The sequence below is a fragment of the Passer montanus genome, unplaced genomic scaffold (assembly GCF_014805655.1).
Source record: "Passer montanus isolate IOZ18808 unplaced genomic scaffold, ASM1480565v1 scaffold24, whole genome shotgun sequence".
NCBI classification, from domain to species: domain Eukaryota; kingdom Metazoa; phylum Chordata; class Aves; order Passeriformes; family Passeridae; genus Passer; species Passer montanus.
In genome coordinates this window covers 3,650,020-3,722,108 of record NW_024367037.1, presented here as the reverse complement: position 1 = coordinate 3,722,108, position 72,089 = coordinate 3,650,020, and the positions used below count along the sequence as shown (strand labels likewise).

General features: G+C 36.2%; 1 long non-coding RNA gene across 2 annotated transcripts; it reads left to right on the top strand.

The window, feature by feature from the left end:
• The first annotated feature begins 44,668 nt into the window (after positions 1–44,668).
• On the top strand, positions 44,669–62,194 carry LOC120503024. 2 transcript variants are annotated; one of them, XR_005627641.1, is made up of 3 exons: positions 44,669–44,888; positions 56,565–56,644; positions 61,314–62,194. It is a non-coding gene; the product is annotated as an uncharacterized LOC120503024 (long non-coding RNA). The 2 variants fall into 2 exon arrangements; XR_005627642.1 differs by having other exon boundaries at positions 56,565–56,695.
• The last annotated feature ends 9,895 nt before the right edge of the window (positions 62,195–72,089 follow it).

Here is a 72,089-nt window from a genome sequence, read left to right as displayed (position 1 = left end):
TTTGGGTAAGATCAAATTATTTTCTTGAATAATGAACTGAGGGCTCAAACCAGTGTGAATGTGGTTACAAAAATGAGACAATGACAACTTAAGCAAATGATGTCTTTTGCTTCCTATTATGGGACATCACTTGATGTCAGCACTGATTTATTGGTCTAACAGCTGAAACTTAGTCTAAGCAAGGATGTTTTGGATTATCAGACAGGGAGGCAAGTGACACAGGAGGAATGTCTTTTTCAGGATCTTTCACTTTCCTTTAACTTTTTACATAAATTCAAACCACAGGTACAGCAAAGTGAGGGACAGAATAATTCTCGTGGCCAAGCTTCAATGAAGAAGGGCAGCATGGAGGGCACAAATTTGTTTCAGACTTTTATGAATAGAGAGAAATGGCCTGTTGCATTTCTTTACAGACCTACAGAGTTCCTGGGCTTCTCCTTCCTGAGGGGATGCTGAGTTATGCAAAAAGTGTTGTTTAAAAGCACTGAGAAGTCCCAGATTTTTCATTATGAAAAATTAATAACAGTAAAACAAGAAGTTTCAGTTATGTACTTAATTCTTCATTTGACCACCTAAATCAGTGCAATTGGTTTCCTTTATGTGACACAAGTAGAATTTTAGAGCAGATTTGGCTTCAATGCACTTGTTAAAACAGGTAATTATATTTCATCTTAGTGTACTTGGCACTTGGTGACTATGCATTACTGATTTGTGTAGCCAATCTTCAAAACTGATGTTAATAATGTCAAGTCTTTGTATGGAAGTATTTGTTTAAGACACCATAGCTTTGCTTTTTTTAGTGAACTAGAAGTAGATTCTGAATTTGCTTTCTTATCATGTCCATACTCTGGCTCTGTAATAGGTTATTATATGTTTCAAGTTCTTAGGGTTTTGGATATGGCAAGAAAAAATGTAAGTGTCACTTCTGGAGTATACAGTAGGTAGTTTACTTTGTAAAAAGCCAACAACTTGGCTTTTTTCTTCTCCTTCCAAAATAGAGGTGACAGGTTATTTTTAAAAACACATCTTAGGCAAGTAATTCAAACCTCAAATTTCTATAGTCCTTTAAGTGTCATTTTTTTTTCCTAAAGGCTGTTATCAAAATAATCTAAATCACTTTCTTTCTATTAATCAAAGAATTACAGCACTTAAATTTGTAGTTGTCACTCACATAGTTTGTGCCTAAAGCATTTTGAAATTGTTTTGTGTGGTCTTTTCAATCACTCTGTTTTTTTTTTCTCAAGACATTGTCAACATGCACAAAGAATGGGATCACAATGGTAATGAATTTCATTCCTTTGGGACTTACAAGGTGAGATGTAATCTGATCTCCAAAGGCTTTAACAAAAATAGTCATTGTTTCAGAAATTCTAACATTAAACACAATCAACAACTACTCAGTCAATGGAATATCTTTCCCAGTAAATTGGAAAACATAAGCAAGACTTTCCTACTCAGCTCAACAAAACCTAATGAAATCCATAAATTGGCATCTTCAATAAATAATTTCTGGTTTTCATATTGAAAATTCAAAGATAGGTGACACCTCACCATTGCTTTGGGCATTTTATGTTTTAGCAGAATTCCTAAAACAGCACCTGCATTATGAGATTGGAAGAGATTGCATTAGATTGTTATTATTATTAGGAATTATTTGTTCATGTTGTAGAAACTTGGAAAAGCAGACATTACTGTACTAAAGACCACATGATCTTGAAGTATTTTTGTCTAAAAGTAACAGGGACAGATAAAAAGTAATGAAGAGTTCAAGGACTGATAGATGAGATCCATTTACATGTTGGAGAGTCATGCATAAAATAAATGTGAACATAATATTTCTAATACGGGCTACTGCAAGCAGTGTAGTAATTTTGATTCATTAATCAGCTGTACATTGTTGAGGTATAATGTATTCTTTGACTGTGTATGTTCTTAATTAGCTTGAACAAACAGAATTTGTCTAAAGATTTATGGGATAAATAAACACAAAATTTAGCACATCATCATAGACTTTCTGGGATGTTATAGACTTTTTTTTATTTGTGTTGATTAAACTGTAATGTACAAAAGAGAGGAATATTAATTATTTATTGATTATAATAAAATATTATTTTTAAAAGTCTATTTTACAGTTTCACACTTTGCTTAGCTCACTGTAAGTTAAGACATTTAACAGAAACCTAATTCATAATAAAACTATTATTATTAATATTTAACACCTAGCATATCATGTTGATGTAGAGAACAATAAATATATGTAGATTATCCACTGAAGTTCACCACCACTTGTGTAGTCAGTGTACTTATTAATGACATGTATTCTCCTTAAATTGTATTGAATTCATTTAAAAACTGGTCAATAAAATCTACACTGGTAGAATAAAAAAAACTAAGAATGAATTATGTTTATAATTGGACAGGCATTTTGAAAGAAATAAAAATATAAATGAAGGAAATGCGTTCCTTTTTATTTCTTGATTTTATTCAGAGAACAGACAGAACTCTTGGGTAATTTTCTCCACCCTTCTGACAGCCCTGACAGAATTGAATGTTGTGGTTTGATGCCTTTTTTTTTTAATCAGTAGGACAGCAACTAAGAATTTTACCCATGACAGCCAGAGTCAGAACAAGACAGGAAAGGTAAATTTCCTCTGGTTACTTTTGTAAAGTTACAGGCAACTCTGCAAAGCCTTGAAAGGTGTTTTTTAATTTTATTTTATGATTTTCTGATTGTTTTATAGATAATTTAATGAAATTGTAGATTAAAGCAATAAGAAATAAATATTCTGGATATTTTGCACATTTATTTTAATTTGGAAAATAAGGTATGGAAGTTAATCAATATTTTATTTGTTATTTTTTTTCTTTTAGTAGCCAATTTGAATTTTTTAAACTAGGTAATCTTGCTTTTTCCCCTTGATTTCTCTTTTTTCCTTCTTTGATGATGCTGTTATCTCTTGAGATGAGGAGAGGGAAAGTGGAAAGAGGAAAAACAAGAAAGTGTTAATTGAGCAAGAAAAGAGAATTTGGTAAACATTTGAGTAAACTGTGTTTAGTAGGTGACTTGCATCATGTTATCCTCTTCCCACAGAAAACCCTGAACTGTTCTAGTATATTTTTAAGGAAGCTATCTGAAATCACACAAAGAATTGAGAGATCAATAGACTAGCTTAGTTTCTCAAGCAGTAAAAATCAATTTTGTGGTCTCTTGCTTTCTAAGCAAAGTTTGTAGAATTACACTGTAATTATGGATAAAGTATGCAAAAAATTAACTTGCATGAAGGACAGAAAAAAATGCAACTGTATCTTTTTTCTTTATCAAAGAATGCTAAATCATATTTAATGCTAAATATCATTCATTAATGACATTTTCAAACAAAAACCATGATCACTTCAGTTATCTATTCAGTAAATAAAATAGTTAATTTTCTTCTAATATATATTTTTGTTTCCATTATTATGTAATCCTATATAATAGTATCTATTCATCCTTTAGGTGCAAAATGGGGAAGAAAAAAGAGTGTATTTGATTACAGTATTTACTCTGATTTGAAAGACAGACCTTTTCCTGCCATGAGTGGAACAGATCTGCTAAGGGGGGGGTAGTGGCCAATGTATTCTGAATTTTTTTTCAGTAAATCAAGACTGCTTCCATACCAGCAGCAACAAAAGAGAATGCACTGTCACATGAAATGCCTGGATCTCAGACTGATGTGTTCAGTGAGAGGCTATCCATTGACTAGGATACAGGGAACAACTGACTACAGTGAGCTCCATTTTTATATTTCAATTTGATCCCCTGTTGAAGAACATATGGAAGGGTTGAACATGCCTCATTCAGTTTGAGCATGCATCTTGCCTGTTTGTGCATGTGAGATAACAGATGCTAAGTGGCCAGTGTGGGTTTGAAGGATATATTCTGTATATTTTCATGGTAAATAGTTGTCAAGACTCATATCACTTTTAGGTTCATCTTACAGTAAACTACCTAGGAGATACAGGACCTAGTCCTTAGGTTGCATATACAAAAGGTCTGCTCAGAATTTTAGAAAGGAGATGATATTCCTCTTATTAGGATTGTTTTACAGAATTATGACCAGGCCTGCCCAAGAAGAGGAAAGACTGACTATTCTTACCTCTGTGAGAGATGAATGCTACATCTGCTAGGTAAATTAGATAGGTATTGTATATACAGCACTATCACCATCTTGTCATTATGTTTTTTATGGCTTCTGAGAATACAAAAATAATCAAAGTGGACCCTAGAGTGACATAGGCTGAGATGCACATAGTTTCAAATTCTGGCTGGTGTGTATAGAGTGGCTGTAAAAGTCCTGTGTGCCTTCAGAAGATGCATACCTATGTTCATGGCTAGTAGGAAAGCAACTAGAGAACAGTATTTGGATTATTGAAACCCCAAGGGACTTAGAGAATGGTTTGACTTGGACAGGACCCTAAATATCATCCAAACCCCTGCCATAGTAAGGGATGTCACTCACTAGATCAGGATCTGAAACCGTCTTCCAACCAGGCTTTAGACCCTTTCAGTGGTGCTCCTGATGCTTCTGTGTCTTCAGCTTTGACACCAAAACTAGTGAGTAACAGGTAAATTTAATATTAAAGTTTTTGAGTGGACAGGGCACTGAGGACATTGAAAACTAACACAAGTCAGATGTCACACTTGCATTGTTGCTGCAAGAGAAACGAAAAAGCTGTGGCCCTGTATGGGGGATGCAACAAGAAAATGAGGTGTCCAAACCCTTGTTTCACCCATCTAGTGTTGTTTTTTTCTCCTGAGAAACTTCTATCCATGTAACTCTATATAAGAAAAAATACAGCAGTGGATAAGATCCTTAGTTCAAGGCAAACATTTCACATATTTAAAGATGTGAACACATTGTAGGCATCATCATGTTTAAAAAGTCTTAGTAGTCTTGTTGCTTGTGTTTTTAGAACTTACTCTACTTAAATTACACTCCTAAGGGATTTTAACAGAATGAAAGATTGACAAGTACTATTTATCAGCATTTAGTATTAAAGTGACCTGCTTAAGCCAATGCACTGATGAAAAAGAAAAGCCAAGCTTGCCTTTTAGAGTTCTTTAAACAAAAAGACTTATTTTGATTGCAACAAAAACACCCATAAATCTATGCACATATATATTGATCTTTCTTTCCTCTTAAAAATGACTCTGTCCCAGTAAGTTGGCATATTTCATAAACAAACCAACAAATTATTGATCCATCATATACTCTAAAAATCCTGTGAAGAATCTAGGTTGCTTTTAAGTTCATGCTGTACCTAAGGGAATGAGAAACTACAAAATGAAAAATAGATGTTTAAAAAGGAACACAAATATTAGAAGATGTATAGCTACTTTTGCTTCTGCATAACCTTTCATTGTAATTCTTTCAATGTAGTTAATTAAAAATATTCTTTATGAGCTAATAGGTTGTTATTTGGTAATATGATTCTTTGTGGTGACTATTAGTTGCTACATTAATTATATGTCCCTGCAGATATTGCTGTTCCTTTTTGGCAAATGCTGTGACAGCGTATACTTTCTTTCAAAGGAATCACACAAAATTAGGACTGCCTGACATCTTACTATTGGAAGCAAAGTTATATTCGGCTTGGATTAGAGATGGATTCTGGTCACATGTCCTTTTGAAAAGGAAATAATGAAGTAGATTACAAATGTTTATTAGTACTAATTTAATGAACAATGCTGTGAAAAGATACAGCCAGATAGGTTCAATAACTAAGAATCTATCTTCCTTACAGTGTTTTGAGCAGCTGATTGTGATGCTGTCACCAGGAGCTTAACTGTGAATGACTTCCTAGAGAGGTCTTTTGGAAAGGAGAGAGAATTAAGGATATTAGTTTGTGGTAAAGTAAATCACTGTTAGTGGCTATTTATTCAGTCACTTATCCATAAGTGACTAAGATGCAATTCTCCATGGAAGTATAATAGAGGGGTTGCATAAGCTGTAACTGTTTTTGCAAAACACTTGTCTTGAAGTAGCTGAATTTCCTGTACTTACGCAGACACAGAAGAAAAGGCTTGGGTACCTCAGTGCGAAACTGGTCTGAAAAATGCTTCCCTCTGAGCAGCTAATATTGGTGCTGTTTTTCAGGTAAACATGAAAAGTCCCAAAAGCAACACTTGATAAAAACACCAGAAAGATGTTTCCAGCAGTTAAAAAACACCAAAATAATTAAGTTTCTTTGTAATCGTTTGACAGCACACCTGAAACACAAATCACAGATCTACAAGCTGGAGACTGTTAGCTCTTTCTCCTCCTCTCTTGCACTACAGCCGAGTAGAGCTGTGCAAGGAAGAAGCCTTTATGACTAATGGCCACATAAAATGTGGATGTTTACTGTTTGTATTTTATGGCAAAGATTGCAAGAGTACTATGAGAAGGGAAAAAGCCTCTTACTTTAAGGGTCAAGGGACTTAACAGAGTTTTCTGAACTCTTATTTGACTTTGCCAGCCTGTATGTTGAAGAACATCTCCACCTTTACTCTATTGTACCACTGCTGAGAGGGTTGCAGAAAGGAGATTCTGAACTGTGATGTTGAACTGGGAAATCAAGTCAGCTTTTTCTGACCTTATGGTAAGGCCCAGCTGAAATTTTCAGAGAACTCTGGTGGAAAACTTCCTTTAATCCAGATACAGACTCATTTATATGAGGAGAGAAGCATAAAGCTTTCCCTCCCTTGTCTGAGTGAGGGGGGAAAAAATTTCAGCACAACAAACAGAGAGATGTATTATTAGTATTCACCTCATCAGAGGGATATCAGAATGACTCATACTGAGCTGCTGCTCTGAAGGCTGTTTTATATTCTCAGCCCAGCTGGTCTAAGATCAAGGCTTCTCAAATAGGAGTACTTTACACTCATAGGCTTAACATACTTTATACTTGCACTGACTTTTTAAAAAAACAAGATCCCAAGGTAAAAAAAAATTGTGAAGCTATAAACACTCTTAGCTTTGACATTCAGGAAGTTACATTTAAAATGTATTTGTAGAGCAGTTGCTGTGTAGTCAGTGTGCTGGGTATTTAAAGATGATTGTAGTATATTTATTTATATTTGTCATATTGGTTTTATGGGAAACAATACTTTGAATGATTAGTTCAGTACACCACATATGATAATGTATGATAATTGACATGAAGCTGCACCTGTGTGTTATTTAGATGCTTTGATTGGTAAATAAGATGAGAATGTATCATAACTTTGACAGTAAATTTAAAGAAGTAGTACATCAGTCTTACTTTAAAAAAAAAGGCTTCTTTGAACCAAAGATAACTCAAGGGCTACAGGTAACCCAAAATACAGGAAGAGCAAATGTTTCTGATAACTGTTCTGCATAAAATAGTCAGAAGTTATAAATGACTTTTGTTCGATTATTTTTGAGAAGAAATGCTTCATTATCCAGAAAGGTGAACAAAGTATTTTTCATGTCAAAGTTTACAATGACTGAATAATAGTTTAGTTTAGTTCTTCATGAAAGACTACCAGATGCAGAAAAAGAATACAAACATAAGTAATAAAAGTAATTTTTATATAATTAAAGGATGCAGTTGTTGAAACAATTTTGCTACTAAGAAAACCACGAAACATATGCTACCAGAGTCACTCCTACACAGGATTTAAGTATGACTACAGTTTAGTGAGTGCTCTAAAATTATGTTTAAGACAGAGAAAAATCTGTCTATTGTCAGCAAAATGGCAGTTCCTTTTTTAGATGAGGAAGCAATAATTAACTTGGTTGAAATGTGAATGTTTCTGTATTGCTGCTAATGCTTCAAAACAATTGACACATGTAATGTTTCTGAAAACACATAAGAATATTCCACTTCTTTCTTTTTTTTTTTGACAGTAATCAAATTTCATTAGGAATATTTGATATTGTAATAAGTTTAAGTGAATTAGAGGGGTTTCTTGGCAGCTTTTCATTATTTAGTGCCTACTGTGCTACTGCTAATTTGGGGAGGAAAAAACAGTTCATGATAAATAATGAAAAAGATTTGCTTCTAGCTAATTACTTAGCTCATATGCTGCATAATGCAACAAAGTATATGATAGGTTAGTCATCATTTGATCATGTAGAAAACAGAAGTTTTCAATTACACTGTATGGCAACAAGTTTTCTAGTTGCTAGAAGTACTTAGTACTAAGTTAAAATATATGGAAGTATTGAGCTATATCACCCTAAGATTAGCTTTATTAGGTTGACACATTCTTGATTATTTTCCAGCTATTAAAAGTTAGCTATCAAATGTCAGAAGAAACTAGATTTTTCAGTTCTCTGAAGATAGAAAATTTGGAATGGTGGATTCAGATCTCATGCCTGAATGCTAATTATTTTTCAGTGTATGTTAAAATATAAATTAGAAAAAAATGTAAAGTGTCTCCACTTAATAATATACAATTGTCTCAAATATCTGACTCCACTTTTTGGTTTTGCAAACAAAGCTCTCCTTACCTGATCCTTTCTGAAAAAAGTCAAGCTTCTCAAAGGCTCAGTAATGAAAAGGACTGGGTATAGAGTGCTTGTCAGGAATATTGTAATGAGATGCTTAGTAGAGCATGCATATAGCTGCAGAAGTCTTGTATTAGGAAACAACATTTCAATCTTTAAATCTTGAGTATGTTAATTACTTAAAGTCTGTGGAATTTTTGTTCACTCTAATACAACAGTAAGAATAATATTTCCTTGAGTAAACAGGATTGCTACGAATACAGAAATTTGATAAACATGGATTCTGTAGAGACTGTTTAAATTTGAATTTTATTTCACTTATACATGACAAAAGTTTTATGAATTGATTTACAGTGCCTATTTGCATGGAACTGCATTAAGCACGTATCGCTTAAACTTTCTGCTACAATACTGAATTGTATGTCTTGAAGTTATAAATTAATATACTCTCATAGATATTGGTTGAAAAATGACATTTATATTTATATGTAGTTAATTTCCAATGAAATTATAATAATAATTACCATCTTCATATTCCACAGATAAAGGATAATTATTAATACACTGGCTAATAAGTGTATTAATATTGATCAGAAGCCTGTGTTTTAATTATAATAATAATTACCATCTTCATATTCCACAGATAAAGGATAATTATTAATACACTGGCTAATAATATTGATCAGTAGCCTGTGTTTCCTTTTGTCACCAGTCTTTGAGTGGGAAACTAATTTGCCATCTTGCAGTTCTTTCATATATGTCATTGTGAGTGACCAAAACATCAGCCTGGTTCTTTACTGCCCAGTAAAGAAATAGGACTGAATGTAAAGTGTGAGGTTAGTACTTCAGTACCAACCAATTAGTCTAAGGGGAAAACTATTACATGTAGGTGAGATCCATTTATTTAATAGATCAAAATAATTCAGCCCTGAAAGAATGGTGGGAAGGCAGCAGAGGGAAGCTGTTCACAAGATTATCCTATTGGAAGGATTTTCAGTACATGGGATTATCTGTAATGAGATTAACCACTGGGAGATCAAATTCTGAATGGATGCTTCAGGGAGACAAAATGTCCACTAAAACAAAAGAGAAGTGGGAGGTAAAGGCTACAGGATTTAAATAAAGTCCGGTCCTGAAAGTCCTGTTCTGGCAGCAATAATGGCAAGACTGGTTGGCAGACAACCAGGAGACATGTCAAGAGCTCATCAGTAAAAGACAGTGTTAGGAAAAGGGTTTCTAATGAATGGAGCAATGCTGAGATATAATAAAAGGTGGCCACTGATTCTTCTGCATCAATGGGCAGCTGAGAATCCTGCGAGCATCAAGATGATGCTGCAAACAATTACAATGCATGTTACATTTCGTGTATAGTTACAGAGATCGGCTTAGACTGGATTTTAAATAAGAGCCTAGAATGGAGTACAAAGCTACAAGATGTGGAAAAAATAGGTATCATTTATGCTTCAAGCCATGGAGGCAATTTGAGAGACACATTTAACAAGTGATTAGTATTTACAGTAAATAGTCAGTAACCAAATTTTGGAACCTTTTTTTTCACTGGTGCAACATTTAGATAAAACAGAAACTGTTTTCGGGGAGGTTGGTATCACTATGAACATATGTGGAAAGGAAAGTCAATAAATAAACTTTAGTCAAAATCAATATAGTTTCCAGAAGGCTCAGTCCAAATTAGTATTTTGGCATTTCCAATTAACATCAGATGCTGCTAGTGGGAAAGGTTATATTTTTGAGGGCCAAATCAGCCATAGAGATTGCACTTCTATCAAAAATGCAGCTGTAGGTTTGCCTCTCAAACTTCAGGCATTCTGCATACTTTGTCCTCCTCTTGGGGCAGAAAGTCACTCAAGGCATATTTGCTCAGCAGTGAAATTAACATACCTAGTAGAGACATCTGCAGGCTACTTTAACAAAAAAAAAACCACAAAACAGCATGGAGGACATGGCTCAGAAAAAGTATTCTGTCTGTAAAGGAACAACATTTTATTCACAGACATATTTACAGTTCCACAAGTTGTAAGATATGTGACTTTTGTTTTATATATAACAGTTGGCTAAGCAGCCGTGTCTTACCTGAACGCATCACCATGCCTGGTGTCCCTTATCCCTGTCTTACTAGGGTGAGACATGTCAACACACAGCTCCTCTGTTGAAATGTCTTGAGCTATTCTGCATGCCACATGTAGGAAGGGATGGGATGTATCCATTTGTTGTGTCTGGCTTTTGGTAGTGGAAATGGGCTACAGGAGTGGCCTCTGTGAGAAGCATATATTTTATGTGTCTAAATAGTAATGAAAAAACAAATTTAAAGTTTTGAGCCATCTGAATCTGCTTTCCTGTGCGGGTTATCCAGTTATAACTTTCTCTGGGAACTGCAGAATTAGTCAAATGCCATACAGCGTGTACCAAAGAATGAGGCCAATTTTTGTAAACAGATTTTTAATTATTTTTAATTGGGTGATGTCTTAGATTTTATTGGAATTTAATGAAGCTTGTCAAATACTTGAAAAGGGTTTTTCTCAAATAAATTATTCAGCAAATATTGCTATTATACATTAATTAATTTATTCAATGAATAATATTTAGCCAGCTGCCCAATTGGTCAAATGCTGCTAAAGGCTGTTTGCCAAAGAACAGTTCTGATGAGTAACAGCAGTACTCTTTGAATAACACATATGGCAAAGACTACCTGCCCAGATCTATTTTTATTAGATTAAAGACTTTGAAGACTTTCAGCTGACTGGCCATGGAAGCTCTAGTTACACAAGACCAGTTTAAAACCCAGTTATTTAATATGTCTTGATAATACATTGAATTCAGGAATGCTGAATATTTTGCAGTGGTTCACATAATATTAATATTTTCTGAAAGTTGAGTTTACAGGACAGGCAAATCCATAGATAATTGGTTGTTTTGGCTATTTAGTTTAATGCTTAGTAGACATTTTGTTCTCTAATCTTTTTTCTGTGATAACCTGACTACATCCTTCAGGAGATTGAGGACTTCTGTCATCTATCCAGCAGCCCCAAGAAGACAATGGAAGTTGCATTCTTAATGACTTTTGAAAACCAAGGGCAGCTCTAGTTGTTCAGATCCACACTAATCATGGGACTAACTTCAAGCTCTTAAAAAACAGTGTTATGGTTGTGGAAGAGTTAGATCATGCTGCAAAAAAAAAGTGAGAAAGGAAGTATCATGAGATTTAGAGGGACTGAAATTGTGTGAATGAGCAGGTTTAGCACTGGCCTTGTTGAGTGGCCTTGTTTGAGCTTCATTCATTCTAAAACATCAGGGCATTAGGTAAATTAGTACTTGCAGAGCAGCACCAGTTTTGGTTAATCCAAGCCAGCTCAGATTGTGATTGCTTGACTTTTCAGTCCTGTGCTTTTATTCAATTCAGAAGTCCAGGGCTTATGTTTTACTTCCTACTCTGGACATTCATCCTGCCCAATACTTGACTGACTGCATGTGATGTGTCCAAGCAACCCTGCACAGTCCATTTGAACTACAGTCAGAGATTATGAACGTGACTGAGGAAACTAAATCTAAACTATAACATAAAATAAACATAATAAAACACATTTGGAAAGTAGGGTACTTGGGCATGCATCTGTGCATTGCTGGGCTCCATTAGCCCCGGCTGTCCAGTTGTTATGTACAACATTCTATTGCTTTAACCTTATGAAACTATACAGTGAAGCTGAAGCATGTCAGTATGATCTGTTCTCAGAAGTTGGGCCTACAGGCACAGCATCACAGGCTATGTCAATATTAAGAAGTAAATCAGTCCAGCATAACAACAACATCCTTCTAGGGCTAGAGGATCTGACATCCCTACTGCATCTGTTTCCATGGGGTTTAATTTTGGCTGGTTCTAGTATGATTCTGTGGTCTGAATGCCCAATTTCGTCTGGTATGCATTAGGTGTGCTGCTGGGGAGTGAGCACTTTCTAGTTTAATTTCACCCAAATAGTCTCTGAGACTGCTGCACAACACAAATGGAAACACAGTTACTTGGGTGCATACCTCAGTGGAACAAAACACTAACAGACATGCTTCTTATTGCTCATGGTTGTAGGTTTGCAGTGTGTTAGATTTTAGATAGTTATGGAACCAAATTGGAGTTTTATTATGCTTTCTCATTAAAAAGGGCAGGGAGAAAAGCAGTCACATTTTACTGAATTATACCCTTCAGATTTCTTTAAATGAGCTTGCACTGGTGAGTGGGTTGAGCAGAGAAATGAAGTGAGGTGTTGAGGATTTGAGAAATATATTTATTTCACAAATTAATTAAGTTTGGAATTACAAATGTGTTAGTGTTTGTCAAAGCCCCACAGCATTGCATAAAGTGTTAACCATGAAAATGTTACAAATCAGTGTCTCTTCTGAGCTGCAAAACAATATTGTTAGGCTCAGTTACAATGCCAAAATGAATATATAATTTAAATCCTCATTCCTACAAGTTTTGATCTCTGTTTTTTTATTAACTGAGAAAATACCAAATGGTATGACAAGCAAAGACCTTTAAATCTGCATGCCCTCTGGACTATAATAGTTTTACCAGCTGCATCCATGGGTTTAGAAATATTATGGGTCAAAGGCAGGCCTAGGAGGCCTTAAAGACTGACCTAATTATCTACAATACCCTTCCACTTTTCTGTATCTGGAGGCCAATTAGTTTTCACACTATGTACAGTGGAGCATATTTTTGTGTCTCTTGTAGTCACTTGAGCCTTAAGAATACTGTAATAATTCAATATAATAATGGAACATAATTGAGATCTGTGGTTTAGTATTAGAATAAAGAGCTCAGCATCAGAGATAACTACTATATGAACCACACCAGAAACATACAACTACATGCATAACATTTTAGACAGAATTTGGGGTGAGGAATAATAAGGGCCAAGCCTTTTCATCTCAAATCTACTTTTCTCCACTTTGGATGTGTTCTATGGTCATACTGCAGTGGTATGGTCATGACAATGGTCATACTGCAGTGTACTATCATTATACCCAATGACTCAATCTAATCTAAATGCCTTAGAAAACCATTAACTGCTCTTTTTTGTTGTTGTTTGGTGGAGGGTTTTTTTGGTTTTTTTTCTTTTGGTTTTTTTTTGTTTTGTTTTTTTTGTTATTATGCTGTGTAAATTGGAGTAATTGAAACCTTATTTCCTGGTGATGACGTTCAGTTCTGATTTTGCACTTCTTTGACATAACATTGTGGATTATTTCAATGTAGAAGAGCTAAAACTTACTAGTAAATTATCCTAGGTTTTGCTCTCTGTATTAAAAAATATGAATCCTTCTAAGTAAATGCATCCTCCTCTAATATGAAGCTGTTTCCTCTCCTTTGTGGAGAGAGTTAAGAGGGCATGAACAGTACTACTGCTCACCAGGAATGGGCAGCACCTCTTCTGTGTTTGGGGCATGTGAGAGCTGAGAGCCAGAAAAAATGTGGTACCCAGAAAGTGGTGGAGATATTAAAAAAAATCCCCCAAACCAAAACAAAATCCCCACCTCACCAAAAACAAACAAACAAAAAAAAACAAACCCAAAGCCACAACCAAACAACAAAAACACAAGAAAGAAGAGGACAACAATAAATTAAGTTGTGAACCAGGGCAACCACATTAAAAGAAACAGCTGAAAAAATATGATGACACACAAATAAAGGATAGAAGGTGGAATTTCTAAAGCACTGCATATTGGACTGATGCTATTCCATCAATGGCTACGTCCCAAAGTCCCATGTAAAATTCATTCAAGTGTACTTTATATTAGCTGTTGTCTGCTTTGTCCACTGGGGTGACCTAATGCTCTCCAAAGTATAACACAAGAGTGTCTTAATGTTCATCCCACGAAGGTTGTCTGTCTGTACACACACTTTGACCTGGAATCACACTTGCTCAGTATTATTTTAGAATTCAGCAAAGAACAGTGTGATGAACGGTTGAAATATTTCTTTTGCTCACTGAATACACACCATGTGCTCTGTTCTGTTAACACACCTGTGGCTGAGCAGCCCATTCTGTTCAGGATCAGGCAAACTCTCCAGACAGAGGAGAGGTTGTGTATTTCCTTGAGAACAATCTCGTTGTGCAGCTGGGAGAGGCATCTGGGCTATGGGGTGACACACATCGGGATGGCTGGAGGTGAGGTGCATTTTAGTAATATGGGTTTTATGTGAAAAGAAATGCAGCTGAGCTTCAGGTAATGGAGATGATAAGACATTGCTGTAGAGTTTCAGAGGGTACTGTGAGGTTGGTGCATGTTAGGAGTTCAGGATTAAAGGGAAGGGCATCCCTGCAAGGAATGGTAGATAATGGTCTCCACACTTCTAGTTTCAATCTGCTTTATTCAGCAGTCCTGAGTGTTATCTTACAGCTTTTGCTGTATTAGCCCTACATTCAGAATGTGGGTTCCTTAGTTCTGCATCCTTGCTGTGGGAAGGAGGATTGTCTTCTGAGTGCTGCATTGGGTCCTGGTATAGGTGGGTCTAATTCTGTGTCTGGTTCTTGTGGTGACATTGTGAGATCTTTTTTAGTAGAGGACAACTTCCTTATTTTAATGCTGGCTAGGCTAGGCTTTTTACTTCTCTTAAATAAAACTGCTGTTGATTCCTTTACCATAGCTATTTCTGTTTACTGTATACTTGCTGAAAGAAACAAAATAGTGAGTGAATGTTATTGGGTAAGTGCTCTGATTAATTTCTTCATCCTAGCTCTGTAGATACCAATATTATAGAGAGGGATTTTAATGTTTCTTTTTCCTTTCAACTTCTGAGTGCCTATCAGAATAGTCATTGGTAAAGAATTAAAACTAAACAAGTGAGCATATAGAAAATTACACTTTTTTTTCTATAGGAGAAAAAAGAATGGAGTATTAGTGGCAAAAGCCCCAAAGGAGATGGCTGCTGAGCTGAGGCAAGCACTGCCTAGAAAGTAGGAGACTAGAAACATGTAGGTGACAGACCTTCACCTAGCAAGCTTTATTTCAGTTGTTCAAATCTAGTGAAAAAGAACAATAAAATTGGTGACAGATGAGAAAATAGTGACCAATGTTGTGCTGTCAGAGATTTGGTGAAATATAGGTAATACTAAGGACCTGGGGACTGAATAAGAACTTCATGATGCCTAAAGCAGTGAGTGTATCAGCACTGCTGGTGAGTTTGAGGTGCTGCATTCCAGGGATGATGACTTCACCACTTTCCTGGGCAGCCTATTCCAGTGCTTCCAAATCACCCTTTCTGTAATGAATTTTTGCCTAATATACAACCAAAACCTCCATGGGTGCAACTTTAGGCTGTTTTCTCTTGTTCTGATAAATGCAAGCTTCTAGTCAGGCCAGAGCATATCTGAGTAAAATGTAATACTTTATGTTAGACTGACCCTTTTTCTGGTTCTTTCTGATTTTAATATATGTAGATTCTGATATTTTTAACTGTACCAGGTGCAGGTCCCCAGATGCTGCAGGAGCCTCTCTGAGGAGTGGCTGGACACGGCCCATTCCAGGTAGTCCCAGTGGTTCCACCATAGGGTATGACTGGGCCCTTCAGCCAAGGTGGTGGCACCTTGGGCAAAACCCAGATAAGAAAAAATGCCATACAGGCAGGTTCCTGAAGGACTGCAGTCCATGATGGGAGCAGGGGAACAGTGTGAGGGGGAAGCGGGGGCAAAGAGGAACTGCTGTGTACTGAATGCACACTTCTCCCATTCCCTCTGCTGCTGCTCCAAGGGACGCAGTAGAGGAGTCTGGAGTGCTGGACTTTATGCAATGCAGGGGAAAAGGGGGAGGATGTGTGAAGTCTTTTTTTCTTGCTATCTGAATCTATTTCTAACTTTCTTTATGCAGTGTGTATTTGTATCTCTTCCAAAGAGAGGTATATTTTCAGGAAAATTTCTGATTCTATTTTCTTTCGTTTCCCGCTTACGTTTCCCAACTGAGCAGGTGTGTGTTGGCTGTTGGGCATATCAGACCCACACATTGACATTCAGAAGTGAAAGTCTGAGTATGCTACATCAATCTAGACTATACTTCTGTCTCATAATCTTTTATGGGGTTTGATGCAGAAACAATATGCATATGTTTCCTTTGGTCAGATTTGAAACACTCATATATCGCATACTGAATTAAATAGGATAGAATATGATGTTGGAATCTTAGGTTCAAGGAGAAATAATGTTGATAGAGATCCTAATAGAGGACCTGCATAATTCTGAAGCTAGCCCAAAACAGGAAAAGTTCTCTATAAGATGATGCCAGAAAAAATATTTTACTATGATAAAAGTGTCTGGAGAACACAGTACTGCAGGTCAGTGCATGTCTATTTCCATATAGGTAGACGAGTATAACTAGAATCTATAAAAAAGGTGGATGAATTTGTTTGAGAAATTGGAATGAAAACTGAGAAACTGTCCTACCTCCATGATGTGGAGACAATTACTTAAATTTGAGCATGTGTGGGTTTGGTCTCTCCACTGTCTCTTTGGAAGAGGTATAAATACACATTGCTATTGTGTTTTATCCAAGTAGTACCAAAACAGTAATGCACCATGGGCAATTCAGATAAGGAAACCTAATCAGAATGCAGTCTAATTGGTAAAGTAGTGATCTTACAGACACTCAAAGGAAAACCAGCCCAAAACACTGAGAAATATTTGAATGGGGTTTTAGTTGGTTAAATTTAAGGTTAAGATTTGTTGGTTAAGTCTATATGGCTTTCCTGATAAGTGGCTACAAAAGTGTTTGTGACATGATGTGTTCTGCACTCTGTCCACCTCCTGGGCATTGCAAGCAGCTGAGGAAAACCTTGCCTGGGTATGCCTGGCAGCATATTAACCATACAAAGCTTTCCAGAGTCCTTAGGGAAATAGGCTTCTGCATGTTTTAGAGCGTGGCCTTCTGCTTCGCCTAGGGCTTCATGTCTGGGGTTGCTACCTAGATAGATGGTGACTGTGGAATTGAGCAGAGAGCTTCTTTCAAATGACAGATTGCATGTACTTGTGGGCACTAGATTTTCATCTGGCCGGGCTAGACCTGGGAAGTTTGCAGTAGTTTTGAATAATAAGCAGTGCTGGGCATGTGCACTGAAAGTTATGGACCTAAGATAGAGCATATTTTGTTGCAGTCACAGCCATTTATTTTAGTTTTAACACATGAGGCCATGTAAGGTGTATATTGTGCTTAGTAGCTATTCTAAAGTTATTTTGAGTTTCCTCCCCTTAAAAGATAACAGTAATATATTGGCCATCTGATATGCATATGCTGTAGGAGCTGTAGCAAAAGACATTAATGGATATTGGAAAAGGCAGGGAAAATGGAAGATGGGTTCCAGGTGCTGGAAGCAATATTAAATATAAAAATATTATTATTGTGGACTTGTGGCAATTTTGCCACCAGAGATGCATCTATATGGTATGCTTCTAGAGCATATACTGAGTCTCCAACTTTCATGAGTCCTAAAATCCAGCAAATTTTTGATATTATCTCTGTCAGACCGCAGTAGTCTTTGAGGAAGAAAATTCTTTTTAGCATTGTAGCTGTTAGAAAAGGGATAAAGAAGAAATGTTCAAACACTTTTAAGTACCTGTCTCAAGAGGGTTGAGCTTAAACCATCATTTAATCTCTTCTATGCTGAGACTAGAGGTCTGAGGAAGAATTTTTGTTTAAAGCAAAATCAGTGAATTTGGACTTCTGTTTTCTGTGAGCACAAAATCCTACAACAGACTTGTGTTTCCAATGACATTGTGGAAAATAACTTGCATATTTTGAGAGAAAAAAAAAATTCAGGATGGTTGAAAATACAAAATTTAATTGAAATAAAACCAATCTGTTCTTGTAACTATAAAAGGAATAATTTAAAAGGCAGTATCTCAGGATTCAGGCACAAATGCAGTCTTCATGACCCTTGTCTTTGTTAACAAAGATTTTCTCTTCCCTTCTCCTTCAAATATTATAGCTTTGTGTCTTACCACTTTCTTTTTTTTTATATAAGTGACTTTCAGTATAGTTGGACCCTGGAGTCAGGTATCATTGAACTAACCTGAGTCACAGGAGGGTGGATTTTATCTGCCATACTAACCAGAACCCAGCTTCCTAGGGACAACTTTTCTGTTGCAACTTCTCTTTTTTTTTTTTTCCCTTGAGGAATTTTTCCAGCTTTCATAGAGTAAAGGAGTTTAGCCGTTATTAAAACTCCTTCATATAGGCACTGCATCAGTATTAGTGTGCTGAATCTCTTTGATAATGAAATACTGTCTTCTCGTTTTTTTTTTTTTTTTCCTTGAGGAATTTTTCCAGCTTTCATAAAGTAAAGGAGTTTAGCCATTATTAAAACACCTTCATATGGGCACTGCATCAGTATTAGTGTGCTGAACCTCTTTGATAATAATGGTAATAGATATGTAGATTTCCTGATCTGTACCTAAAGACCACAGACTGTGCAAATCTCTCGTACTTTGTGGCAGAGAGCTGCTTGGGTGTGTTCTTTAATTACTCCAAGAGAGGAGCAGTAGCAGATAATGTCATACAGCGAAGCAATTGTCAGGTACTGAATGGCAATAGTGGCACAATTGTGGTTGGTGCTTGGGAAGCTCTACAGCCTGGCTCACTGTAAACCTGGCTGGCAGAAGTTCACATGTGAGAAGGCAGCCAGCTCGCAGTGTGGCAGCAGCCCAAAGGTGGCTCCACTGTCAGTGTCGGTAGGACTAGGAAACATGAGTGTGTGTCACAGATGAGATGATTGTCAACAGCAGAATATGAAAGGGGCTAAAGATTAAAAGATAGAGGGGGCTGAGAGACTGGCAAGTCAGCAAGACATACACTTGCTGAAGTGCCCCAAATCGCAATTTCCTCCCTAACCATCTCTATAGCCAGGTCTCGTATTTATGGCAGATAATTTGGGGAAGTGCATTAAAGTTGTCTCATTTCTTCTGCCTATTTTGTGGGCATCAACTTCTAAAAACACGGTTGTGGCTAAACAGACTTTAAATCCATCTGGTAGCAGTGACAGCCTGTCTGCCACGGAGGAGGCTTTTTAAAGCTCTGTTCACACTGCACGCATTGCAGGCATGCTGGAGTACAGAACATCGTGCTTTGTGACCCCCTTAGTCTCTGTGAGAACACGGATGCAGAACTGTGTGGTGCAGAATTGCCACAACATAGTTGAACCAGATGGACTGTCCTTGTACTCCTCAGGCTCCTTTCTTCCTAACCTGCTTTTAATTTGAAGCTCTTGATGGCTCATTCACCCTCAGTGACCCTCAGTGACCAAGTATGGGAGTTGTCACAAAACCAGATCCTCCTCTGTAGGATTTTTAGAGCTCTGCAGAGCCTCTGCAGTGTGTTTGTGCTAGTGTGTGGACACAGCCGCCCGTGCTGGCATGCAATGTGCTAGTCAATTAACATGTGTTTTAACAAAAAGTGAGAAAATGTGATTTACTCTTAAGTGTAGCAGCCTCTGAATTGTGAAAACGATTTCTTCTAAAATTAGTATTTAAATGCTCTGCTTCTATTTGAAAGAGAATATAAGTAAGGCACATACTAGGAAATTCTAATTGTTAGTGGTTATTATTGAACTCTTTTTAACTGAAATATTGAGAACATATTTGAGAGGACTATTTCAGCAAATTTTAGTTAAGTAAAGCTTAATATTTTAGCTTTCTTTCTTTCTTTCTTTCTTTCTTTCTTTCTTTCTTTCTTTCTTTCTGAAAGCTTTTCAGGCTTTCCTAGTGTATTCTTTTCTTTGATCTTCTTTTGTAATAACATGATAGTCTCACATTTCAATAGAAAAACTGGAACTAAAGTATACATGAAAAAGTCCATAACAGCTCTCTTGCTGTTTATTTCAAAAATCTTAATTAAAGAAAAACCTAATCCTACAACAGACTTGTGATTTGCCTTTTCTTTGAAGCACAATTAGTTTTCATTCATATCCCTTGATGTCAGTGAGGAAAAACTATTGGTGGCACATCAGTGCTGATGGGGTTCAATTATTTTTTTTTTTTTGCCTGAAACGTATCTCACAATAAAACCATGCACACAACACACATGCACACACACACACATAGGAAAGTAACCTCTGTATTCATGCTGCCTGCAAAGCCATGTCTAAGTCTCTTTTGGCTGCTAGCCAAAGTCTCTAAAAACCCATTAAGGCTATTACAGAAATTATTTCTCTTCCTTTGTGAGCTGGGTAAATTTCACAGTTATCATTGCAGAAGGAAATGAATTGGGAATATATCTGTCTGGGGATGCTTGTCCCTTCAGTGGGAATTAAGCCAACTCAGTGTAGAACAGCAGCTGTGTGTCAGTGCATGTACTTGCAGGAGAGAGTCAGTGGATGGCACTGTAATATAACTATTGTGCCAGAAATATCCAGAAATTTTAAGTGCTGTCTGGTATTTGTGAATAAATTTATATCTTTGCAATTACAGTCTTTATTGGAAATCAGCTTTTGCTTTAAAATTATATGTAAACCAATATTTCCCGTGAGGTGTGCTTTCCAGATGCAGGAGAAGTAAGCAATTCATTCCCAAAATGGTGCAGCAGCATCACGTATGGCATTGAATGGTGACCTTGTCGGATCATGCTAACAATGTAAGAACATACAATACAAATTCAGGAGATTTAAAAAGATGGAAGGATTTGGCCTGTGTATTCTCTTATACTTCACAATATTTGCAGTTGGAATTACCAGTTCAGGGAAGGTTTTTGATCGGCATGGAAGTTGGAAGCAGCAAAATTTCCTTTTGATTTGTGAGCTTAGGTAAGTACAACTTATACAGTCTGCCATTTCAAAGTGTGCAGAGAATATAACTGTTTTTTCTTTTTTTATTAAAAAAAGTCCACTTTTCCAATACTGTGAAACTTCAAGTTTCCAGAACCCACAAATAAAATATATGTTGGAACAAGTACAGTAATACAAGATAAACCTTTAACTTTGCACTTAGTCACACAAAACATTTTTATTTATTTACTGAAACAAGTGAGGTATATTTCCCAATTTCTTGCTAGTATTTTTATTAGTAATTTTACAAAGGAACCATATTTCCTTCTCCACATCATATACTCTTTCAGAAAGGCTTTTTCTATTTACCTTCTTTTAACTCCTTGAAGTCATGGTTTACTTTCCTCATCACCTTTTCTCCCCAGTTGCTAGCAACTAGCAGTGGTCCATAGAGAAGTTTTTTGCTACTTCTTGTAGGTGCCACAGGTAACAAAATCATGCTGACCATCTCACATTATATCCTGCTGATCCTCTGAGTTTTTCAAACCTTAGGTGTGACAATTTCTTAGAGGGACTTGCATCTTCTTCAAGCTTCTCTCACAGACCCTCAACTACACAGGACTCAAAGGAATAGAACATTGGAACTGAGCACAAGTGAAACCCTCCCAATTTACATTTTAAAACATGAATACCCATGCGTTTTTTCAAAGAGTGGATAGTGGTATGTGGAGTGGAGGCTGGTATGAAACCTCTTTTCTTCCAAAGGATAGATATAATAGCTGGAGGAAATCAAATTATATGTTTAAGGCACTTAAAAAAAAGAGAAAGTAGCCATAGGTATGACTTTTGCAATTGCCAAGGTAATCCTTAGTATGATATTTGCCCTGACTATCTTGTCCTTTTTGCCCTGTCTCTATTTTGTCTGAGCTTTTACTCTTTGTGTTTAGAGCTCACTGTTGAAGTAATTAAAAAAAAGTCTCTTATACAATTCATGTATCCTTTAGAACAGAATATCTGATTATTTACACTTATTTTCTCTTAGTGTTTCATTGATTTGTTAAAGTGGAGGCTGTTTTTTTGAACCTATAGTTTTAAGTTGTAGTAAACCAGTAAGATTTTCCAAATAAGTAAGTGACCATGTCCAAATGGTATATGTCCAAGAGTTTTCAAGGTGTTTTAAGTATGACTCAGCTGAATTTCTAGGAAAACCAAGTTGCTTAAACTGGGCTCACTGCTCAGATGATGACAAGGTAGAAATTCTGACCATATTTTTAGAAAAGTTCCAGAGGAGCTCTGTGGGACTATTTGCTGATAAATCTCAGCTGGAGTAACTCTGGGATAGAAAGAAGAGTTGCAAGGTAATAATCTATAGCTAATCAAAGCAAACTTTGTCTGGCTACTGTCTTACAATTCTTTGTGAATGCTAGCAAATGAATAGAGGGAATGTTAAGTGCATCTTTCACAAGATGTCTGATAGGGTGTCAGAAGAGATACTGTTCAGCATTTCTAGCTCTTGAGGGTTTTTACGAAGGTCCATATTACCTGATTTTGTTTCTTTAAAATTCTTCATTACAGTAGTCAAGAAATGGGATGAGAAATTTTTGTAAAAAAGAAATTTTCTAGAAGTTTGGGAGTTAAAGTTCATGATCATGAATCAGTTTAGCTCAGAAATTGGACACTGATAGAAACAAAATTGTTATTATGTCTCAATATGTCATGATTTGTAAACTATCATGTGATTTTGAGGCTAGTCATGCATGGGTTTTTGAAGGCTGTGCATTGATATTATCTCCTCTAAAAGAAACCAAGTAGCTGTGAGGCAATGTAATATTGTGGATCAAAAAGTAGCTGAGAGGCAGGAGACAAAGCAGGAGCAAAAGGTCCATTTTCATCACAGCAAAAGGTTAATAGCCACAAGTTTCTGTACTAGGTCTGCTGTTGTGTAATGTATTTATTACTTATCTGGAAAGAGGAAGGAGAAATGAGGCAGCAACACCACGTTAGTGGTAGATAACCTCTTTGTGAGTTACTTGTTAATCAAGTCCAGGGGAGCCTTAAGGAATTTCATGGACTCAGGCTTGGTAACTGTGAGGTGCATTCCTTTTGAAGAAATAAAATTAAAGTTATCACATACAAAGTCATTGTATCAGCCAAGAGTGTGGTGTTCTATAAAATTTATTGGGTATTAGAAAGTCCATCCAGGAAAAAATATTGCAGAATTGGATAGGCCCAGATAAAAGCAGAGAATAAAGCTAGTGACATAAATGTATCTGACGTGACTGTTTACCTGAGGACTCAGATGAGAGTGGAAATGATAAAGTATGTGGTTGAAAGAGAAAAAAAGAAAAAACAGAGGCAAAGAAGAAAGATCATGAGACTACAGTTTCTCCCATCTCTTAAGAATAAAGAAACACTTCCCAAAAGGTTCCTATATAAACTGTAGAACTCATTTACTCTGGATGAAGATGAAATCAAGAATTTTGTAAGCATCAAAGAGGGAAAGGGCATTTGTATGGATAACAAGAATATCCAGAGTTATGTTAGTAATGCTAAAAAAGAGTATTTGAAGGGATAAAAAACCTCATGCATCAGGATTTAAGGGAATCTATAACTAAAGGGATTAGGATGAGACCTTCGAGGGAGACAGATTATCCTGCATCTGTGGGAATCTTGTATCTTTCACCAAAGCATCTGGTGCTGGCTGCTGCTGGAGACACTGTGTTAGGCCCAGTGGGTGTCAAGTTTGAGGCAGAATGGCAAGTCCTTTGGTCAGATCTGGATTTATCATTCATTGCTTCTGTCTGGGTCTTATTTCCACTACAGTTGGCTCTGTCTTCTGTTTATTTGCCTCCTGACTTTGTACTAGGTCAGGCTTATGTTTCTGATGGTGCAATGCATGTTTGAAATCATTGCAATGAAGAAGTTATGTGAGATAATGGGCACCACTCAGCTTGTGAGAAACCACTAATGTGGGATCCAAACAGAGAGGAGTTCCTCAGTCTTTTCCTCTATTTCTCCAGCTGTAAAATGGAAAACTTTGTTATCTAAGTAGTGTCTGTGTCCAGCCTAGGCACTTAGAAGAATTTAGCTTTGAGTATTTTCCAGTTTTTCAATTTCTTCTCAGTGTCTTAGAGGCAGACAAGTACAACTTCAAAACCCAGTATCAAGAGAGTGGTCTAAAAAATTTCCCATCTATCTTTATATTGGATTAATTTGGTTGTTCTAACTATAGAATATATCTGTCAGAATTTTTTGTCTATGGCCCTAATTCTATCATAAAATTAATTTAATTTTTATTGCTAACTCATTTGCCAGCAGTCGTTTACTTCTGTGTCTTCTCTTTTAAAGAGTATTTTGCAGTAATTCCTGATTAGTTTTTTTTTAACTGACCTTTAAGTTCAGTGTTTATTTCTAAATATTAGGACTCCTTTATTTCAAGGGCCTCAGTTGGCCCACGTGTCAGTAAGACTGGAGCATGATTTTGGCTGCAGAATCACAAGAAATTTTTGAAATTCCACTGAAGAATTAAGCAATGGTGCAACCATTGTTTTGCATCACATTTTTTGTTCAACCATACAGCAAAATAAGTTACTATTGACCAGGTAAGTTTTATGTTTCCTGGAATTCATAAGACTGGAGTGTTGACATCTGCTGCATGATGTGAATTAATTGTAAAGGTATCACACCTAGTGCAGAAGATAATTGTGCTAATTAGGCTTTTCATGAAGGGCAGATAACAACACATCACTATGACATAAGATCCTCAGATACTGTAGCATTCTGTGTATTCTGAAGCAGGTGTATATATCTAAACTGTCTGGGTCTTCAGTCTGCTTTTTTAGTCTCGTCTGCTTTAAGATTTTATAGCTCAGAAACTCAGCATTAACCATTGTTAACAATTAGTCCTATTTTATTTTTAATTTGTTTCTTCCCAAAGCCACAGTGATTCTAATTTAAGCATAAATATGATGTCTTCTTTTAATTTTAATCAAACTGATTAATGTACATAATGTATTTTTATCAATTTGCCTAAGTGCTTTTACAGATGGTATTTGTGAATGAATTTGTATATTGACAAGGCTTGTCTATTTTAGAGTGGCAGAATTAGTAAAATTTGAGTTAGTTTCACTTTTAAATCTATTTCAGCTCAGTGGTAAATTCAGGCATTGCAGCTTGTCTGGCAAAAATTTCTGTCTGTTCCCAGTTTCACTGGGGTATATGACCTTATGCACTATTATAACTGAGTAGAATACTCAGTTAGTAGGTGGTGGCAAAATTTTAGGATTATGCAGACCAACTTTCAGCCTCTTCTGCTATGTCTTAAATAGTAAGTATTGTATTGTTGATATAAATAGTGTTTGGAAATATTTCATGGCTTTTGAGAAAGCCTGTTCAAACTTGTCTTCTCTTCCTAAGTCTTTCAGCTGTTTGATGAAGCCAGATAACCTCTCAGTAGATTTTGTTGAAAACTGGCAGAATAATTTTACAAAAATAGAAGCAACTTCACAATTTTTTCCTTTAACTTGATATATGGAGGAGCAACATTTACCTGATTTTTTTTTTTTTCCATTTGTGGAAAGCACTGTATATTGATGAAATAGCCATGTCAAAATGATGTGGGCCTAACATGCTTTTTTCTCATCCATATATTTCTCTATGCATTGAAACTGATAATACCTGTGGTTCCTTTTACTAATCTGCAATTTCAGAACCTCTTGCAGTTTTCGGAAGTTGAAGAATAACAGTTAAGAAAATGAGTAAAACTACACAATTTTCTTTGGTTTTTTTTTTAAATTTATTTTGAATAGGACAAAAAATGAGTGTGGTAGAAGAATGCCAAACTTTTTTTTATCTCCTGTCTGTGACATAATTTCAATTTGAAGCTTTGTTAACAGCTAGCTTAATTTACTGTTTGAAAAGTTGAGACATTTATTGCATTTGTCAGAGTAATAATAACAAAAATATTAAACACTACTTCTGCAGAGAAGTTTTGGAGCCATCCCAACAGTGGGCTTCGTTGGATGACAGATGTTGTGCAATAGATACAGGTATTCCATATTTCCCTTGAAAACTCTCAGTGCTATGTGAATTCTCTCTTGTCTCATCTGTATGGCAGAGAGTAAATCTCTCATGTAATTCCTGTAAAAATTTCTCCCCTTGCTGTGAAGTCATAATCATCTCAAAGAGTAGTTCTTTGACTGCTAGTCAACACTGCTGTAGTTGAAGTGAAGTTGATTTTAACCGCTTCTCTGGAAGCAAAATAAAATAACCTTTTTGCAACATCTTTTCTTAATTATTTTTATACATCATTGGAGTAATACCTAAACTGATATCTCTGAGAACCAAAGGGAAAATAATATGGAACCACTTCCTGAAAACCAAAGGTTAGATAAGGATTGACAGCTCTTTTGAACTTAAAATATGTGGGAGGATGGGGATGCAGAAAGTGACATATGGTGTGTAGAAGTTAAAATGTGTGTCTGACAGTAAACAGCAGCTAGCTACTGTTTAATGCTACTCATACGCTGGTTTGTAAAGATAATGTTTGAAGGGGCCTAGAGTACCTTGCTATCATTGTCTTTGCTGGGACCATGTTGTGGCTCATGGAGCAACCTTGTGATAACAGGGACTGGCTTATTTTAATAAGATGTGCATCTCTGTCTTCCCTCAGAGAGGCCAGCTCACCTGTCGGCCACAAAAACATCAGCTTCACTACACACCAGCTTTGAGCATACTCCAACAGCTTGGAAAAAGCGCAGCTACTTGGTAAAATGCAGGTCAGAAATGCCCCCCAAGATGCCAATATAATAGCACTTCTTTTGGCAAACACTTGTTTTGAATATAACCTTCCAACAGCTCTGTGATCCTGGCCCTTGTGTAGTCCAGGAGCTCTGGGCATCCTGAAAGAACAGGGAGTCCTTTAACCTCACTTCATTGTTCACACTGCTGTTCTCATGCCTGGTTTGCCCATGCTGACAGATGATGGTTTTTGGCACATACGGTAATCCTAACTACTGTTCTACGCTTCAGTCCTGTCCTCATTGCTCCTGATGTAAGTGCCAGATTGTCTGTGCACCACTTTGCTGTTTCTACCTCAAGTTTCCCTTCCCTTATTTTTGTAGAAGTGGTAGGAAAAAATCCTGTATTTCCACTTTCTTCTTCCTTGGGATACTATATAATCTTCTCTGTGACTAATGAAAAGACTAATGACATTTTCTGTGTGTTCTTTTAATCAGCCTTGTGTGTTTAGGTGGACAATAGTCTAGTCTTTTTCCCATTTTAAAATAGCATTAATGACTCACAATAGAAAGAACAAACACACACTTCTGCTTCTGATATTACTAAAAACTAAAACATGTTATTCAGAACAAACCCAAGCTTTTTCTGTATGGGATGAGTATAACTTTCTCAGCTGAGGGGCCCTGTTCATATTTCCTTGCAGCAAGACAAACTGGCTACATCCCACTAGTGAAAGCCAACAAATATAGAGCTCTCCAAAGTCAACACAAAGATCTAACCTTTGTGAAAATGTTCAAGCTAAGGGAAACTCTATTTTAAATCTGGAGCAATGTTTGCTGTGATGAGCACGCTTAAATCATGTCATGGGGCATGGCATGGATTACCCATGGCTGGTGTCAAATGAGTTGGCTGCAGACAACCCTGTCAGTAGGACAAAACAGCTTGCACAGTGAGGCATGCTAATTCTTCTCATATGTTTATGGAGCAGTACTTCCTTTTATTGCACCAGATACAAAGAAATTTGGAGCTTGCTCAATGCTCTCTATCATGTTCCCAGTTGTGCTGTGTGGACATGCTTTTTATCACCCTAGAAATGTGAACCTTTTTGAACATGTCCTTTTTTCTATATAAATGTCTTTTCTGTTACTGCCTATTGCCCCTTCTGCTATATGCAGAATTTCTCTGGTTTTCCTGTGAAGTGGAAAAGAACCTGTGACTTTTCTTGAGGGGTGGTGCTTCAATTATAAAACCATAAAATAAATGAGAGCCTTAATTATAATGGAAAACAGATTAGAATATTGTCATCTGCCTTGCTGGGGAGCCAAGGGGAGATTAAAAAGCCAATGGCCTAAATTTATGTTATTTGTATTTCTGTGAGTCAAACCTCAATCGTGTAAAACAGCCAGTAGGCCTTTATTAATGGAAGAGGCCAAGAGAACTGAATCTCAAAGGGCTGGTGCCCTTAGGACATGGTACATTATGATAATGTGATGAAGAATAATTACCAAATGTGAAATATATATTGTCAAACATGAGAGCAAGCTATTCCTAACTGAAAATGAGGATGTGAGAAGGATAGTGAATGCCAAGCAGCCGGGGCTTGGTTTCTAAAGCCACCTCCACTAAATATGGCTGTTGAGGCATTGAATTGTCCTTCAGTTCCTGCAGGCTGAGGTAGATCAGTGGGATGGAGTAAGCTTGTCTTGTTTGTATTGAAGCCAGACCTTAACATGTACTGCAGAAATCATGCTGATGACCATTGTTATGATAAAGCCCACTGAATGACAGTGATGACAAAAGTGTAAGACTTCACTAAATTATATTAAAACATGATGTGAAATTGGAATGGAAGAATTTATATATGTATGAGCTATTTATTGGTTATTTCTGACAAAATACATCAGTGCTTCCTTTCTCTTCTTTCTAAGTGTGGCAGGATTTTTTTCTACAGCTCTCTTTGTGGCTGTTGTGCATGATGTTTTCTTCATTAATATTGTGTTTGTCACATGGAGGGTGCAACACAGAACATCAGCAGTCCTTTGGCTGTTTCTCATTTTGTATTTGTGTGGAGCCAGGCAGCAGTGTAGTATCCATGCCCTCCTTTCCCTGCCGTTTGTCTTCAGGCAAACCATGCTGTGTGTCCTGAAAGATTTGTTCTTGGCTCTTCAGTCATTAGAGTAACTTCTCCATGATGTGGTGTAAATTCATGGCAGCACAGGATAACTTTGCAAATTTGTGACTTTGTTTGACAGGCCATAGGTGCCCACATGGGTGTAACCATAAATACCTGGCCAGCTGGACTGAATTCAGTGACATTATTTTCATGTTTCAAGTTATGCATGAATTAAATGTTTTGCTGGACCAAACTTTTATTAGATATTTTTACAAATTCTGAGTGAAATCTGTCCATAAAAAACTCAGGTAAGAGTATAACTCAAAATAGAAACATCTCCAGCTAATGAGGCAAAATGAATTTTTAATGAATTTTCTGTCCCTGGAGAGAAGACTGATTTAGCAACTGGATATAATCAACTATAGACCAGAACTCTTAGCAAATTTGTAAGATGTGTTTTACTTCTTTTTTTCCAAATAGAATACTTATGAAATAAGTCTTCCTCTTGAGATACTATCTGGTTTAGGTATTATATTGTTGGTAATTTCATAAGGCTGCTAGCTGTGTGTCTCATTTTATATAATATCATACCTACACACTACTAGTGCTTTGTAGGATGGAATTGTTGGCCCATTGTACAGATGGGGAGATGGTGTTCAGGATAGCTCAGTCCAGATCAAGTAGGAATTTCTGAAGACTCCTGACTCTGCTTCAGAATACCACTCAAAACACTGCTGTTTTTACTTCATTGCATATCAGGGTAATAAACATCAATAAATCACTGGAAAGAGCTTCTTTCTGTTGTTAAACTGTATAGCTTCCAATTGCTCCTTATCCAAATTTACCATCTTAAAAGTGGTTTTATAAGTCAGTGAAGGAAGAATTTTAATAGTTTGGGAATTTTACACCTAAAGAAAAATACACCAATACATATCAGTATTTGGTGATCACTAATCTCGGGTTGCCCAAATGTATGGGTCACAGGCTAGACATGTAAAATAATGGCACAGTCAAAGTAAATGGGCACTTCTGAAAAATACTGCCTTTTTAAAAGCAAGAAACAGAAATGTTTAGGGTAAAGAAATACAAATAAGGCTTAAATTTGCACATCATATTCTGTATACTATAGGCAAACACAATAAACAAATGAGATTTTTCAAGACTGTATCAGGTATATCTCTTTTGTCTCCACCCATTTTATGTATTTCATTTATAAATCATAACTGTGTGACTTGCAGCTAAAAGGTTAAACAGTAAACATTAAAAGGTTTTTCCTCTGTTTCTCTTTAATTTTGTAATGGTTTAAAGATGAGGGAGGGGTAAATCATTGCCTGGATCTAGTCTTCACTAACTTCTGGGATATAGATCAGTTCCTAGAGTTGTGTTTTAGAGATGGTATTAGTTTTGTTTTTCCTGAGGTGGATGGAAATACAGATTTTCTGTTTCTAAGTCTTACAAACGTTACCATACAAATGAGAGAGGTAGATGTTGAATAAACACATCACGACTCGAAATTCTGTCCACAAACCTCTGTAAGGAAGTGTGCTAAAGCAACAGTTGTAGTATATGCTTTGGTCTGAAACCATCTCCCTCACTCAGTTTGCCCTTAGGCCAATGTTAATTGCTGAAAAGCCAAATGGTATGAACAGGTTTTCAGAGTACAGAACTGCTGAAAAATAAATGTAATAAGAAAACAAGATAAATACCCAGTGCTAAGAAATGATGATTCTCTAGATTTCCTCAGTCAAGCAATATTTATCAGGTGCATTGATTTAACTAGCGGCTATTGGCAGTTACAAATGGATGATGACAGGAAACAAAAAACCACCTTCATTTGCCATAAGGGGGCTTTTCATTTTAATGTAATGCCTCTTGGAATTACCAGTGTCCTGACTACATTTCAAAGATTAATGAACATCATCCTGTCAGGTTTAATATATCATACTTCTGTAGTATGCTTGGACAGGAGACTGTTCTCATAGATTCCCAGAGTTTTCAATGACACTTAGGAGATTTTTTTTTTAAACATAAGTTCTGAAAGGAACTAAATGTTTAGGGTTTAAAAAGAGATCTTTCATTCCAGTCTGGATACATAGTAAATACTGATAAATTAATTAATGTCTGTGGAAAACAAAAGTAACTTAAAACGTTGTGGGATCATGCAGAAAGTTGCATATAGCTATGTCCTATTATCATGTAAGTAGTACTATATCTTGTAAATGTAAGGAAGCAAAAAAAATTGCTCTTAGACATCAGGAATCATGCAATAACCTCATGTAGTCTCATGGGTCTCTTCCAAAAGTGGGACTGAAACAGGAAAATGTGTTCTTCATTTTTTGAAGAATTTGTAATTTGAATACAGTACAATGGATTAAAAAATTGATAGTAAAGATGACATCAATAAACAAATCAAGTTGAAACATTAGTAATCCAAAATTATAATGATTTAGGCTTAAATTTATTTTGTTTCAATGAGTTTACTTCATTAAGCTCAGAAAATACACAACCACAATTTTTGTATAAACCACACTATGCTATTATGATGAAATAACATCATAGAAAAAAAAAAGAATAATTTTCTTTTTCTTGAAAAAAGCTTTGAATTGTAGTCTAGATGCCATTAACCATTACTTATTTTTTGACACACATGAAACATATTCCAAAATTAGAAAAACAAAATAATTTTATTTATCATATATTTGGTCCATTATTCAGTATATATTATACTCCATGAGCAAACTTTCTTCTTTTACACTAGGGAAAATTTTAATTTCTGAGGTAAATGAGATTTTCCTGACTTGTTATGTATAATGGGTTTCATTCATAAATTGTTTTACCAGTGGAGCACCTCACAGTGTAATTTGATCTTAGAAAAACATTTTCTAGTGGATGGATAGCTTTCCATAATTATTGTAATAAATATAAAATTGATTGTGTTATATATGTGTTAATTTAATTCATCTGTGATTTATCTATTTCATATAGAATGTTCCATTATCTTCCTGTAACCCATAAACAAAATAACCTATGGAAAAGAGGAAATGCATATGCTACTTGACATTAAAATTAGTCTTCATCTCAATGTTAAGATTTTGTTTCAGGGTGCATTTTCATGTCAAAGATGTACAGAGCACCTTTGATGCTGTCTTCTTTTGATTTGTATCAATATATTCCTACTGGTCTTTTAAAATTCTTAGACAAAATTGTAACAAATTCCAAAAGGTAGGACAGTGCATAGGGCAAGGACAGCAATGGAAACTACATACATAATTTTAAGTAAAATGGTACACCAACAAATACAAGTAACTGTGGTGGAATATTCATTATTAGTTTCTTAGATTAAGGTCAGATATATTATTATTACTACAAGTTACCAGACTTGCCTCAGAAATTATTCTGTGACATTGTACAGCTTCTCTTATACAAGAAGTTGAAATACAGGATCATTGTGACTCCTGATTTTAAATCTCTGAGCAATTCCTTTACTCTGATCGACAGAATATAAATGTCCAGATTTACTAACAGTTTTAACTAGCCTTTCTAGTTTTCTTATGGTAGTCTTGGGACAGCTGAAAAATAGTGACATACTTGGGCTGATTTTTTAATTTTGACATCTAAAATTTTTGTGCAAAATAAATTGGAAAACCTTTTTATGAGTCTTCTGTGATCAGAACATCTAATGCAGCTGAAACAAAATAGTCTGCTGTGTTTCACTTCAAACTCTTGAAATTGCAACTTTGCTCTAGACTTCTGAAATTGCTAAGGAAATGCTACAGTTAACAAAAATGCCTGACAAAGAATTCTCAACCTGAACAAAGTGTTTTGTGAGCTGTATGAGAAATAAACTTTGTGAATTTTGGCTGCAACATCTTGCCTTAAATAAGCAGCAATGCAAAGTGAAGTAAGACTGAACAGAGCTGTGCAGTGTGGGAAGCACACAGCACTACTCAGCTTTTTGGGTGGAAAACTACTTGGTCATTATTCCTTTTTACATGCACTGATTTTTAAGAAGACTCCTTAGAATTTTCACATTAGCTGTTGGAAATGTAATGGGTTAAATGGATGAGAAAAGGAATCTAGTAGTGACTACTCATAAATCTGATTTGTTTAGATAGGAAAAATCCTAATACATTAAAATGGATTATCATTTTTGCAGTCAATTTTGAAAAATGGCCTATATCTTTGTAGAAGTACAGCTTTTAGTCAGACATATTGTGATGTCTGGAATAATTTTGGGGTGTCTCAGAATCTTCATAAATTCCTGGAAATAGCTCTTAAGTGTCATTTATTGCTTCTGCTGTGTAAGGCTTGCTTTGCTAGGTGGAAATATCAATTATTTATTCCATTCCATAGTTGTCCAGGAGATTTCCCCCAATCACCTCAGGCCTTCATCCTTAGCCATACCTCATTCACCTCTAGTCTGCACATGTAGTGTTATTAGCTGTGATATCAGCGAGGAGCCCCTTTCTGACACTGCGATGCTGTGGCGTTTCTCGGGCTTGCATTACTTATCATCCCAGCTGCAGGAATCTCTGCATGCTGTGACTGGGTAACATTGCCTCCGGGAGGTTTAAGTCCTGCTCTCAGTCCTTCCTTAGTTTTCCTTCATTTGCCACAGGCAAATCTTGATCTGATCCCTCTGAGGTGTAAAAAAGGGGTTAAACTTTAGATGTCTGTCAACTCATAAACAAAATGAAGCAGAGGTCACAATTGAGTCTTAGACTCGTTCCACCATTTCCTTCTCTCTTGCTAGAAAGTGTTTGTTCCTTTTACCCAGAAAACTGAGTTTATCTGCTCACATGTCTCAACTAAATTGTAAAAAATGTTTTATGGAGGTGACTGTTTCTAAATTTTATGCCTCGATTTAGTGTAAATTCTTCTAGTGTCTTATTGAGCCCATTACAGCTTTAGTCATTATTTGCAACCCTCTCAGTGGTGTGCTGAGATGCTGAAGAACTAATTTTGTCAAACTAATTTATCAGACTTTATTAAGTCTTATTTAAGAAAAAAAAAAAAAATTAAAAAATATTAGGCTACATCTGTGGTTTTTTTCCTGGACTGATTTTGAAGCTGTCATTCTCTTCTGCAGAGCTCTTTGAGATTTCAAATTTGGCCTACAGTAACACCTTCTGTTAGTTTTATGTTTGGCTTTTTAAAGCTGAGAGATTTTTTTGAATGCTGGTAGAACCAATAGAGTGGCCCAGAGGAGGCCCATTTTCAATTTTTTTTCTTGATATTGCCATACTTAGCTGTGGTAATAAAAATTACCTGTTTGAGTTGTGTGTTTGTTAGAACAGTTGCACTGTGTCTATGCCATTAAACAGTGTTAGAACAAGGACTTTCATTGGATGATCAATGGTGGGAAGACAAGAGGCAACAAGCCTAAGCTGAAACATGAGAGAGTCCAAGCATGTGTAAGGGCAATCTTTTTCCCCTTAGTTCAGTCAAGTATTGGAACAAGTTGCTTAGGGAGGGTGGACAAACTGTCCTTTGCATTTCCAAAATTCAGCTGTATAATGTCCTGAGTAACCTGTTCTGACCTTAGAGCTGACCCTGCTTTGAGCAGAAGATTGAGCTATAGACCTCCTTAAGTTCCTTTTGAATATTGGATAAGCAGTTTTTCAGTCCATTTATACATACATTTCTTACAGAAGCAGGAACTGTTAACAGTTCTCTAAGTTTTCACTCTAAGGTGTCATCATCTATTTGCTAATTCAAACATTTAACTTCCTCACTCAGAATTTCTACAGAGTTTTGAAAAAATACTAATCAAAATGCCTTTTCCTTTGGACCCTTTTATGCAGAAAGTTGTATTAAAAACCAAACCAGAACTACACATATCAGGAAATACTTTGTTTGGGGTCCTGGCCCCTATAAGCCAAACAAAATGTTCCCAGATTTAGCTTGGAATAGACAAGAATATTTTTATGCAATCTCAGACACTGCAGTATATAATCTGTGTTGAAGAGTTAAATATATAAATTGCTTATATCTATGCTGTGTACATTGCTGTGAGCCTGATATTAATAGTGATTGGAGTGAATACGCATGTGTATATGTAAGTACCCCAAATTAGTTTAGAATATGTGTCTGTATCACTGCAGTAAGGTGGTGCATTTGGCTGCTGTATGATTGTTCAGTGAGCAGCCTCATTTGCTCATGGAATTGACATTGTAGCATTTTGCTTTCAAATGCATTATCCATCCTGAGCAGAACACAAACAACATAAAAAGCTAAGAAAATGATTCTTCCCTGAAAGATAATGCCACATAATTGAGTGTCTGTATAGGCTGTTTGGAGACAGTAAGAAAGAAATGTAAAACAGGATCCCTGAAACTGGTACAGCTTGTAAAATCTTGTTAAGCCATGTTAAAAAAAAATACATTAATGCCCCCATTAGAAGCTGCAGTTTATTTATTGCATCCTATTCTTTAGCTCTGGTAGACATAGGCTCTTTTTTTAATCTTCCATCCGTCCTTCCCCCTCCCTTTTGAAAGTGCACTCATTGAACTCTTGGCAATTAGTGTAATTGAAATTTATTGACAATGTGGCCGTCTGCTGAAGCTTCATTGTTCCGAGTGCTTAGTGCACAGTGCTATTGAGCAATGCCATGGCAGTGTCAGACAGCTCATACCTTGCTCAATTATATCAATGGACCAGTGACTGCCAAAGGTTCCTTTGGGGGTACGAATGTTACTTAGTGATAAGAGCCTTTCGAAACAGAATCCCTGGGCCCCATCTCTAGTGGGAGATAGAAATGAAATATGTATTTCTCTGCTGTGGAAAATTAATGTAATTGGCTCCCTTAAAAAGCTTTGACAAGTTGACCTGTTTGAAATCTGAGGAGGGCTTATACTGCAGTATCATATTATCTCCAACATAAAACCCCTCCTTTGGTGGCAGTGACAGTGGGATAAAATGGAATTTGGATAGTAATATTAAACTTCAGCTCTATTGAAGATGTTCATATGTTTTTCCATTTATAGCTGCAAAACGGGGTCTTATAGAAATCCTACCTTTTTTTGTATTACCATCTAATATTTTGTTTTGATTTGATTTATAATAGTGCTGGAGAGAAAACAGTGTGTGAGTAAGATCACTATACTTAGGTTTATTTCTAAAACATCTATTGATGGAAATTTAAATATGTCAAAAGAGAATATTTGATTCAGGCTAATTCTGAAATAATATTTAAGCTAACAGAAAAAAGTTTGATATATTCTTTTCATGCATAAAATTTTATACACAAAAAATAAATTACAGGAGTCAAAGAAAAAAAATGGAATATCCAAATATGCATTTTATCTTGTGTTTGAATATAGATGTATACAACAGTTTTGTCTTATTGGAATTAAATTATCGTGATGGAACAGGAGACATTTACAATGGACTGTTTTCTGCTCAGGCTTAAGCATCATGCATTTCTACTAAATTCACTGTAAAAGTGTGTTTAAAAATTAGTCAAAGTTCAAATAATGGGGTTTTAATTTTTTTTTCCTGAATATTTTGATATCCGGATATTTTCTGGATATTATTGATATTTTATTTAAAAGAATATTATAAAATACATTTGAAACAGAAACCTCTATTTATAAGTACAAAATTTTATTAAATAATTATTTATTTTCCTTCTTTTCAAAACCAAAGCAAATTCTATTTTTACTAAGAGATGAGGGAGTAATTATTCACATTGTAAATTTTTGCGTTATAGTTGTCTTTACCCTTCAGCACACAGATGAAAATCTCTTATTCATGAGAGCTCAGGGAATACAGAATTTTGGTTCTCATATATGGGGGTTTTGGGCTGTAAAATCCTCTTTTGTCACCTATAAAGATTCTCCAGAAATGGGAAGAAGCATTTCTGGAAGACTCAGGCACCTGAAGTCTTGGGTGACAGAAATGTAAGACAGAAGGAAAGCAGGAATTTAATTGAGATAAAGAAAAACTGCAGCAGAGATAATGTGGTAAATAATTTGGTTCTGCTCTTTAAAAAAAAAGAAGAAAAAACACCCCAACAAGGAAAAATCAGATAAAAAAAAAAAAGATTGAACAAGTCACCTTTGATTCTTGAGGAGACAGAACTTGGTGCTTACCTTGTGATTTGAAATGTTTCATCTGACTATATGCCTGTGTCTTTGCTAGTCATTGCTTCCCCCATTGGAAAAGCACCTTTCCTGGTTTCAGTGTGGATGCCGTCAAAATTTCTTCAGGGTATCTTTCAAGATGTAGAATACTGTTAAATCAGGAATAAAACCACTAGCCAGGATTTGGTCTCAGACCTACGATAATTCTACTTTTCTTCCAAAATTACTACTTCTCAGATTGTAGCTCTTCAGAACCTAGTAACAGTTGAACTCCTTGAAATGTTTCTTCTAGTGTTAAAAATGTTAGAAAGAATTGTAGAGCTAAGTAACGTAAAATTTATCCCACCGGATATAAAATATTTCAATACTGCAACAGTGCCCCTAGTCAGACAACACTTTAGTCAGCCCAATAATTCAAAAATGTCCAGAGTCAATTATCCCTCATTTCTGGAAAAAAAATTATGGGGAAGGAATGCAAGTGTTTAAGAATTAATGTATCAATATTTGAATGCGTATACTTTAAGTGAATTTGTTTAAATAAGGAAACAATTACTTTAATGTTTTCAAATTATTATTGTTTAGTACTACCAGTATTATTAGGATTTAGTATTATCACAAAATACTTTTGTATTTACTTAAATGGATGTCTACTTTGATAAACTAGAGTTTTGTATGGAATGTATCTTACATGGAGTGACTTCTTTGTATAATTATCACCCCTTGATTGCTGGATTACTAGTTTGTAAAAGACTAATCCTTTACATCTCAGACAAAGATGACACAATCAAAGCTCAATCATCAAATCCATCCTATAGATCTTCTAACCATGATCAGCTTTCTTATATTTCTCTAGAACAGAATTGTGCAGAAGATAAATATATATAACACTGGATTATTTATATATCTTTAAATAATTTCCTTTAATTGCATTAAACTTCAGTGAATGTTGTACATGTGATGAATTTAAAGCTTTCATCCTAACTTCATAAAAGTTCCTTCTGAGCCTGTACTAGAGAACGATCATTCTGAATTGCTACTAACTAATGAAGGCATGCAATTATTTTAAATGTTCCTCCAAGGGATTCTCTTGGTAAAGTATTTTAAATTCATATATAAAAAATTAATGACAATGGGATTTTAACTTGCTCTGCATCTGGGCTGACTGCAGTCATTACACAGAGAAAATTATTCAGATATCTTTATTAAAAGTATAGTATTGAGCTGCACCCTTCTTTGTACATCATTAATTTCTCCTCTGGACTTCATAATATTACCATACAGTGAAATACACTTTACCTAATAGTTGTTTAAATAGTCTGTATTTAGTTTTAGGAACATAAATTACTGCTTTCTTTTCATGCATTCTGCATACTGGTAGATGTTAAGGTATGCAATTTGCTAGAACCTTTAGGGGATAACTATGGTCTGAAACAATATACAGTAGGCCTGAAAGTATTTTAAAGTATTATTTTTTTTAAGTCCCTCACTGCTGAAGACATATTAAATTATTTTAGGCATTTTGTGGATTAATTAAAATGTCTGTGACATTATTAGCTCAATAAATGGATAGGTGGTAGGGGGGGTGGGGGGGAGAGGGGGTAAAGGAGAGAGAAAGATGAAACTAAATATGAAACTCTTGTACATGAGTACATGTACATCTGGAGGAAGAAAAGGATCCCCATAGCTCTAAACCTGGTTACATCTGTTCTAAAACCTCATAAATTTCTGCTTAGCCATCCAGCTGGGCAGAATCTTAAAAGAACATCAAATAGATACTCATCTTGATAAAACAATTATGTTGTCAGCTCCCTTGATCAGCACAAGCTTGACAAAGCATGCTCCAAACTTGTAATTTTAGCCTAGAGCTCACAAAACTTGAAGAGGTGATCTATGGAAAGGAATGAATTATCTGAAGATATGGGTTTTTATGAACAGTTCCTTAAGCACCAAATCTTGGCCTGCAGTTATTTGAAAGCTGGGCAGTACCAGCCCTGGGGTGGAGAGGGAGAATAATATTTAGGCAGTGAATGTATTTTTGCTCCAGCTGACAGCTCCATACCATAACTGTCAGCCGTGACATCTATCTTAAGAGCGTAGCACTTTTCAAGTTCTTTTTGTGTCTGTCATTCAGCTGTGGACATGCTGTGTGAAATCGTGGCCTGGCAGACAAAACTCTTGCTGACTGCCCGGATTTCATGCCCTCCATGCGGAGTGGGGGAGAGGCTCTTTCTACCGTGTGTATTCCTTTCTGCCAGGAAAGGAATCACACTCCAGGCCTGAAAGGTTGGTCTCCAGAACCAAGATGAAAGGGGACATGAGTGAAGAACTTGCACAGTAAAGAGGAGAAGAAAATTTTGTTTGAATCTTTTCTTTTCTGCTTGGACTGGGCTGGGACAGGAAACTATGTAGTGCTCAATGAAAGAGAAAGGGAAACTCTAGGAAACACTGTGCCTGACGTGTGTGTAACACAGCAAGAATTTGGGGGGAGTATCCACATAAGTATGATATAGTGCTTAGGCTTGGTTATGCATCTCAAAATATGACTGTTTTAATTATGGAGATTCTGTTGTAGTCTTTTCTTGTCTTACTCCTGGAAACAGAAAATGAATTCCTAACAGATATCAAGTTAAAAAAAAAGTCAGTGTTGCTCAAATTTTATTTTCTAAACTGACATAATTGAAATATAATTATCTAATTTTTACTTAAGTCTTATTTAAATATCATGAAGATGAAATATTTATAGAGCCAATGCAGTATGTTGTGGATTTTGAGATGCATAATGTGGTGTTGCACCAATGAAAGATGGCAGCTTGACAGAGATACATGTATCAGATTGGAGCAGTGCTGAATGTTTTCCTGACGTTTTGCTAGTTCACTGCCTGGTGCTTTTTAATTCATGCTCACACATAAATTTGACACATTGAAGTATTGAGTATTCAGCATTAGGTTTCTAATAGAGAAAATGCAGTCCCTTGGCTGTCCAAGAGTATAAGTGGTTTGAAACATGATCACAAGGCCTGGGAGAAATCCTTCTAATAGGCACTAGAGAGAGTCGACATTTTTAAAGGATAAAAGCATATGGTAGTCATACAAGAAGGTGCTCCTCTGAGACAGAATTAACATGAGATATTGATAGTAGTTCTTTCAGATTAACGTGTTGCATAGTCATTACTAGTTTCGTTTGCGTTTACTTAATGCATTTCTTCCCAGGTACTTACTTACTCAATAGGGACTGTCTTCTGAAAAACACAGTGATGTGTGCTGTTAGATATGTTCCAGCATATTCTCTGAAAAACATGCTGGGAGGGCTGGAATATCATTGGCTGAAATGAAAGAGCAGAAATAACCCGCTAAAATATTTAGAAAGGGTTCTTTGCTGAGGCATATTGAAAAGCCTACAGTAAAGCAGCATAGATTTGTAAGAGATCTTATCTTTTGGCCTCCCATCACTGGAGTAGTTTTTGCATGTTTGCCTGTGCCTTTGCAAGCTCCCTTAGAGCATGCCATTAGAGTGCTCTTTGGCAGTGGAAAATGAGAGATACAAGAAACACCTTGCAATTTTTACAACATAATAAATGATTTGTTTCATAAAATGTTAGTAGCATTTGTTAAGCAATGAGTTTTGCCTTCATGCAGGAACTTGAGAAATATTTCTTTGGCCTCAAAAACAGCCTGGTGGCTTTATGACAAAAATTGAAATGGAAAAGTTGTGTACAGATGAGTTTAAAGAATGTATTGGTGTAGAGATAAAAATGCTACTGTAGTTCTGGGCAATATTTCAAACAATTATCAAAACATTAAGTTATTTTTTAGGAACTATTTACAGTTTAAAACATGTCCAAGAAGCTCAAAAAAAGTGTGCTATATTTAACAGGCTAATTTTGAAATTATTCTATAACTTTCTCCTAGTGAGAAGGGTTTATTTTTTTCTTTTTTGCCTTATGCTACAGGTCCTTTGGTGTTCTATCCTGGGTTCCTCTCGCCTACCCTATTTTGGACAATCAGTCATAAAAACCTGCTAGCACACAATCCTTAACCTTTGTTTGTTTTCACAGGGAAAAAGGAGCAGGAATGTCTTCAGACAGGGTGTATCACGTAATATGTGGGGTAGTGTGGTTTATGGACCGGCAATATTAATAACTGGAAAAGCAAATAAACAAGCAACTCCCCCTAATATTCATAAATCCTCCTAACACTAAGCAGAAGAAAACAATCCTCAAATCAGCCAAATAAAATAATAATAATTAAAAAAAAAAAGAGAAAACAGTCTTGACAAAAAGTGATTACGTGTTTCCTTTTTAGGATGTGCAGGGACATCCTATTGTGTAATAACTGAAATTTTGGTCAATCACCATCTGTGCTAAACCACTGCTGTGTGAAAAGCAAATGTAATGGTATTTATTTTTTCTTATGAGTTCTTGTCTTTTGTTTAGCTAACTCTCATAGACCCTGAAATAGTTTTCTTTCCAATTTTGTGCTGAGAACAAGAAAGCTGTTCAGGTTTTCCAGACAGCTACATCATGACTTTCTCTATAACTTTGTGCCATAATTTGAAGAATCTACAGGGTGTGTTTCTTGCCATATTGTAAGTAATAAAATTCAATGTTTATTTAGTATGTGCCTGTATTTGCTATTATGGAGGTGTTGGCAGCATAAAGAATATTGTATGTTTTCTAGTATATGAGGAAATTAATGCTGTTTGCTGGTGTTCCTTTTTTTCTTCAGGAGGATAGATTTTGTTGAGAAAGTCAGAGAAAATGTTAACTGATTAGTCTTGATTTGTAAATTACATCCACTTAGAAAGGTTTTATGTAGTCCTACTCTCACTAAAGCAAGTCACAATGATAATTGCTTTGAGGGGAGGAGAAATAGACCTTTATATTTTCAGTGTGTTTTCTCTTCAGAGTCACTAGAGAAACAGCAATAATTTTTAAAGAGGCAGGTAAATTTAGAAATCCCAAAGAGAATATTTATAGACATTTCTTAGTATACAAGATTTTTTATATGAATTAATATAAACAGTGCTGGCTTGCTGAGACATGGATTACAGTACATTTACTGATTTTATATGTAAGCAGACTCAGTTATGTAGGAAAACAAATGCATATCAATGTGACTAACCTACTCTGAAATTTTTCCATGTCTTTCTATAGGAACTATAAATACAAAGCAGAATGACATTAACCTGATTTTTTTAATACCAAAGACAGCAAGTGGAAAAATGTCATAAAATCAGATTTTGTATGACTGTCACAACTTGTCACCTACGTAATTTATGCTGTAAAAATATGAATAGAGCAGGATGCTATACATGATTTATAAAGATATAAATAGTAAACAGTGCTTGAAATGTATATATTTTTTATTGCTAGCTATTCTCTACCCCTATTGTGTAATGTTGAGAATTGAACTTGTTTCTCAATTTTTAACTTTTTTTCTTCAGCAAATCAGACACACTGGAGAGGGGCATGCTGAATTGGCAAGCAATTGTGAGACCAGCTACCTTTCTGTAACCTAACAATCAGGATAAATTAAAGAATCATGTAAATACAGCCTCAGACTATTAATAGATGGCATTATTGTCATATTTCAAACCATAAAAAATATAGAAGATGTGGGGGCTTTTTGACAGGTGATATTTTGTCTGTGTTGAAGAACTCTCTGGCTGTACTTTCAAACAGTGTGAATTTCCTAAGTCTTGAGATGAAATAGAAAAAGGTATGCTTTGAGGGTGAGAGGCTGGGGAAGAAAAATACCGTAATTTTTAGGGGGTACAAAGATTTATTTGCTACTATGAAGGTCATCAGTGAGTTGTGAGTGTGCTTTTTTGGTTATTAATTGAGAATGCATTGGTATTTATAATGTGAGATGGGGTCTCTGTAGACTGATATACAGCTACTGATAGAGTATTGACCGTGAGCTCTTTCATAGCAGGGATATGTAGGCATGTCAGTAAGTGAAGTTCATTCAGTGTGGTTCCCGTGTGAGTCTCATTACTGATTTCATTTACCCAATCCTTAAATGGCTTTGTTAGGCATTAAGAGCAGATCTTGCTCTTAGACATAGGGTCATTTCACTAGCTTTACTTAACCAGATTTTCCATGCTGCCCCACAAGCCAGCCTGACTTTTATGATGCTTATTATTATTTTATTTTTATTATTATTTGGGAGTAGGTTTCTTGAGCTAGGGTATCAAATGTTCTATTTCTTGGGGAATATTTTAATGTCACATTATTTCCATCTCTGGGTAATCATCTGTCACTTTAAATACCAGTGTCAAGTAAAGACTCCAAGTCCCTGAGGCCAAAAAGCTCATGCTTTTCTCCACTATAAATTAGGGCACATTAGGACTCACCTTTCTTACAGTTTCTATTTTATCCCATTCTTGTTGCTGATGACCACCTGGGCAGAAGGTTTTCCTTAAGATAGCTGATACTTAGATGCTGTCTAATTTGTGGAGGAGGCAAAAGAGGCTGGGATGGTGCCATGGAATTTGGAAGAGCTATTAAGAAGACCTACTCTTATCTGTCCCACTGCTGCTTCTAGAGGCTCAAACTGCTGCATTACTACATTTTCTACATTGCCTTTTCATTACTGCATTGCTTTTTCATTTCTAAGGAACTTCCTTTCTAATGTAGCTGGAATTATTTCCAGGTGTCAGGAGAGGGTTGATACTACTAAGGGGGTTGCTCACCTGAGGAGAGGACAGTTGCAGTATGAGGTGAGATCCCAAGGGCTCTCTTTTCAGACGTCTCTCTCGTTGTCAGGAGAGGGTTGATACTACTAAGGGGGTTGCTCACCTGAGGAGAGGATATTGCATATTTTGCATTGAGAAACCATTCAAGAGTCATTGTAAAGGCAAGCTGGAGCTGTTACTGAATAATCAGTGTCAGGGTTGATTGGATATTGCAGATTAGTGGAAGTACTAAAATTGTGTCAAGTGTGTAGGCAGTGAAAGTTGTAAACTTGTTCAAAGCTTCTTAAAAAGGAGACTTTTTTTTTGCCACATGAGAGCAAATCTGTGCCAGCAAAATTCAGGTGAGCTGAAAACAAGAATTTACATGGCTGTGTAGAATCTTAGGACCATTAAGATTGGAAAACACCTCTTAAGATTATGGTGTCCAGCCACCACCATCATCATCATCATGTTCACCACTAAACCATGTTCTCAGTGCTATATGCACATGTGTTCTGAGCACACCCAGGGATTGGCACTCTGCCACTTCCCTGGGCAGCTCCTTTCAATGCTTGAACAACACTTTCCCTGGAGAATTTTTTCCTAATATCCAATCTAAACCTCTCCTGGCACAACCAAGGCTATTTCCTCTCATCTGTCACTTGTTAGCTGTGAGGAGAGACTGACACCCACCTGGCTACACCCTCTTTCAGGTGGTTGTGGGGAGCAGTAAGGTCTCCCCTGAACTTCCTTTTCTCCAGGCTAAACAACCCCAGTTCCTGCAGCTGCTCCTCATAAGACTGCTTCTCCTTCAAAGGCAGACTCTGTGTTTGCTAACATAATGTCTCTCTCAGCAGGTAGGATCTCTGTCAGAGTTGACATGTTGCATAACTGATTTTGGACTCTGCTTTGGGTACCATCAGAAGAGAGAAGTGGCAGCCTCTATGCCTGGAAAGACCCTTCATCTTACATCCAGTGCCTCAGTTTTTGTGGAAGGGACAGGGAGCGCAGGTCACTGCACAAAGCAAATGTAGGTCATCTTTTCTTTCTTTCCTATTAGTGCCAAGTCAAGTGGGGGGAGGAAAAGAGGATAATGGGGAACCCCTGAAAATGAAGGAGCAGTGAATATATTGCTCAAAGATGGGTGCAAAGCCATTAGGAACTATGAAGGTTGTATTAATTATGGATCTTTGATGTGTAGATGAAGACCCAAGAAGCTTCATGCAGCTAGTAATTAGCTAATTAGTTCAGATTTGATAAGAAGTTGTAAGTTCTGTGTTCAACATGTTAGTCAGCAGGAGCTTCTAAAGTAGGGGCCAGGTTTATCTTTGTATGTCAGTCAGAGCTGGCACAGTGAGTTACACACACCTTCCTTAATGGGAGGTCGGAAGGCTTGCCAAATGTGTGATAGAAATACAGGTTTTTTGTTTTTTTCAGTGGTATTTTGGCATCAAGGTTATTATTTCTTGGTGGGTTTTTTTTGGTTTTTTTTGTTTTGTTTTTTTTTTGACTCACCTAAATGCTTAAGACTGCTAAGACTTAGTATCAAGAGGCCAATGCTAAGGTCTCAAAATTTAAGAGATCTCCTCACATCTCAAAAGGAGCTAAAGCAATACGCTGTTTATGCAAAAGATATTCTTTTGCTAAACATCTCATTTTATACAACAACAGACAGTAAGTAAATACAATTGGAAGGAAACATGAACTAAAACATCTGGTTGTTTTTTCAGGTTTCCAGCAGTTCAAGTGTAGTGTGGATTATATTTTGTGGCCAGGGTTCTTTCTTTTACGAATCTATATGGTGAGAGGTCTCTCTGGCTGTATTTTTCTGGTTGGATATTTAAAGTACTAACATTAGTTTTAGGCTTTGTGGCATACTTCTGTCCTGAAGCAAAATGAACTGCTCTAATAAATATGGCTGAGAGCTTCACAGTAGATTAAGTCAAACAACTGGTTATGGGGAATCTTAAGAGCTGAATTCATCCCTGCTTATTTCCCTGCTTTCCTTTTGGCTGCTCTATAGAAAGAAGACTGCTGTGACTGGAGCTCCTGATGAGTTGGCTGTGTATATGCACAGGATGTGATGTAAATATCAACACTGTTGCAGTAAATTATTTATGCTATTGGCCAAAATTATTTGTTGGTGTTTAAGAGGAATTTTGTATCAGAGTATTAAGAGCGAAGGCTACTTCTATGGTGACTGATACAGTGCACAGTATTTAACCCACCCTCCCACACAATTACACAGTAACATTCTGCACATGCATGAATGAGTTTGTTGTTGCATGAATATGCTAATATGTTTGTCTTGAAGTGCCACAATTTTCTCAGCATGGTGCTGAGTATATTGTGCCTTTCTTTCATGCTGTCTATACCTGATCTGTGACTTTTCCATGGAACTTCTTACAGGATCTCAGACATCTAGGGCTTTCAATAATGCTGCCAGAAGACAAGTCAAGACAAATAGGGAGATAACATACTTTTATTGTCTCCAATATATTGTTAATATTCTATTTCTGGGGTCTGGAGAGATGTACTTTCAAAAGTACTGCTGGTATCGAAGGCGAGTTGTCCAAGTTGTTAGCTGTTCTTCTGATGTTTCCAACTAAGTCATTGGAATGGATTGATAAAAATGTCTCACGTCAACCATGAATTTGTTTTCTGACTCCTCAAACCACTGAAGCACTGTTCAAATCTTAGAACCACCATCTAAAAACAGATTAACATGTCAGAGATGCATACTGGAGGCAGTACTGGAAGCACTGCAGCTACAATGAGGAGGTCCTGGATCGGTATGGTTCTAGTCCCTTAGCGAGAAGTTACTTTCTCCACTGATGGAGAATTTTGGTTTGTATAGTAAGGAACACAAAATTAGCAATTCCAAATTATCTGATAATCAAGAATTTTATGTCTGGATCCAAATTTTTAGCTATCAGTAGACGGATTAGTTCTGTGGTCCATGATTTACCTGGACAGCCCAGCTGGCTGAGGTGCAAACTTGCTTCCAGCTAGGCAAGGTGTGTCCATAAAGACAAGTTCAAGTCTGATGTGTTTAGAGCATGAGGACAGGAGGCATTATACATGCAAATGACTGTACTTTTGTGCATTGCCTCTTTTAAGGCTTGTAATACAGTCCACTAATACTACAATAAAATTCAGCTTTGTCTTCTAGAATGAACCTAAGTTTGGGAAACCACAAATTCAGCATTTAGTTTTTCTATTACTATCTGTACCTAACTAGTACAGTAGTGCTGTGGAGCTCCAATTTCCATGTATGTTTGACCCACATTTTGGCCAATTATGTAAACAGCATACTAGTTATCAAATTTTTAGTATAGATTAAGCACAGAAGATATTTTGAGCTCTTCTGGAGTTAAGATTTAAATATATATTTAAATTATTTCCCCCTCAAGATCTATGTGTGTTTTAGAGAGTTGGTTTTCTTTAGGAGATAATTATAAGTCAGTTTGAATTTTTCCCTTAGGCATTTAAAAAAAGCTAACACCTACTGAAACTGTATTAAGACCCATTGTCTTCATTGTCTGAATATTTTGTAATCTGTCTAAGCCAATCTTAAATTTAAAGGTTTTTTATTTTGTATATCTAATGTCAAAAGAGGTTTCTTTGGTAATGTTTAAAATACATGTTTTGCCTTTTTTTTTCTTTCCAACTGGCACAGTGTTTTGTATGCTAAAATGATTTCAAGGGAAGATATCGGATTTAGAAACTCACTCTACATACATATGCCTGAAGTCAAGGAAAGCATACTACTGTTTATTCCATGAGATCACACAGACAATTAATCAAGATTTGAATGAGTATCAAGATGTAGCCTTCATTCTGTCTGCTTATTAACTTTCATTATGTGTAAATCTAAGTTGTAATTGTTAACAGGATAGATTATGCTCCAAAGTTTTTTTTCCTATAACAGCATTCCTTCACAGTTCTCCTTATTAAACCGTACCCAGGGTGATATATTATGTTAAGAAGGTTTAAAACATAAGGTGACAATGACCTTCCCTTTAATTAACTATGATGGAAATAAAGGTGAGAACAATGATGATGAAGCTCTGCTGGAGACCATAAATCATGTGCTGTACTGGTTGGACAGGACACAGCTACAAAAATAACCTTGCAATTCACAGGTTAAATGTCTCTTCCATTGTGCTACATTCACTATTGTTTTTATTTAAATACATACAGATAACTTTATGTCAGTGTAAAAATTGTCCTATACTAAAAAATGAGTTATTTTCTGAATATGTTTGAAAAAATTTGAATATACGTTTTTAAAGTATTACTCAGTATCCTAGCTTTTAAACAGCAAAGTGGCATATGTGCCAATGAAAAGTTGGGATATTCTGTGTTTTCCTCTATAAACTTGTGCTGTAAAGGACTGAAGATGGTCCAATGTTTTGTTGTAAAATAGTTTGTTTCTCCTAAAAATTCGGGACTTTCACCACGTGAGATGAGCTTGCCAATTACATTCACCAAGATCTTAAACCATTTTCTAAATTAAGTAGGCTTCAGAAGATATTACATGCTCTTAGCAATAACACTGCTTCTTTTTCTAAATACATCCCCTTATCTGTGAGTTATAGTCCTCTAACATTTAGTATACAAACAGAGTTTGCAATATAATGGGAACAATTAAATTTGAATTGCAGTTCCACAGAAGTCATAAATACATTGACTAGGGTCAACTACTGCACGATAAATTAAGCAAGACTTCTGTCACCTTGACTATCAACACTGCTGTAAGGATATTAAGGGCTTCCTAGTCAAATGCTATTGGGTAATCCTCTAAGATTAGAATATATTAAGAAGCTGCCCTTAAAAAAAATTTAAAAAGGAAAAAAAAATCCTAGTGAAAGTTCAAGACTATTTTGAGCTTCCTTTATATTTTATATCTCCTTATTTCTCCATGAAGATGTGTTGTCAGTCTTTGAGACTGGTAAATCTAAATATGGAAAACAAAGTCTGGTGGAAAAAAAATGATACAAGGATTCAAAATGGATATTAACAGGCATTAAGCAAGAATTTTGTAATAATTGGCAGCTGATAACAAAGAGGTAGGTCTTCTAGAATGGAAAATATCTGAAAGAAATTAGTATAACAACACAAGTCCAAAATTAGCTGGCCATTCTTTTCTGTGTTGTAATGCCAGCAGTCGTTGCTAGGTAAGTTTTGTGTGGCAACTATTTTTTAAATAAATTTCAAGATAAGCACGTAGAGTTTTATCTTATGCTCATTCCCAAGTACTCCAATTTAGCATTTTAAGATAAATCATCAGAGAAGTTTTGGCTTTTTGAAGTGCAGAAACACAGATGAAGGGATCATGGATGGAGAGCTAGGTGTCTGGGAATTACTTTTGAGTAGATTAACTCCCTAGGGCAGTGAAATGTTTTATAGTTAAAGTGGCATTGGTTTAGTTGATTGTCCCTTTATGTGGTTAAACAGAGTACGTAAGAAGGGGAATAATAATAATAATTCTTACTGCTTCAGTGTGTGTTGTACATAACACTTCAGAAGAACATTTTTTTTTAAAGTATGCAATCTGCATAGTCCTTCCTTTATGCTGGGATGTGGGTGGCAATGTGCACAGTTTTTGAGGCACAGAAATTATTACTGAGTTTGGAATCAAGTTTCTTTGTGTGCTGGGAAATCTGCAAGTGATGCACTCAGAATTCTGCCTTTTTCCCTGGGTATCCAGGGAAAACATAACATGGTGGGCACATTACTACAATATTTGTTTCTCTGGTGCCTTCCTTCTATGTTGAGCAAGTACCAAGAGTGACTGGGTATCATCAGTTCCAAATGTATCAGCAATATTAGGGAACTGATGAGTCAAGATACCTCCAAATGATCATGGCATTATTCTGTAGTGGGTAGTCCTGTAAGTCAGATGATAATGGTGATAATTCCTTCCCTACAAACCCTTAATGCTGGTTGTGATGCTTGCTGTTGATCAAGAAATATTGCACTGTTGTGGGAAATGATGTTCAGCATTCACTGTTGTCATCTTATTGCAAAAGTTCCATACTGTTGTCTCTTTATCACAAACGTTTCGTACTTTCTTGGTGTATTCTAGTGGACAGCTCCTCAGAGCACTGACTCTTTCTTCTTCACAAAGTAGCCAACTGACTCCAGTTCCTTCTCAGCCAGCCAACCCACTCTCTTATAGCACTCTTCTTCTTATTGGTCACAGCTGTGGCCTGTTAAAGTCAGGCCTGTTCCTAATCTTTGGTAATTGGCCCAGCTGCAGCTCCTTGGGGTGAGATTACTTTCTGTACTATCTTTGTTTTCTTATATTCTATCCCCCCCACACACTACAGCTCACAAGAAGCTTCACACTTCTCCATACCCTGACTTCAGAAGTCGATGGTGCTTGATGGTTCTAACCTATCCTGACCTCAACACACACAATGAAGAGGGAAAAAACTCTCTTCCAATTCTACAGGTTATTGACCCAGAAACAGAAGACTTGCTTTCATACTTTAGTGTAGTATAGAACAATAAATATTCAGAGCATCTTCTGGACAGGGAAAATACAAGAGTATTTATTTAGGTTAGGTAGAAAGGTCAAAATGTTGCCCAGTCCCCAACGGACTAACCTCATTCCAACATTTCACACTTAATGAATCCCAACCCTTTTGGTTGCTATTGATTTCCTCAAAATTCTGATTTTCTTTTTTTTTTTTCCCCCAAACAAGCTACTTCAGTATTTCTGGATGAACTTCTATCCCAATCTGCTTTTCATTCTTTGGATCTTATTTTCTCTCTGAACAAATATTTCTAATGGAGAATATTTTTGCCATACCAGGATATATACCAAGATTTGTAAAGAATAATATTCTGGTATCAGTGCAACACACTCACATATTTTACCAAAAGGACATTTTCTGAGTCACTGGACAAGAATGCTAACGTCAGGGTATTGGAGACTTGTGGTGGGCTAAAATGCTGTAATAGTACAGCAGAAGTGTCAAGCATTGAAGGCAGAGCTGGTAATAGCCAGAGACCGACCTTTGCTTGGCTTCTTCCTGCTAGAATGGCAACAAATTCCACAGTTTCAGGCCAAAATGCAATATCAATTTCCTTAGTTTGATTTTCTGTGAAGTAGGTGTCAATAGCTGGTAAACCTTCCATAAACAATAGGAGGAAGTTTTTGAAGGAAAATGAGAAATTACTTTGCTGCTTCTCTCAGTCTGAAAAGCTTTTGGCTTTTGCAATCATTCTAGGAAATAAAGAATTTTTTACTGTTAGTATTAATTCATAAGATTGCTTAGGTGAGATTTTCTCCTCCTCCTTTATTGCCTTTTTGGTTGACCTTTCTATTAGAAGAGATAATTAGGTTAGGGCATGAAAGCAAGATTATGGAAAACAGGTAATTAAAGTATCTTGTAGAAAGTTAAGTGGAGAAATTCCAAAATATTTACTTGGTATTTCATAGGCCTCCCACAATTCCCTGCTAATTTTTTTCTTGTCTGTACATTGTCTTCACCTGGCCCCCAAGCTTTTCTCTGTATTTCATTTTTTTCTTTCTTATTAGAATAAGAAGTACCTATTATTATAATAAGCTTTTTTCACACCCATATTGGAGCCAAAAGTCATTTGTGATTAATGTGCTGAAGCTGAAAAGTGAGTTTTATTCTTAGCACTTCTTCTGACTTCCATATTTTTAGTACAAAGGCAGAAGTTTTTAACTTTTGTATTGCAAAGTAGGAAGACAAATGCATAGTACTGAACACCTTATAAATAAAGTAAAGCGACATAAACAAAGGACAAAGATCAGAAGTGACCCTACTTCTAAAAGTATCAGATCAGCTTATTCATGACAAGGAAAGGGTAAGGAAAGAGAGAAGGAATTGCTGCAGGTTTACTTGTTTAATGATTATCAGGCACTTAGGAAAAGTTCCCATGAAAATGCATATAGGCGTACATTTAAGGAATGTGGTTGGACATGCTAAATCTAAAATAAACGTTGCTTATTTATTCTCTGTCAAGACGGTTTTTTTTTAATTTGGCTTCTGAATTTTTTTTTAATGCAGTTGAATTGAATTCTCTTGTCTTACACTGGAATTCCAACTAGTTTTAGTTTTGGGCAACCAAAGAGAATATTTAAGGGCAATTTAGTGTCCAGAAGATTTTTTAAGGAAAAAAACTTGGCTGAGAATCTAATTTGCATCATGCCATAATTTCTTCCCTTGGAAACTGTGAAAGAGCATGACCTGCATATAGAGTTCAGTGACAGGAGTCTGTTTCTGTAGTAATTTTAATGAAATCACCTTTTGCATTTTCAGGAGGGTGTAGAAATAGAAAACAAACTTTTCAAAGCTAATTATTGGGCAGGCACAAAATGTTATCGAGCAAATCTCAATTTGTTGAGATCCCTTTATAAAAGGGGGTGCCAGCCAGTTACATATGTTGTGTACTTGGTCTACACATCTGCAGGGGACTGTGCACTGCACACCAATTATGAGCAGATTCTTGGTACATGGCATGCATATATGGTATCTGCATCCTCCTGATTAATTAAGATGAATTAGATACAACCACTGTTTTAATATTGGACTAGGTTCAAACACTTTTTTTTTCATATAGAATGTCACTGTCTCATAAAGGCTGTTCTCCTTACAGAATTATATATTGGAGGCACATATTTAGGATTCACAATAAAATGAAAAATTTTTTCTGATATTGTAGAAGAAGGGAGATTACTGTGAAAGTTTGATGCTGGGTTTTTCTGGCTTCTGTTGAGTCCTATTTAGGACAGAGAGCAAGAGAAGTTGATTTCACAGTTTCAAGTCCAGATATCACTGTAAGAAATTTTATGAGTAAAGAGTGATGTTTTAGCACAATTAGTTTTAGATTGCATTTAATAATAAAAAAGTTGAGGGTTAGTATATAAGTCAACTGGTACACCTTATCCCTATGAGCTTTTTCAAATATGATTGACTTTGACTGTAACTTTTATTTTGATCCACACTAGGACGGGAAGAAAAATTTATGGATTGTTAATAAAGGGGAAAGTTACAAAACCAATGACTTTTGATAAATTTCAGATTTCAAAATCAGGAATTTTGGGGAATTGTTAATAAAGCTTCTTTAGTTAAGGAAGCAGGGAAAAGGGAAAGCCCCACTGACTATTATAGTCTAGAAAAAGATTACCTTTATAGGAAATCTAGTGTCAAAGTTTCATATAGTTTCCTGACTGGGATGAAAAATGTTCTTCTAGACTCTCTAGAAGAGATTGCAAGCCTTAGAGCTATTTAAAGGAAATGTTGAGATTTAGTTAGTAAGCCTACTTGCCACCTAGCTTAATTGCTGACAATTTTGGTTTATATGCTCTTTTTTTTTTCCAGTGAAGAGTTGGTAAGAAAATCAGTCAAGTGGTTTAGAATGAGAAATAACAGCATGATTAGAAAGCCCAGTAAATCAAAACCTCCCACGCAAATACTCGGTAAAATTAGCTGCACTGTATTATTAATATCTGTCATGGTACCTGTGGGTTGATAGGAAATTGTATTCTGAATCCTAATTACAAAAAGTCTACAAAAGAAAACAAAGCTCTGAGCAACTCGAATTTGCATTTGAACAAGTGAAAGTCAAATCAATTTGACTGGATCTTTTTAAAAACAGATTTTACTTGGTTTGTTACCATTTTAATTTTTTCCCATACTTGGTGCTAATCAGGCATGACAAATAGGCTCACCTTTGAACACGCTTTGCACTAATAATGTCATAAAGTAACTCCCTTTAATTGGTACCTCAGGCTACTCTCATCAAACAAGCTCATAAAAAGAAACTAGTGACAGCTTTCACTTCTGCTAGATTTATGAAATACTTCTCATCTATTTCCAGACTATGTGTGTTTGCATTGCTACTCTAGGCCTGACCTTTGATCAAAGAAGCAATATATTTTTTTTGTTCCATAACAAACTTGCACCATCGCTTCCATTCAGACATTTATTATTCTTGCAGTGCATGGCTATTGTGAAAACTTTGCACTTAGAAATTCAAAGGGCAGTGCCTTTACAGTCAGGGTTACAGTTCACTATAATGTAGCAAATATGTTTTAAAGACAGATACATAATTTTAATTTTATAATTTATTCCACAATTGATATTTTTTTCTTCACAGATTGTATAAGCAAAGACTCTCATATGTGCTCATTATTCGAAACTATTCACCCGATAACTTGTGTGGATAATTCTTGTCTTGGTCTGTAGCTCATTCTCAAGGATCTCATTGTGAATATTTGATCATCGAAATTCCAGCTCAGTGACTCATCACCTAAATCATATGGTATGCTTCTGCCAGGATGGAGGAACACAGCCCTTAATTTTCTACTTAATGATTCAGAAAGTGGCAAGCACTTGTCCTCTGAAAGTCAAGGCGCTTTATCAAATACCAGAACTCAAAGTCTTATCTTAGTCATTGGTTTTAGCCGATGTTGGAGGCAATAGCCTGGAAATGCAGATTCAGAATTTGGGGTTTTTTTAACTATTGAATTATAGATTGGATACTTTGATGGATGCACTTATTTTATGTTCTTCTTTTCTGGCAAGTATTCAAGGCATCTAACAGATAAGAGTGAAATTATTAAAAGTTTCTGCAAAACATAGGATCTGTGGTAGCAGAAATTCCTGCTAATGTCCAGTAATACATGCTCAGGAATTGAATTATGAAAATAATTTTTTTAAAAGTGTATTTTCAGCTTTTTATTACATAACTGTACAGTCTATACCGTAACTGTTGCAGGGTTATCTATAATTGGGGTAGTTCACAGTGGAATTACTAATCTTGATTAGTATCAAATTACAGAGAATATCTAGATTTTACTTTCTGGATTTTATATGAACACTCTTGTCATCATTAAAGAAGACTGATTCTTCCAATGATAATTTGTTTTATGATGTAATTTTTTGTGAACTGCCTTTTTGCCTTTTGCCTGCATAAGTATTTTCTCTTAGTAATGAAAATTGTTAAGCTAAACATAGATTTATTACTTTTAAATGAAGATGTTTTATTTGATCTGTCCATAATGCCTTGATATTAGACGAATTTCTCTTTTCCTTGCCAATTTATGGCAGAGGTTTTTTCATTGCAGCATAGAATTTAGAACAAATGAATTCAGCAATCATGATGGTTACAGTTCACAGAAATGTGCATTAAGAATGTGTTTGGAGTATAACTATGCGTCCATTTATAATTTGCCCAGGTCCTTTTAGGTGACTTTCCTGTATTTCAGGCTCTCTGGATTGATAGGGACCTAAGTTAATACACTATGAACGGTATCAGAAGGGAGTTAATGATTCCCAGAGTCCTAGTTCTTCCTCTTTTCCCTCATTATTATAGCAGCAAGAAAGTTATTTTAGTATTTTCTAATTTACCCATCCATCTGCTCTTCTCCTGACAGTCTGTATAGATCAGTTCAACTTCGGTGATACATAAATGTGACTCTATTAACCTCTTTAGGAAAAGACAGTCCCTGTCAAATGCATAAACGTACTATCAAAATGACAGGTCAGAAACCGTTCTGAATGTTGTTTATAGCATTTTATTTACCACTCATGACTTCTATTTTATAAACTACCTGGTGCTGCTATACTCTTATTTACTAGGTGGATAAACTGTACATCCATCAAATTTAGACCTAGTTTTAAGCAGAATACATGTCTATAGTCAAATTATGCTATGAACTGAGGAATTTTGGACAGTCTGCAATTATGTAAAAAGCATTTATTAACTCTTTGTGAGGAACATGTATATTGGAATAGATACTTTTGTAATGCTCAAAAGGCCACAGTGTTCAGAAAGCACAAGATTAAAATATTTTGCTTAAATTTGAAACATATCTAGTTGAATTTTAATCGTATTTAGATAAAAGGTGACATAGTAGCTTTAATATAATATAAAAATATCTTCTAAGCTACTCGCTATTCAGCATTAATATAGATTTTATTATTCTTCCTTTCCCTTTTACGTAAAATGCTGCCACTTTCCTAGTTTGTACCTGATAAAAATTTCAAGCAATACTTATCCATTTTTGGACTATGTGCAAAAATTTGCAAACCAGTCAGGTACCTGATACCTGATATGGCAGTAGACACATTGGGGAAAAAATCCTCTCAATAATGCCACAAAATATTATTTCCTAATGTGCTCTGAGGTTTCAAAATTCAGCCATCCAAAAAGTCAGTGTGGAATAGAAATATCTAGTTTTTCATACTGAAAAATTCAAAATATGCAGTTAAATAACAGTTGCCCTTAGCTAGATGAATTCATTTGAATAAGTTCTTTCTCAGATCTAGTAATTCCCAAGTGGGGTTTTTGGTCTGTTTGATTTATGATAGATTTAATGAAAAGAGTGGAATAACTTAACAAATTATTTCTTCCTTTTTCTAATCATTTCCTTGCTCAGTGCTATATGGCATTGCCTATTTTCCATTGATCAGCACTATTTTCACACATGGGGCCTGTCCTCACCTTCTAGCGAATGGATGAGAGCCACTGAGGGGAGAATGGTGAAAAGCTTCTGCTTTGGTTCAGGGGAAAGGAAGATTAGAATGAACAAATTTCAGGTTTAAATTCTCATCACAGGAAGTAGTGCCTGTACCTATCAGTAGAGAAGGTGTATGGCAAGCAGCTTGAAAGTGACCTAAGTGGTTACTTCCATTTACAAATGTCATTTGCCTCCCAGGGCTGCTTTCTAAAGAGAGGACGGGAAGGGACTGCTAAACATGAAGAAACTTCCTGCAAAGCCACCAGACTGGAAAAGAGGTATTTTTGCCTGAATCTATCCTGCTTCACTAAGCCAAATGGTTTGAAAAGGTACATTGTACTCTGACGTTTTCCTGTTCTAATTTATTCAGTTGACATCGGAAATGTGATAAAGAAACCAGTCAAGGATGCCTCGCTTTGTAAACAATGCAATAGCCAAATGCCATTAAAGATTTAGAATTAGAAGGTAGTGCACCAATTTCTTGTCTCAATTAACAGGCACTGTTCCTACAGTGAAATATCAGTCTTACATATACAAAGAACTAAATTTATGCTAATTTAAAGTATTTCTCTAAATTGCTCCAGGTGAAAACGGATATTCTAAAATTAATATACTAAAGAGCTGTTTTTCAGATATGATTCAGTAGACAATTATTATGGAAGTAGGATATTTAGAATGTGAAATTAACTCAAGGTAAAATCTTTCCCATTTCCTCCTCTTATTGAATCTTTCCAGAATCAGTTTTTCTGCTAGGGCAGAGGTTCCTTAACTGCAGGGCTGATAGTGCTTCTGATCACAGGGGAAATGGTTTTTGGAGTAAAAAAAACACCAAACAGATGGTGAACATGAAAAAAGAGATGTTTTCAAACATTCTGATGTGTCTGCAGGACAGCGACAGAGAAAGAAGTTGGTATGGTTGGGGCTGACCTAATGCCTCTGACTGGGTAGGAAGGATTTGATAGAAACGTTCACCGATTTCCATCTTTCCCTCTTTTATGGCAGTGTGCAACTACAGGTGTGGCTTCTGCATCTTAGTAGCTGCAAAAACTACCTGAAGGAGAAATTCCTTTCTTCCAAAGCTAATGTGATCTAGTTTTCAGGTGGTGTCCAGAAACAGCATGTTTCCTCTTTGATGTTTTTTAATTATATGCACTTTGAGTAATGCTTTCAAACTTCTTAATTGTAAGAATTCTCACCTTAAGTATCTAAAAATTGTTTGGCTTTGATGAATGCAAATGTGATAAAAACCTTAAGAGTATGTTAGCTTTCAGAACTGCCATAACCTTACTTAAATGCTGTTTGCAGTGAATATGAATAATTTTAATACATCTAAATGTATAGTATTCTGTTAAAAAGGTGGTCTTCATATAGTTTCACATAATAATTTCAGCCCATGCTGCATCCCTACACTTGTCCACACAAGTGACAGAATTTGCACAATTAAATCCATTTTTTTCCAGTGCAGTAGTGTGAAAGTTCTGTATCAAAACTACTCTTTGTATCCATTATTTATAACTACTTTTTGTCTTTTCTGTATTTGTCCTGTGTCATAAGGAAACTCAAAATACAGCTCTGTGTGTATCTAATTAAACAGGGAAACAAAATCTTATTGTTAAAAATATTTTGTTTTTTCTTTTTTTGCTCCTCCTGCTAATGGCTGATACTTTTAATTGTTTTTCTTGTTTTCCATCTCTGGTTGCCTGCCAAAGTTGCGGGAAGTGCCTTTGCCCAAAATTAAACTATTTATGGATGTGTTTTTAGGTTTATGAAAAAGACATGTTAAAAATACCCCAAGACACACAAAACCTCTCAGACTAAGAAAAATAATTGCTGTTAACTTGTCAGAATGATTTTTTTTTTTTAAATGTGCAATCCCAATAATAGTGTGAAGGAATGGGTTTTAGGGGGTTTAGTATTTTTTGCTCAAAGCTTGTAGAAATTAATACCTTTGTCTCCGCAAGTGTCAAAACATTAATTTGTGTCAGCAACATATGCTTTCAGTACTTAAAACAAGCTTGGTTTTGTGCTGTTGCTCTGCCTTGTTAGCTCTTACACTTCGATTGTCTGGAAAGGTTGCCCCTCTCTACTCTACAGAAAAAGGGCCAGGCATAATTTTGCCATGGATTGAATGTGTGTAGCGAGCAGTCATTCCTGGTGGAGAAAGGCTGAGACTCCTGCCATTGTTCTCTTGACAAATAGTGAGTGTCCTCCCTTTCCACTGTCTGACCTTGACTAATTGTGGAGAATTGGTGCAGCTGTCCCTGGCTTATTCTGAGCTGCAACACAGGGGCATGTAAGAAACTTTAAGCTGCCATCATAAAACTCCAGTTTGAGGACTTCATCACAATGCATAGTGCTCACTTGTTTTGTTGTGTGCTGTTTAGTTTGTTGCTGTTTTCTTCCTCTGATAGCATGTTTTAGAGTAATGCTGTGTTTTCTTCTAACTTGCCCTTGTATGTATTTCAGAAATCTGTACTAAGAGATTAGGGTAAGAGGGTTTTTCTAAAACAGCTGGATAAAGTCACATGGAAAAAATACTTATAAAGCCATCAATTAAAAAATTATATGGAAAATGAAGCTTATCTAGAAAGTGAGTGAAACGACATGTTTGTACTTTTCTTTTTCATTATTACCATCACAATCTATTGTTGCAAATTCTTTTGGTAGAAAGCTTCAGTATATTAACTTGGAAACTGAAGAATGTAATCACAAAAAGTACCATGTGCTTGTTAATACAGGGATAAAGTTTTCTGGTGCTGCTTTTAAATATTAAGCCTGACTGAATATTTTAATTAGTGTGTATACCATAGCAAGCAAAGTATTTTTCCTGTACAGGTAATTTTCCATAATACAGAAAATGGTTAAGCATATATTGATAAGAATATAATATGCAGTTAATGTACCTTGAAAATTTTACTAGAAATCTTCTGCAATTTTTTATTGTTTTATTTACTTAATTAGGGTGAAAAATTGTTTTGTGAAGAGGCAAAATTCAGTGTACCTGCACCATTTTGAAGTCACACTCAGCTTTTAGTATTAAGGGTAGATGGACTCATGTTTGAATAGTAAATGGGTCATTTATTTGGGCAAATTTAATTCACATAGAAAGAACTACTGGCTTGATTTATTTAAAGCTGAACCTAGTTCAATAAATTTCAGTTTTCAGCTACTGTGCCTTTTCAGTGACACAGCTTCTCAGTGACAGATTCTTTTTATAGAATAAGCAGATTTCTATTAAAAAAATATCATACAGAAGTGAGGGGCCTTATTTGTCTGCCCAACATATAAGTCTCTCCAGAATAAAGAGAACGTCTGGGTCCTTGGATTGTGTTGCTGCCAACAGGATTACTGTTCAAGGTAGGCTCATGATAAAGATTAAGAAAAACAAATGAAACCTCCACTAGAAGATCTATAGAAACACAAATTTCAGATAGATGGCAAAATACTTATTGAAGGAATGTAAGTAGTAGATTAATTTTCAGCAGTGATGAGTTTTTGGTGGCTCACATCACCCTGGACATGTCTAAGTCAGAAAAAGGCTGACAGTATTAACACCTTACCCCATGGACTGGTTTCCTGGATCTGCTCCACAGAGTGTGATTTACCACAGAGGATGGGAAGACTGACAAAATTTTGGTCATGAGATCTTTCTTGCACAAATACTCTGCCATTGTTACCCGTGATGACAGGCAAAGCAAGTATTCTGCTTGGTATGTTGCTTACTGCAAGGAGAGAGTGGCAACACATGGCCTAAAGTACTGCAAGGAGACATTTCAAACATGATTGTTTCAGGTTCCTGGTAATGTGCTAGAAAACAGGATTCCCTTTACCTTCCCTCATGTCTCAGCTACTCACACCTGTGCTGGGACAGCCTTTAGTACCACCTTGTGACCTGCTTAAAACATTTTCAGTGAAAATAAAATTTAGGAAATATCCAGCCTGAATTAAGCTTGGTAGTCTCACAGCAGTGTGGCACAACTGTGATGAGCAAGTCTTTCCTTGGTTTATACTGAAGGCATGATGGCCATTTTTCTCCTCACCCTTCATAAGAGCTTTCTGATGAACTTGATTCTTCCCTAACATTCTGTGTAATGGATCTAACAACCTCGTATTACCTGACAGCCTATTTTTGACCTCTGAAAATTATTAGGCCTTGAAATCTGGAGCAAGTCATCTTGAGATATACATTGCCAGATGTTGAAGGTGATAGAGTCACATTTTAATAGCCCATGCGTAGAAAATAAAGCTTGTTTTAAATCCTATAACATCAACAAAATAAAAATAAAATATGTATAAATAAAATTGCTGTTACTGGTGACTATCCCTCAGGAGCAGTCATATACCAGGGCTCTGGTGTAGCCATGCTGCTGGAGGTGAACTGACAGCCTAGAGCCATTCTGAGGTGTGGAACCCCCAAGATCTCAAACTCCAACCCAGTAGGCAGATAAACCCTGTGGCCCTGGTTGTAGGTCCCAGCTACAAAGTCCTTCATCAACAATGCCAGTTTAAGTCCTGCTTGAAGCTGCAGGGTGTAGGTTTTGCATGGCAGCATTCTGCCTTCCTGCTTGTGTCCGCACAGATGTTGCTGGAAGTGACTGGCTCAGGCACATATTAGAAGCTCAGTGAGCTATTCTCCTCCCATTTTATATAGAGTCAAAAAAGATAAAAGGCTGCAATATGTTCAAAGACAAGGGATATTTTCAATCCTGTTCACACTGACAGTCTAGCAGTTGCAAAGGCACTGCTGGGGCGTGTGGGTGTGTTGCACATGGATGGTTATTGGAAGGTGTTCTGAAGAAGGAATCTTTAATCTGATGTAGTGGCCAAACAATTTATTCTGTGGAATGCACACACTGGATGGTTTTAACTGTTAGTGTTTTAGATTTTCTTTTGTGTTTAAATTAGAATATGATTAGTAAGATGCCATTGTTGTGCTTCTGTCTTCAGGTACTGCGTGGATCTTGATTTCAAGCACAGAGAAACAAGCTGACTCTGAAGAAAGTGTGCAAGGACAAAACAGACCAGTGTGCCCATTTTTTTTCCTTTTTCACTTCTTTCAGGCCAGCAGAGAACTAACATGAGGGAGAAACAAAGAACAGAGTGGTAGTATTTTGATGTTGTGTTTAGGTATGTCCTTGCACGCTTCTCAGCTGTGCCCAGCACTGTAGTACTGGCTGACTGGGGTCTGATTCAGGCTCTCCTGAATGTTGTTTCCCAGCAGTCTTAGACATGTAAATCATCAAATGGGGCCTGCTGGCTTGTGTCTGGAAAATGGGAGTCCTTGGGATACTTATAGCTTTTTCTTTCTTCATAGAGGATATGGAAGCTTAAGAGAAGCAGTGGTCTAAAATACGTGCCACTTCTGCTCCTTTTCCCCTGGGTATCTACTCACTAGTTCTTTTCATTCCTCCATTTTCTAATACTCCCTCTCTGCTCCAGTCAGAGGGATCAGCAGGTATTTTTTCAGCTTTTCTAAACTCTCACTTCCATAGGAAGGAAAATAGAATCACTGGAGACCTAAACCAGAGCAGCAGTTAGTGCAGGTTGTGGACAATGTTGGAACAGCTAATGGGTTTTCCAATTTGACACAATAGAAATAAAAAAACTTTTTAAAAATGAACCCAATTTAAATACAGGTTTTCTGTGGCCTGACTCATAAAAGATTGTTTAATATAGTAGTAAGTTGCCTGCTTCTGTTCTGAGTGCTTGGCTTCACTCCTGAGGAGTATGGAGCAGGACTACAATCTTTGCAGACTTCAGACAGCCTCCCCAAATACTCTAGATATATTGGGAAGTACTGGTGGATAATATTCTGTGGCTGAATTCTGTTTTTTGTGTTGATAATAAATAATAATAATAAAAAAATAATAATCCTGAAGTCTGTACCTTATGCATGTGTTCTTTATGTCTGGAAACACAGCCAGAATGGCTTTCAGAATATGGCACAGAAGTTGAAAACTGAAGAGCTTAATTTTTTATTTAGGGATGAACACTAGCATTAATTAGTTAGGCATTGAATAAAATAACAGGTTTTATGAGCTTATCATGCAGCTGGGCACATCTAAACGCTCCTATCCTAAGTGTTTTGGAGCAGCTTTATTTATCAAGCAGAAGTGAGAATCGGGAATGTCACATCTTTTCTTGGCATCCTATCCTAAGTGTTTTGGAGCAGCTTTATTTATTTATCAAGCAGAAGTGAGAATCAGGAATGTCACACCTTTCTTGGCGTTACACTGCCTGCAGTGTTTATGGCATCCCATGCACAAAGACAGATATGCATACAAAAGTAGGGATAACATGCAAAGGATTACAGAAGAGCTAGCTAAACTATTTGATTGTTGTATGTACAGGCGCATGACAGGACATGACTTTAGCACAATGAATCTATTTCTTAAAATCCTATGCACCGTATTCACTAGAAATTCAAATAAAGCATTGCCTTTGCTTTCAAATAGAAGAGGGATTGGCATATTTAGATTTTATGCTTCTAAGTTCTCTTCAGGAAAACAAAGCATCAAACAGAGTTGGAGTGCAATTTTTCTGAGTGGAGGACAGTGCTGCTCAGAGATAGAAGACAAATTATTATGTGTCTGGTTTCTGCAAATCTTGCTTTACGGGAATTGTAAAAGCCAAGTGCTGTGGAAGACATGCAAGGGTTAATATAATTTCCATTCCAGCGAGTTTTGCTTGCCATTATTTTCTTTTTCTTTTCTCCCTTTTAACTGATTCATAGCATAAAATCTTCCTGGACACCTAATTATCAAGCCAGCTCACAGTCACAGCTGTCTGCTTGGAGAACCCATTAGATGCAGCAGTTGAAGCCTCCATAATTCCCCAAACTTCCCGGTTGTGAATATTAAGAAAAGATTTTTACATGTCATATGCAATTCGGAGGTGGTGTGAATGGCGTTGGAAATGACGAGCTCTGAATGCTTGTCCATCACTCCATTCACTGGTTACAGGTGGTCTCATTTTCCACTTTCAGATATCGGCTAGCTATGACAGCAGGCACTTAATTTGCATGTTCGACAGACAACAAACGGCCCTGTGCATGTCAAAATAGGTGGTGATGCGTGACAGTTCCTACACAATACTGTCTCCTCTTTGCTTGACCTTCGACCTCCCTGCATGTCTTCTTTCACAATCAGAAAAAAATGCACTTTTCGGCTTTGGAATAAATTTGATACCAAATTGATTATTTTCCTTTCTTCTTTTTATTCTTCTTTTTCCTCCTCCTCCACTTTTCAAGTATGCATGCATCCAGGCTTTCATCTTAACGGCTACAAAACTCTGCCAGAAGAGTCTCATAAAATTTAAAAATACGCAAGTAGTCAGAACAGGAAGCGCCTTGTTAAAATTCATTGTAGTTAAATTGCTTGAAAGTTCTTTGTAAATGCAAATGTAACCTTTAAAAGAGACCTTAAGTTGGGTTAATATTTGTTAAAAATAAGATTTTTTAAAAAATCACAGAAGTGTTTTATATTCATTTTTCCCCAGGCTGTATATCCATCTTTCTATGTGTAAGTTGAGTAGTTTAGTATGCACTTCATCAAAACATTCCTCCAGTGTTTTTATGGGTGCTGTGACTTGTACTATTGCTAAGTAACAAGAACTAGTCTTCTAGCATCATTAGAAGCACACTTAGAGTTTAGAGTTTTATTTAAACTAAAATGCTAAGAAGTGATTAAAGTGCAAAACTATTGGAATGATGGCAGCACTGTGCACTTTTTTGTGTTATTCAGTGTTTGCATCCTGGAAGTTGCAGCTTTTGGGGTGTGCTCCCTCCTGGTTAAATCATATTAAAAGGAAAACTAAGAAGAGGTGGATTCAAGCACGGCTCATCATTACAGAGTTCACCCAAGCACCTGAATTTTAATTCCAAAGATACATGTCCCCCCTTGTCTAACCAAGAATGACCATAATCCTCTCACAGATCTTATCTGAGCTGCAGCTCTTGTTTTAATTAAGAATTAAAGCATGACAGCAGATAATCACACCTCTGGGGTGTTACAAGACTTGAGATGTGGTTGTGTACCCAATACCCAAGGGTGTGATTATTCTGTGATAACCCCACCCCTAATGAGTCATCCTGTCCAGGCCTCAGCACTGTTGCTGTTGGCTTTAAACATCAAGCTGGATCAGCAGTGCACAATGGGCTGATCATAGGTGATAATGGACTAGTGTGTCTTTTCTGTTGTTTTGTAATGTCTCACCTTCTGAAGAGAGTCTTCTCATGGTAAGACATGAGAAGACTTAGCAAGTTATAGGCATTCCTTCCCCCACCAGAGTAAAATCTCTTTCATGAAGCAGCACCTGGAGAAATTTGATGAATATGGAAATTTAGTGTTAATTTGAGATATGAGATGGTTGCTTTGATGTGTAGCTGAAGTGCTTACAGCATTACCTTAGTGAGCTTGTTCTGTCTTTCTTGTTGTTCCATAACAACTTTGCTGTCAGTTTGGATGGTAGCTGAAGGCACCAGACCAGCTAATGCTTCTCTGGATACTTGAACATAGTCAATGTTCAAGAGCTTAGGCCATAAATACAATTTACATGTGAAGTTAGTTATAGGATAGAGCAGAGCAATTCTTTCACTAAAATGTATTTCTACGAGCAGTGTTAATCATTACATTGACAGGTGGGTTCAGAACCATGTTTTAGGTATTGACTCCTCTAAACCCTGTGTGGGAAATAATGCTGAGACATGAGGCAGTTCCAGATTTTAGCTCCAAGTGGTGCTGTGACAGAGCTGCATCACAGCACCTGCTCTGTGTGGTTCAGTTGGTGTGTGCAAACACTGATTTCCTTTCAACGGGAAAGTTTGTCAGGAAGATAAAAATGAAAGGGAAGGAAGGATGGCGATGTTTCCTGTCAGTCAGATTGTCTGTTGATAGCTCAGGAAGGCATTTTAGTCTTTACCTTTAGTCTTTACCTCTATCCACTGGCATCAGCAAAGACACCAACTGAGGAAACAACTGTTTTGCTTAGAGGGAAACAGTTGTTCAAGCTGGGCTGCTCTTCGATGACATTAACTAGTTGACTGAACTGCCAGCTCTGCTCTAGTCCAGGAAGAGACTTATTTCTGAGGCTAGATCATAGACTTTAATTTCTAATGATCAGTGAGGCTGCAGCAGTTTATGATGCAGGAAGTTTTGTGGAGGAATGGGGTCCGAGTCACCTGGAGTAGCTTGTTCTGGCCACTGTAAAAATAGAAAAGCTTGAATTACAGTAGGGTCACTGTCAAATATTTTATTAAAAAATTATTTTTCATATATCAAAGCACTGCTAAACAGTAAGATGATTGATCTGATCATGGATTTCTCAACAGACATGTCATAGGTGCCAATATCAGCTTAACAGGCTGTCTGAGAGCAGCTGATGCACAGGACATTGTAGACTGAGGTGGAGCTGAAGCATCTGCCCAGGTGGACATAAGCCAGGAGTCTAGTTTCTCATGGGACTTACAAAGTGAGGCTCAGGGCTCTGCTAATGGATCGAGTTTCTGCATCTGACTTCTTGTGTCCAGTCAGCTCAGAGCACAGGCAAAGGAGGGAGACAAGCACATGTTGTGCAGTATCTATTTAAAGTGGATAGATTAGAGAATTATATCTTTCGAGAGGGCAAGGTATATTCAGAGAAATCCAGAAAGGAAGAGGGTTGCAGCCAGCTTTGAAATCATGAAAGAGACTTAATTTTTCTCCCCTCTCTCCTCCCATCCTATAGTAACCTAGCCAAAGTTGAACTATGTGCACCGTTAGTGATGAAATAAAACCAAGAGGAATGTGCAACAGCTCATGCTCTGTCAGTTGTGTTTTCTTATGCATTTGTTTTTGGCATGAATCCTGGCATGCTCTGGATGGATACTCAGGTTTCCCATTAGAAATTCACACCTCTATTTGTCAGAATTGGTAATTAAAAATTGGAGCCTCAGTGAAGTCTCAAAGAAGAGAGGAATTACTTTTCCAGGAATTGCTTTTCCAGAAATTGCTTCCAACATGGTTTGATGACTAACTTATTTATTTATGAAATTGTATTTCTTCCTTGATTTTTGTGAAGAAATAGACCCAACGCTCATCTGTCCAACTCTTACTTGGGTGACTGTTGCTCGGAGATCTGCCTTTACATATAATTTCCTGGCTTGTCATTTCTCATCCTTGCTTGGGAATATGTCACTCAGTAATGAAGGCACAGGTTTTTTAGGATTTTAGCATTGGAGCTGATGAGTTGTGCAAATGTTTCTGGATGTCTGAGGCTGTAAGGTAATTAATTTTTCAAAACTATGGGTAACTCAGACCTTATAACTTTAAATTGTAAAAGAACGGAGAAGAAAAGCTTACTGTTGTTAATTCAGTTAGTAGAACGTGATATAGTAAAGCAATAGGAGCCAAGAGTAGTCTAGTTTATTTTCTCAGATCTCAGGAGGGTGGACAGAAGGCTTGAAAGTTATTGGTAATCTTTCTGTTGCAAAAAGACACCTTTATAGCACTGATGCATTTGTTACCACCTAGTGCACTGAAATATAACATTTAATAGCATTACATTGCTCCTGAATATATTTGTATGTGATTTCTTTTCATTGTGCAGTTTTCATGCTCATTAAAAGAGGGTAAATTTTATGATCTGCTTACTACAATTTTTATTTTTCTTTCTAATGTAACTTTTCTGGCTAAAATAAAGAGGAAAAGAAAACAGTGTGACAATTGTTCTTGGATACATGGTTGACAAAGTTCCATCTACCTGTCTTCATCCTTTCAATTCAAGGATGAATTTCAATTAATGATTGATTGCTAAAGGTCATTAAAATGTCTTTTGCTGTAAGTTTGTCTTATTTATTTTTTATTTCTTTTTAATTGTAATTGAATTTAAATTAACTAAATTTAAATTAACAAATAGGAAACTTACAGCCTGCTTACATACTAAATACAGTGCACATTCTTCAAAATGGAAGAGGACAAATACAAGAGAGGAAACAACTATAACATACAGAAAGAATGCAAAGCAAGGTTTTGTTTTCATTCTGTTTTGTGAGAGCTGGTATAACAGAAGTGCAACACAGATGCACCTTGTTTGAGGTTAGATTTTATGTTCCTCTTTCAGATATCTGGAGTAGGCATTCAGATCAGGCTGATCTGTCTGATCAGCCTCTACCTCACTGGAACATTTTATAGGTCTTGAAAAGCTTTTTGTCAGTGAGAACAATCTCAAAAATTTCAACTTGCCTAAAGCTTATTTCTGTATCAAAAGGAAAGATTGGGGTTTTTTTAGTTGCTAGCATAGTTGAGGTTTGTTCTCACTTGTTAAAATGATAAGATCATCTACCCTTGTCTTTATTTGTATCTATGGTGTGAATGAAGGAAGTACTTCTGTTCCTCTTTCTTCTCTCCTCAAAGAATTTGACATAGAAGCCCTGAAGCATCATGCTCAGGATACCAAATCTACTGTGCAACAGCCTCGGAAAACTGAATAAGATCCAGACTTTGAGTAAGAAAACTAAACCATGCATAGGTGGGACTTACCTAACACACTTTAGATTCCTTTGTCAACTTTAAGTTCATTAAGCTCCTTCTGTAGTCAGGAGATAGAGTCTGATTTGTTTCAGGAAAGGATCAAAGAGACCTGGGAGAAATCTACCACTGTAATGTGAGAGAGTGTAGAACACTGTCTCCAACTAGATGCCAGACATTCAGATGAAAGTTAGGTCAGACAAGTTCTCTTGCATTTATCTATTTTCAGCATACACGGATAGTACTCCTCTGTAACAAGAAAGTCCTGAACAGAGTACATGAGAGATGGAATCACATGTGATCATGGAATTGCAGTAATATGTTTGCTTTGGTTGGAGATTCACATGCAGGCCATGGGAGATGCAATCACAACATGGTTAGTAAAGAGCAAGCAACAGATGGTTGTAAGTTGCATTGTTACAATACGTCTAGGGTTGTTATGATGTGAAAAAGACTGATGATGTCTTGATTATAGTTTCCAGCATACAGAGAGACAAAGGACTTTACCCCTTTCGGTATGCTCCTTCATGAAGGGAAAAAGTGTTGCATGTTGCTCTTTCCAGCTTGACACTGTTCTGTCTGAAACTTGGTGCCCAGCTGAATTAGCATATGCAATTATAAGAGCCTTTCACCAGGGCGATGGTTCATATGCATGAATAATGAAGTCAGCTGCCAGAGCAGCACACTTCAGTGGAGCATTTCTGAACCTTCAAGCACCTTGAGTTTCACCTATGGCCTTGTCATTTTGGGATTTCTCTTTGTTTGCCTGCTTTTTGAAGTAAGGTCTCCCTCCTAATTTTGACAGTATATTTAGATTACCGCAGTCCTAGAGCTAGCCTAAACTTAAGTGAAGATATTCTGTTTTTCCTTTGTTTACTGTTTTTTTGACTGTTGATGTTTCAGCTGTCAGCATACACATAGCATGAATATATTTTTTCTTTCCAAGTTTTGAAAAGCAGATAGAAACCTACTTCTGGTTTCATTTTTTTTTTAAAGTGTGATATGGGATGACAAGTAGACCATGTAAAAGTCAATCTGTGGTCAGCCACATCTAAAATTGAAAATCTTATGGCTTCACTTTGTAGGTGGCCATGATAATCCTACTGAAATAAACTTTAATTGTTCTGTACTACTAGTAGAGACTATTGCTATTTCTATACTACTAGGGATGGTATTAATGACATGAATATAGTAACTCCACTCTCCAAGTCTGGTAACTTGTTTGATAAATATTTCAGGAAGACTGTGAGCACATACAAAAAATTTAGAAAAGGTCTATTTCTCATATTTAGTACTCTAAACTGTACAACTGTAAATTCCCATCAGTTTTAATTTTGACATTACTGTCTTGCCTGATACATTTCATTGTGGGGTGTCATTCAGTGAGTGTAGAAGGTCTTTCATTTAAACTTATGAATGCTATCTAAAATGAGAAAGTGATTTTTATACAAATTATTTCCTGAATTTCTAAAACTAAAAAAAAAGAAAAAAGAAGTGTACACTTTTCCCAGTGTTTCAGTGAAATAAAAGGTAGAAATGGTGACATTTTAAGTTTTTTCTTTGCTTGTTTCTCTTTGTTTTGCATTTTTTAGAGACATCTTTTTGCATATTTATGAACAACTTGGAATAAACTAAAGACTATTTTCTTCTTGACTTTAGTAGAGCAAAACCTTATTTCATATGCTTTACTTCACATTTTCAGTCTAGCCCAGAATCAGTGAGAGCAATCAATCATGAACAGTCTAAAAATTTTTTATCCTCTAGCTTCTAATATATGCTTTACTTCACATTTTCAGTCTAGCCCAGAAGCAGTGAGAGCAATCATGAACAATCTAAAAATTGTTTATCCTCTAGCTTCTAATAGACAACAACACAAGTGGAGAATTTTCCAAAATGAACAGGTTTATATAAACTCTACATCCTTATTTGCAAACCTGATCAGATAGAGAAAAGGTATTGATGAGATTTTTTTTCCCAGAGGTCATTCCTAACCACTTCCTTCAATGTTGGATTCAGACAGAAATCCAGCGTTTCAGAGTTAATTTCTAGCTCAGTGATTTCAGGCAATCACCCAACCTTTTGACTTCAAACTCGCCTGTGGTATAGTTTGTCATAGCTGAGTCCTGCTTTTAGTTTTTGTGATTAGTCCCAAGATGCTGAAAATTGGTGAGCTCTGATTTCAACTTTGCCACCTCAAAGACTGTTAAAACTCAATTCCCCTTTTCACAGGTAGTGTTATATGATTGACTTCTTTATACCAAGACATGAAAGGTTACCTATGGGAAAGGCTTTTTTTTTTTCTGCTCACCATTTTACATTGGTGTAAATTTTAATATGATTTAGAAGTTCCCTCCTTTCCTTACATCAACCAAGTTGTGAATTTCCATTTTTCCATGACATGTCAGACCTTATATATATGACCCAGGGCAGAATTTGAGCATCTGAGATGGGATCCATACACAAACTGTCTGTGGCACCATGTCACCTCAGATTTAGATTTCCTCTGCTACGTGTCCACTTCTGTTCAGAGTGGAGTTCTTGACATTACCAGTAAACTCTTACTGGCACACAAGGGGCCTAAACTATATTCCTAAATCTCTGAGGTGACCATATGGCTGATGAAAAAATAATTTACTATTTAGTGATCTTGGTCATGTAGCAAACAGCTGTAGGAAATCTGAGAAGGAAAAAAATAATCAAAATAATTGTTTAAGAGTCAAACAAATATCAGAGGAGAAAAAAAAAATCCTACAACTCTCCTCTAGGACTTTTATTGACTTTTTAGAAATCAAGAAAACTTGATTTCTTGCTGTTCTCTTGAGCAGTGAAACTGTGTCACTAACAATTAATAGTTCTCCCATACCTGTTTCCATCCACTTCTGCAATTCCACGATTAGTTTTAACCCCCAGAGGCTATTGTGAAACAAAATGATTAATTGTATTTAATTTTAAAAAGTGTAAATAATTTCCAAGGGGAGAGTTGAAATCTCTTTACATAAATAGAAAATAAAATAGAGATCTTAAGTCATCAGATATTTCATACTGCTGATAGATAACTCGTGTATCATGTTTGAAGCAAAAAGAAACAGTTTTCTTGATTCTCAGTTTTATTTATTTTTGTGTTTTTAATTTTCATATGAAGTGCTGCTTTTCCTATAAGAAATTTGCTGTCTTGTCTTTTGGAATGAATGCAGTTAATTCCTTCACCCCTGCCTCTAGCCTCCTTTCTCCAAAGCTAAAGTACACACTTTTATTGGAAAATATCAGTTGCAAATTCTGATATTAAAGTAATAAAGATAATTGTCTAATTTCCACTGAAAGTATTAATAAAATATCCAGAAGCTCAAAGTAGGGTTACAGTTTTCAGGGCATTTTTAATAATTAATGGCTTATAGTGATAACACAGACAGTAGTGTTGCAGACATCTCCATGATCTCAGCTTATAAAAGTGTTTTCTGTAGCAATCCTGAAGCACTGTTATGTTGAACTGTGGGACAGAAATTTTTATTACATACCAAACATAAAAAAAGAAAGATGGATGAAAAATTTAAAGGCATCATGAAATTGGTCCAGACACAATTTTGACCAATTATATGTTGGTGTGCTCAACACAAAAAACTTCCAAAAAACAAATAAAACATATGGCAAGCTGTTAAACTACTCAAAATATCATAAACATCAGTAGGTTACAGGTTCTATGCCTCTGTACCTCATACATACTATAGGATAACTTTGTAGCCATGCTTTTGTTTGTTTGTTTTAATTTGTGCTTTTTGCCTCTAATTTTTGTCAGACCAAGCTGGGCCTTTTGTGCCTCTTATAAGCATAATTCAGACTTAGAATACATTGAATTTTTTTTAAAATCTTGATTTAGGCACAGGTGAAAATTTAGACCACTTGAATCACTTCCTTGAAATGAAAATGCCAAAAAGCAGAAAGGGGAAAACTCAGCTGCTTTTGTTTTGCTATAACACAAATTGAAAAAAGTATCTTTGAAATAGAAGAATTCATATCTGGAGAAAGGAGATGGGCCAGATAAAATTCCAAACCATTTCAATAATTAGATTTTGATGAAAATAATAATGAAAACCTTTGTTTTTTCCTTTTCTTTTCTGTCCTTACCATCTGCAGCTTTTTCAGTCTTAGTTTAGGTCTTATACTTCAGACTGAGATTGTGCTTATTGCAATTAAAAGAATAATTTAAAGCAAGACCATAAAC